This window comes from Argiope bruennichi, chromosome 9 (assembly GCF_947563725.1).
Source record: "Argiope bruennichi chromosome 9, qqArgBrue1.1, whole genome shotgun sequence".
In the NCBI taxonomy this organism is placed as follows: domain Eukaryota; kingdom Metazoa; phylum Arthropoda; class Arachnida; order Araneae; family Araneidae; genus Argiope; species Argiope bruennichi.
The window spans coordinates 7,371,137-7,432,084 of record NC_079159.1 but is presented as its reverse complement, the minus strand read 5'-3'; the positions used below and the strand labels follow the sequence as shown (position 1 = coordinate 7,432,084).

Genomic DNA, 60,948 nt, shown 5'->3' with positions numbered 1-60,948 from the left:
AATATTTTTTTTTTCTGGTAATAAACTAATTCTAATGATTAGGAAACAAAACTTTTTATATTACTATATATTTATATCTAAAATGTACAATAAAATATATATTATATGTATATATATGTGTGTGTGTGTGTGTGTGTAATGATATCTCTAGATCTAATTTAAATCCTAATTAATTTCCAAATTTCTATCTTAATTTAGCCCATATTAATTTTATTCTAAAATGTTCTCTTATATATCCTGATCTAAATCCAACTTTTTTTTATTTAATTAATGCTACACAAGCTCTATAAAAATGCTTACTACTGCATTTTTTTCATGCTACAAGTAAAGGGATAAAATTCTATTAACTTTAGCACATTCTTTTAAAGATACCAAAATTTCTCTATCCTAAATCTACACGTGTCAAAGTAATGCCTATCAAAATCTCATTGTAAAAACTATTGATGGGAAAATTTCAGTCTCTTTTGCTTGAATACAAATAATGCAATGTAGACTAATGTATTTCTTACCACATATTCTTGTACATAATGCCTTCCGGGATGGAATAAAGTAAAGTTTTAAAATTTTCAGAAGCTTCTTCTATTCGACCATGCAACTACTAAAAAATATGTTTACATATTATATATATCTTAAGCCCTCTGCCTTATACGAGTTTACAACTTTCATTTCAATTATATGTGAGATATTATTAACAGATGACAATTCATTCAGACAAATACATTTTCTAAAATATAATAAATATTACAAAAATAAAATTCAAAGCATCATAAAATAGCAATCTATTTATAATCCAGTTCACATACTGAAATATTATCCAACTTTAAAACATACTGAAATATTATCCAACTTTAAAACTGAATATGCACATCTAAAATCCATTATAAGCTCTATAAGAAAACTTACATCTGAAAATGCTTTAAATAATATATATTTTTAAATACATAAAAAAATTAATCCATATTATTGTATTATTATATTTATTTCCAACATTAAATTTAAAAAATATCATAAATTTCAAAAACTTAATGAAGTTGGATGAAATTAACCTACTAATTAACAATAATAAATCCTATTATCATTTCAGGTTTCAGGATTATTTCAAAATTGAAGTATACTGTAGATTAGATTATTACATTATATTAATCACAAAACATGTCTTTGTATTAATTAAATTAAAGCAACTTTCAGATGGTTTAATATGATACTGACACTTTACACTCAAATAGTGACTCTCACTCACCATACAAGACAGTGCATCATTTTGATGTTTTATTTATTTAATTTTGATTGTTAAAAATACCTGCAGAGTAGAAAAGAGATATTAATTAAATGAGAGAATTCAACTTAAAACAATTATATATATATATTTATTTTTCTGGGCAATAAACAAGTCTTTGTATTAGGTGAATAATTATGCATTGAATTACTTTTCCGTGAGCAAAGGATTAATATCATATTCAGATTTTTAAAAAATTAACACTTATTTTTGATTACATTTTTATTTTATTATCAAACAATATTTTTTTAAATTGTCAAAGACAGCCCCAAACTAATTATTTTTCACAAATGCATTAGAATGTATTATTTTTTTAGAGAGTAATATGTAAATTCTGAAGTTTTTACATTTCACAATGGTGAAAAATTTACAGAGGTCAAAATGCTACACAAAATATAAAAATTGCAATTTTGTTTAAATGTAACTCCCAATCTTTTACAAATCATCTTAAGAAAACTTTCAAACATATCTACCAAACAAAAAAATTAAATAAAGTAATAATTTTTTTAAAAAATCATAAAAATTCATTAAAATTTTGAATATTTTATTCTTAAGCATGAAAATCCTATTTAAAAACAAAACTGCATAATTTCTGAATCCATTAATGAAAGAAAATAACATTCAAACAGTTTATATTCTAATTATATGTATTTTTATAAACCTTAAATAATTATAAAATAAAGAAATCTATGAAAAAGAGGCAATTCCATTGTACAAGTATATAATTTCAACATGAAAAAAAAAAAATCCAAACTAATTTTTTAAAGACAATTTAAGTGACACAAAGATACAGCAAAATGTTAAAAAGAAAGTTAATAATTCACAGTGATTATAATTAATCAAACTATGCAAACAAAAATATATCAATCATGAATTAATTTTCATACAATAACTTTATTTATACAGAAGTAGCAATTTTCACTTCGGACTTAAAACATAAAAGTAAACTGACATGCTTTCTAAGCCTTTTTTTATTTACCATTTAGCCAATAAAACAGCAAAAATTCCAATTCTGTAATTAAATTAATTGGGTTCCAAATATATAAAAATTACAACATTTTGTTTGAAAAATATCTAAATATTCAATTGATTTTAAATAAACACTAAAATATGTTCAGGTGAAATATCTCACATTTGATATGATATTGAACTCTTGAGAGCGGGTACCATCTCAGAGTTGTTCTCATTAATTAAAACTAAAGATTATAAGTTGTCCCCATAGTTTCTGCGGAGCTTCAAAACAAAACATTTTAAATAAAAAAGACTTTAAAAATTAATTTAAGAAATTCTCATCAAATCAAAAAGTGTTCCTTTTTCAACTTTTTCATAAATTAATATATTATGGGCCACTTTGTGTTGCATATGTTGACTGAGCATAGCTTTTGAACATCCCCCTTTCTTCCAATGCCATGTAAAGTCCATCCAATCAACAATGTTGATGATAAGATTGCACACCGAATTTCATTTATTTGTCGGTGGTTTTTGAGCAATCATATTTGCATGCTTGTACACATATAAACCAATAGACAGTCAACACTTAAAAGAATTGCTTACAAAATCTGATATATATTTGCATATTTATATTGTTATATTTATACACTTAATTACAATCATCTACCTTTTCTTGAGTTAGGTTCATATGGGTCTGGAAGGAAAGAAATTTCCCATATATGAATTTCATCTAAAATTTGAAAAGATTCTCCAAATTCAATGATAAGAATATATACGAAATTTCATGTCTGTAACTTTATAGTAACTATATATATAACTTTTTTAGTTATTGTATTCACAGATGGACAGATAAACTTTTTCTGAAAACACACTGCTTGAATTTTTTTTTAAATTTAGAAATCAACAAATTAAAGTCTTGAGATCGAATTATTTGATGATCACAATTTCTCTTTGTAAATGAAAAAATAAAAACAAAATTCGTCTTTAATATTAAGTAGGAAATAAGTACCTGAATGCTAGAAATTTGAAAGATATCAAAATTATCTAAATTATATTACTTAAATGCAAGCTGTTTAAAAGTATTTTTATTATTATAAGGAACAATGATATATTAAGGCACTCATAAAAAGGAACAAATATTTTATGCTATATTCTGTTCCAAGCAGACAATTAAAACCAACCTTAAATTGATACTGACCACAGAAAATCATCTTTAGAGACAATAAATAAATAAAGTTCAAATACCAACTGTTTCATCTGGACATATGATTACGTCTTTTCTCAATATCATCCATTGCAGCTTTGAGAAGTTCTAAATTTTGCTCAGATGATACAGTAGATAATTCCAGTTCTTCATTGGAAGTGCTATTAGCTATTGAAGTTTCGCAAATGGAGGTCATATCTTGAGACTGGAATGGATATGAGGAAGAGTTCATTGCTGTTAAAGCCCATTTAGGAAGATTTGCATTCTCTGGACCAATGTCTTTTGATTCATCAGTGGAACAAGTTTCAACCGACAATACAGATTTTAACTCTTCAAGACTCAATTCTGATTTAGATTTTTTCTCTTCAGGAGTCACAAGGTTACCAACTTTCCACAGAGGAGTCGAGGATCTATTTAAAAAACAACAATTCATCATTTATGATATTAAAATGCAGAAATTTTTTATATTTATAATTCCTTAAGACTTCATACAAAGACCATCATAACCAGAAAGATATAAGCTTTGAAATGTAAAAACTACACTTCAAAAATTGTATTAAATAAATTTCATTAAAAATTAAATGAAGCAAAAATTAGTTTAAAAATGTTTAATTCCAAAAAGTGTTCATATAAAGCCCACTACAATAATAAAATATATAAAATTCCAGAAGTTTTAATATATTTCTTATTAAAATCCTTTTGATAAGTTGCAAAATTTATGATGAAAAATTTTAATTGAAACAATATTACATAAGACATTTCACTTAATATTAAACATATTCTTATTGAAAAAGTGTATAAAATTCATTATCTTGTTTTAAGCTCAATATTCATAATTAAAGGATCTAAATATTGTTAGAAAAACTTAGATCTGGAAACAAGGGGGGGGGGGGTATAGTATTTAGATTTTCAAATCAAATTGAATTTTGACAATTCGTTTCAGTATTCAATAATAATATTTAAGATTTAATTTGAAGTTACTGTAATGTTATTATAAGAATTGCTTAAAATATTAATATTCTGCAGATTTAATAAAACAATAATAGAAAGAGAAATAAAATGCTTCAATTTGATTTAACAATATTATAATACAGGAAAAATTACAGTTTAAATTGTAATAAAAGTTTTAAGAAATCTAAAATATTGCTATAGCTAAGTATATTACAGGAGAGATAATTTCAATATGTTAAAAGTCTAAAAAAAATGACATACAATGCCATTTTTATATATTTTCAAGAAAGGACAAAATTTTTTAATGGAAAACATATATGTCGTAAATTATGAGAGAAAAAAAATTGATTTCTGATATCTATTCAAGATTTTTTTCCTCCTTTTCATTAGAAAGTGTGCTTGTTTTACTTTGAAATTTTGTACTAAAACATACATTATAAACACAGAGTCATTCCTTTAAACACTTGTCATTTTGAATAAAATTAAAGATTACATGTTTAATGTAAAGAAAAATCTTTATTAACTGTGTGCATTTTAAATGATTATTCATTATCTGTCTTATTAAAAATGTCTACTTTTTAAAATCATTTTTTAAAGAAATAAAGTGATAGCAATTTTAAACAATATAACAAAAATGTAATATCAAAAAAGTTTTGAAGTGTAAATTTCTTGATTTGAAAAAGTATTTAAGTCTGAAAATAATTAAATTATAACAGTAATTATTTAATTTAGAATATTAGGAGCAGAAATTTATCGCCAAACACACTGAACAAATGGATAAATTTGCTACAGGTAAAACAGTTTAAAAAAAAATTTATATAAAAAATTAAAAGGAGAACTTTAACTAGTCCAAACAGCCCAACTAATTATAAAAAGGATTTTAAACAATTTTTAATTAATTAAATTTTTTAACAATAATAATTAAAAAATAAAAACCATATAACTGTTGTACCTTAAGTTGGTAGCAATATATTTCAGTATGATTTTAATTCACATGCACAGAGATATGTATTTTGCACTGATTTGTATTAGTATATATTATTTCAAATCATAAATTGCATAAAAACAAATAAGAATACACATTTTTATTAATTCTTCTCAAACAATTATTATTTCTTTACTTTCTTTTTACCATTTTAGATAAATTTGACTTTCATGTTCACTGATTACGCTCGTGAAAGAAATTACTGCATTAATTAGCTAGAATCATAAAATATATAGCTAAAATTGCTGCATTAAAAATATATTATCATTATTATTATTATTATTGTTGCATTTAAGAATTTAAAAAATCTTTATTTTAAACTGGGAAATTATGACAGTAATCTTTTAAATCAAAAATGTATCAAAAATCATTAAAATATTTTTTTTCAGTGTTTCTTACTGCAAAAGAAGTGATTATAATTAAAAAATTGAAGCACTGAAGTTGATTTATGCCTTTGCAAGACTTTGGGAGGGGATTATAAAATTCTATTATTTAAATCTCATTTTACTACAAATGTTCAAACAACAAATTATTCAAGATAATTTATAACAAAAAATTAGTATAAAAATTTGAAGAATATGAAGCTCAAAAATATTGATGAACTTTTTAAGCTTAATTACTTTTTCATTTAAAACTGAAAAAATAAAACATCCATAATTTCCCCACATTTATTTTAGAAGATTTTTGAAACGAAATTTATAGAATTTTTAAGGAAATAATAACAAAAAGAAATATATTGAATGATTCCGCATTATCTTTAAGAATATAATGAGGAATTTTGAAGAATTCGAAAGATTGAATTTTGAAGAAATTCAATTTTTCTATTAAAAAGAAATAAAAGTTTTAAATTACTAAAATCAGATAACATTTTTATCACATATATAAAAATAATTATTTTTAAAATTGTAATTATTATAATTATTTATTAAAAGTCATTACTGAAAAGAAGTAAATAATATTTCATACAAAAGTAAACATTTCAAAGCAATTCCAAAAAGCAAAAAAATGAGTTAGTGAGAAAAATATGATTGAATATATTGATGAGGTGGCACAGACATATACAGAGTTCTCCAATATTCAAATTATTCTAGATAAATAAATAAATGTAGCAAATTAAAATATGAAGCACTTGAAAAATTTAGTATTGTCACGAGCATTAATAGTACCTATCTATTTCCAAATAATTAAAGCTATACCAAAGTGCAATATGAAAAAAAGAAATCTTGCAGTTAACTTATATGATGGAATAAGAAGGTAGGAAAATTTCAATATCTATGAATATATGTTTTATTCCCAGAGTTATACATCTGACTTTAAATCATTTATTAGATTGCAAACCATAGAGAAAATTTTCATCTGAATATGAAATAATATTAAGCCTCAATTTATTATTTTAAACATCCCCTACATTTACACATTTAAAATATCTATTTAATATATAGTTAATAAAATGCATTCAAGTTGCATCTCAAAATTACTTATACTGATTACAAAAATCAAGGGATAATTCAAAATGGAAACATAGTGAAATAAAAATATTTCATCCCTCTCCTCCTTATTAAATAGCATAATTGCATTACATTTTATTAACCCAAATACCAATTATTATGCTTTGTAACATTTACAATTTTCTTGGTCAATATTATTAGAAGTACTTGGACGACAGCAGCCAACTGCTCAACTACTTTCAATCACTGACAAAATGTTATATTCGTATTAAATAAGTGAGTTGTAGAATTGATATTCATCAAATTTTCATAAGTAACAGGTGTTTAAAATAGGTATTTAAGATGCCATGAGCTTTTACAATAGTCGATAATTAAATAACAATATAAATTTAAGAAATAACTGTACTAAAATATATATCTATGAAATAACTACTTAAAGAATTACTTCCTAAAAGAAAAATCAAAGCTTTTTACTCACTGCACTTGATAATCTGGAGCACTCAGACATTGCTTGAGTTCTCTGGCAGAAGGCACTACAGTGGAACCATCTTTGGTAGTTATCACAGAAAATGAAGAGAGTGTATTGAGACTCTCATGCCACTGGGATGAGGGAGATTCTTGTTGCATGGCCATTTTGATTATTTTCAACTTCTGAAGTGCAAGGTCTGATTTCTGGATATAAAAGAAAAATAATTAATTACAAAAATATATAAAGAGAACATCTTGTACTGCTAATTTCACACTAGAAATGAATTTCCTTAATGTCTTCAAGACATTCTATACGAAACTAAGATAATGTACAATAAAAATAGTGGTTAAATAGATTAGTTAACTGTCTGAAAAAAATTAATAATCCTTGCCAATAGAAATTATTCTTGAAAATTTAAAATTAATTGAGAATAAGATTATGAGTACAATTTACACATTAAAAAAGTAATTTTTATTGATGGCTCTCTCTTGAAAAAATAAAATTTTATGAATTGAGATATTTTTAACAAACTTAAATTATTAAATTAATACTGTTTATAATATCTTTTTATTTTATAGGTTTAATTTGAATGGCAAATCAAAATCAATATTAAAAGTGTTGCAAACAATAAGATTTTTTTTTTTCATATATTGCATTTATGACTACTTTTATTTCAAACTAGAAATTAATGTGTCTGTACTTTAAAGACCTATTAAAAAAAGAAATAATGCAGCTTAATAGTTTTTAATCAAAAAGGATTATTACCTCTTTTTCTATGAATGAAGCAGTTTTAGAAAGCTCTGACTTTTCTTTCTTCAAATTCTCCTTTTCAAGCTCCAGCTGCTCTTTCATTGCATTTAAACTTAATTTCTCGAAACAACCACTTAATTCTTTATCTTTCATTTCTTTTTCTTCTGACACAGCCATCTTAAAATAAATATTAAATATAGTTATTAAAAAAGTGAAGACTTTTTTGTTACTTCACTTTTAAAACATTTTTTTTATGTAGGCACAAGAAGAACATGCATGCAAGTAATTGCATAAATGAAGCAGAGTTTCTTCTAAGTGCAAAAGTAAGAAGGCACTCCCTATAAATGCATAAAAACCATTTTGAAGCATTGGATGAATTTAGAGAGTAAAGATTAATTGCCATTAACTTAAAAAATATTATCACTAATTATAAGTATATAATGGAAAAGTTCTTTTAAATCAAAAATTCATTCAAGGTGACAGAAGAATCAGATTTTAAACAAAAATTATAACATAAATACCTGTTCACATGGTTTTGATTCTTCATTTAATTCTTCATGTGAAGATAATTTCAATTTCAAAAGAGTTGCTTCATTTTCACTCTTCCTAGAGTTATCAGCAACTATTTTTAAAGCTATAAAATGTGGAAAAACAGATATTATTTATATAATTGAAAGTTAAACTGTTAATAAACTGGAAGCCATTTTAAATTTTTAAAAAATCTTAAGTAAAGATCAACAGCAAAATAACAAATATCCTTCGACAACCAACTAGTCACCTACATTCTTTATACCAATATCTCTGCTAATAATAAAGGTGTGTGTGTGTGTGTGCTGGCACTTTACATGCCAGACTATTTGACCTACGGCTATCAAATTTGGCAAACATTGGACTGATTGCCTCAAAATTTTATTCAAATTTTAATTTACTAAAATTAAAATGAATTTTGGCATTTACCTTCCTAAATTATTATCACACAAAAGATAAATTTCATACCATTTTTTACAACTTTTTATTTAATTTTTTATTTACTTATTCTGCCTGATTTCTAACAATAGATTACATTATTGCCCTGAAATTCAAACTGTTTTCTTTGTTCCATCAAATATCTTATTGCATAATTTTCTTCCATTCTTGAAAGCTACGGAAAAAAGATTCTGCCTTATATCTCTGTAGTTAGTTTATGAAATTACAATGTTGTGGAATTTAGAAAATAGATGAACCATATATTTATACTTTTAATAACTCCATAATATTATGGAATTGTTTTCATTAGAAAGGATCATATACACAATAAAATGAACATTATAAGACAGTTAAAACAATGTAGTTTTAATATTAGACAATTTGGTGAAATCATGAAGTTATAGAAAATAATTTATTTGAAAACAAATATCAATATTCATGGCCAACCAGCTAGTCATCTGAGGCAATTAGTATATAATAAATGCAAGTGTGGTTTACTGTCCATGTCATTGTAACTCAGTAACCCACCCCTACAGCCTCCTGGTATGGTGGTAACCCTCCATTCCTCATTAATAAAAAAGTCTGTTTGGCACTGCAGGATTAGATTCTGAGATGCCACTGTCAAAACAGGGCATCACGCCAACACTATTTATAAGACGGAAGTCCATATAGGAAATCAAAGGCTAAAGTGGCAAAAACTTTCAAGAAGGTTCAAAATAGAATGTTGTAAAATGGCATAGATTTTTCCAGAATGATATAGAATCTTCTAGAAGAGTCGAAAATAATCCATAAATTAAATACAGATGTATTGAGAATATGATTTAGTTTAGCTTTATAATTTCTGTATTTAAAGATTTAATTTCTGTAATTTATATTTGATAGAAGCTGGTTGGCTTTGTCTTAGAAATACAAGTGTAATTTCATCTAGTTTAAAATAACAAGCAATCCAAAAAGGTCAGAAACACTATTTCACCAATTTTTATTAAATATGAAAGTTAATGACACTTGGATACATTATCAATGGTCTCCTATTTTCAAATGCCATCCATTTTCCTTAAGAATACCAAAAACACTAACTATAAATTCTGTGTAGAAAAAAATCTTGACAGTGTTCTTAGTCACAACCAAAAAAAAAAAAAAAAAAAATTAATTTGGAATTTTTTTTTTTTATTTCATGCAAAAACTCATGGTTCTCAGATAGGCCATCAAGGATCTTTTGTCCTCTGTCACTAACACTCAATAATTGGATTGATTTTGCCAATAACTTCACAAGTGTAGCTAAACAACCAAATTTTTCTCTCATTGCTATGTAATCATAACTTAAAAAATGGTACATCTTCTTTCGTACTGATGAAATTTATTTTATCAAAATCGACTGATCCAACTATATTAAGAGCCTTAATATGGCCTAGTAATAGTATTAATAAGACTAATTCAGCCATATCAATCCAAACTTTGATGGTCATCTTTTCACAAGAGAAATATAATAAAAATATAATTATAATAGTATAACTAAAATTAAAAAGATATTTTAAATTGTATTTGCAGATTAAAAATAGAATAAATAGCAAATTACTTCATTCATAAACAACAAATAATATTTCAAATATATATTAATTATATATTAACTAACGTAATTTAATTATAAAGCAAAACATTTCAAGTATTTTTAATGAATTTTATAATTAAAGAGAGCAAAAGTACATTTTACTATAGGATTGTTGTTGCTAATCTCCATGGCTTGACTTAGTCAGACCAAATCCAAAAATCCGTTGACAAAAAGAAAGTCAAAAACGAGGAAGGGAGAAGAATAAATTTCTCCCCAAAGAAATCCTAAACAGTCTAGAATAAGTCTTAAATTTTAATAGTATTAAATTATTTCTAAATATTTAATTTCTATTTTCAACACTCAGTATCTGTTGAATATTATCTTCTAGAAAAAATGTTCCCCTTTAGCATAAGTCTTCATTTGGTCAGTTTCTTAGGGTTTTTAGTTTTTGTTTAGACTTATGTATTTATTATTATTATTATTATGCACTGCTTTAGTGAATTGAATTGGAACAATTTTCTTCACTTCACAATTTTCTGCTATTAACAACCTTGTTATAGCAATAATACTGCTGCATTATCTCCTTTGTAGCAAATGTAGTGTTTCAAAAAAATAATTCGCTGTTATTTTTAATTAAATATAGAATATTCATTTGTTATAGTCATCTCATAGAGTTTTTCCATTAGTAATTCAGATTTAAAATGATATTTCACTTTTTTTTTAAATAATTTAGAGAATTTTCATATTTGTACATGAATCTTTCAGTTTCAACAGAATTGTAATACAATGTTTTTCCAAAAGCAAGTTGCAATGGAAGTAAATGATAGAAGTGTTTTATAAATACTCTACATTTATATACATTAAAATACTCAAATATATTAATACCAGCAATTTTATACTAACCATTTCCTTTCAATTTATTAAGTAAATATTGAAATCTGTCATCTAAAGTAACTCGTAAATCAGTTCTATTCCATATGGCTTTCAATGGAATAAGATCCATGAAATCTTGCATGCTGCCCTACAAAAAAAATTAATAATAAATGCTTACTCTTCAACTTAAACACATTTAAGTTACTGTGGCAATTATTAATTTATATGTATTTAATTTTTTGGAAAAAAATAATAATTTAACAATAAACATTTAACTTTCAAGTTAAATATACAAAACAAAAAAAGAATCACTTGAAAATTGTAAAATCAAATTACAATTATTTAGAATTCTATAGCTAAAACAGAGTCACTACACATATTTAGAAATTTTATACAGAGATCAAAATGAACTTAGTATGCCAAGTTTTCACAAGAATTTCAATTAATTAACAACAATCAGACTATGCAGGATCTCTCTTTAGTTTACTTCTTAATTCTGAAAATGTAGCATTAATGCATAATTTTGCATAATAGTAGCCTACACTTTTTAATAAATAGCTGGAGCTGTCCAAAAATTTTGTGTAAGAAAATATATAGCAAATATGCACAAAACATTAAAATGGGTGTTTCTAACTGCTTTATTTTCATTGTGATTCTTTTGATAGAAATGAAAGAAATACTCACTCCAATTGATAAATTAATTTCAATTATTTGATAATGAATCTGTTCAAAACAGCTGCGGTATTCAGAAATCTCTTTCATCATTTCCTGGCAACGATTTTCATAGCTGGATATAACAGAGCTGTACATTTCCTCCATACATCTAAAGTTACAAAATTCAATGAAAAACATCAGTTTAAAAATATTATATATCCTTAATAAAGAAACTAAACCAGTGGTTCCCAAAGTGGGTTCCACGAAAAAATTTAGGGGTACCGCATGACAAATTTTATTTGATTAAAAAAAAATAAGAATGGTGTTTAATATATTCCCATTTTCCTCGGAAAGTTTACAATCAACCCCCCCAAAATTGATGTAATTTTTTTTGTGCAATATACCGGTGTATGGATGTTTAATCGGGATCAAACTTTTGCTCCTACCAATAGATGGCCATAGTGGTATATTCCAAACTTCTGTTTTGGGTTACTGCTTTGGCAATTGTCTATGTCCCTTGGCTTCTTATAACCGCACCAGTTGATCTATGCAAAGCACGTTTTTATTTGTTTTCATCATAATCACCGATTTGCATATTCTTAAACAATATCGATTAGATAGAAAAGAAAAAGAAAAAAAAAATACTAAAAGTAATGTATAAAAAAATAAAAAACTGTGGATTATTGAAAAAAACCTAAACAAAAACTATCTACACTTGCATACCTTGCTGATATATTTGGAAAATTGAACGAAATATGTTTGGCTCTGCAAGGAAAACAAGTCAACATATTGCAAACAAAAGATAAAAAGGTTGCCTTTTCAAGGAAAATACAATATTGGATTTCAGCTGTGGAGCAAAATAACTTCGAGTATTTCCAGATGCTTAATGATTTTCTCGAAGAATCTGAAGTGGATTTAGATATGGAAATCTGTGATGGTATAAAAATGCATCTGTCCAGTTTACAGGAATTGCTCAGTGATTATTTTCCAAACTGAGAGAATCAAAAGAATTTCTGGATACAAGATCCTTTTAAAATAAAAGAAAAACCAAAAGGATTTCATTTCATGGATTATGAAAATTTGATTGAATTGAGTTTGGATACACAATTAGAAGCTACATTTAGAACAGTTTCATTAACAATATTCTGGTTAGATTTATTCGATGAATATCCAAATTTAGCAAAACAGGCTATTCGAATTACATTGCCGTTTGCAACCACTTATTTGTGTGAAACTGGGTTTTCAAAATATGTTGTAAAACCAAATAACGTAACAAACCTGATGCTGCACCAGATATGCGAGTTCAGTTATCAAATCTAACGCCCAATTTTAAGAGAATCATGGAATCAAAGAAACAGGTGCATTCTTCACATTAAAGATTTTCCATTTATTTTAGTTTTATGTTTTGTATTTTTATTAATTATTTCTATGATGATTTTTTTTTAAGTTTTGCTTAATTCAACAAAATCTGAAATACCAAAATAATACTTGTTTCATTTAATATCAGATATTAAATTTTGGGGTTCCACGACCAAAATAGTTTGGGAATCACTGAACTAAACAATCCATAGTAGAAAACATTAGATAAGTATTAATGAAAAAAATTAGAAATCAATCCTTCAAAAATGAAACCTGCTATCATTTAAAATATGTTGATGGACATATGAAGTAAACAAAAATATATGCAATGAATTATTGTTGTTCTTGTCTTTCCAATTTTAAAATCATTTCACATTATAGTTTGATATGAATATAATTTTCACTTTATTAACATTTATGTAACAATCGCATTTTGAATACAAAAATAGCTTCAGTCGCAATTTGGGAGTTCAAACAGTATTCTGGAGGAGGAAAAATAAATGTTTGTCAAAAAATATTTTTCAATTGATCCTTTTTCCAATCAGATTTCTTATTATTTTATTGATAAGAATAAAATTTATAAGTAAAAGTGACTCCATTTTTGAATTTGGAATCCATATTTACAGTCTTATGAAAATTTAATTAAATAATTAATTTAATGCAAACTAAAGAGACAAATCAATCACAAGAGAAGTCAGCATCACAATTTTAGCATCAATCTCATTAATAAAAAATTAACTTAAAAGTCAAGTTTATAACTGTACTTATAATCTATAGAGTCTTTTCCTTTTGAGAAGATGTGAATGAAAAAAGTATTTATCTACCTAACAGAATTATCAAATTAAAAACAGTCTATATTTGGATAGAACAAATTTTATTTTTAAAAAGAAACTTTTTTGATAATGTTTTGTAAATGAACAATCATTTCATTGAATTGTTTTGCATTAATATAATTTTTACTAAAATAAAGAAATGTCTCTACAAAAATAGATGTTTTATTAACCATCAATCATGCTGTTATATGACTTTACTTAAATATAGCTTTTGCAAAATTAAAGACATGTCTATTTATTTTAATGAAAGGATAAATTTTTTCTCCAAATTCTGAACAAAATCATAATTTAGTATTTTAAAACTAAGCATTTCATAAATTATATATGAAAAAAAACTAAATGTATTTTATAACATCTAAAGTCAAGTTATTCAAAAATAAGTGTTTAACATATACACACTTTATTTGCTAAAATTTCCAACTATTAAACTTAATGTGGTAGATGAGCTCAGGGAAATCAGGAAAACCAAAAGTGGTCATTTTGCACTCAAGCCATATTGTTAAAAATGCTCTTTTTGTATCAAAACATGTTCATATTTTTTAACCTACAGACATAATATAGACTTGGAATAAAAAAATAAATAAATAATAAATAAAAAAAAACCTGGACTTCATAAAATAATGAATCAGGGAAAACAAATTAAAACATAAATACTGAGAAATAAAATAAGTATGATTAATTGAACAATAAAATATATTTATATAAAATCAATTTATATAAAAAGTATTTGAGATAAAATATAGTAGAATTATTGCATAAAAGGAAAATAATGGATTTCAACTATTCCAAAATCCATATTTCCATGGAGAGTGTCATGTCTGAATCTATTATAACAGCCATACCTTTAATTAATGTTAATCATATTATTAATATCTATATGCATTGAAAAGTTATTACAAAAAGAAAAAGTAAATCCAAGGATATACATATTTTGAATTAAATTTTATAATATCAAATGTAAGGAACATATGACACATTATGAATACATACATTTTTAAATACAAAATCAGCATAAAGAAATATTTTGCAGTCACAGCAAAAACATTTCTCTGAGAAATTATTTAAACTTAATTTATTGTTTATTAATTATTGTTTGTTGCAAATTATAGGTTATGTGATAAGGTAAACCTAAGAAGAAATAGCCAAAACAAGGTTTTAAGTTTTTGCCCATCATTTTGGCAAGGTGAAGTATTCCTCAAACAGAAAATCATTTTTTTATTTAAGCCACACAGCCATGAGTCAACTGTATTTAAAAAGATAAGTTACATAACAGTTTAGAAAACGTTTTACTTTGGAGAATTATGCAAAATAATAACATAACTTTACTTGTCACATTCAAGATGAAAAGTCCAGAAATTTAAGTGTGTTATTAATTTAAACAAACATTAATGCACATTCTGTAATCATGGCTCCTAAAAATGTTTTTCGACAATGGAAATATATGATTCATCAACAAATTTTTAATATTTTGGAAAAGTAATTGCTACAAAATAACTCTATACAACCAAATACTGATTTAACATTTTTTTTATTGCTGATGATGTCTTTTCAATGATAAGGCATCAGCAGCAGTAGAAAAATGTTAGATTAAAATTATCTCTCATTAAATTATGTTACTCCAAATTTTAAAGAATAACCTTCATAATCAAAATTTAACAATCACCTAGTAAGCTTTTATATTATAATCCTTCTATATTACAATCATAAATGAAGAGCAACAGTTTCTTTAAACTTAATAAATGAAATAAGTCATTAAATTTTATTTCTATTAGAAACTAATACACTCACAATGCACAATTAGCAAAAATACATATGATTTATTGTGATATAACTTTCATTGAATTATTTTGTTAATTTTAGATGATAATTTTTTCTATTTATTCTATCAACATGACTTTATCACTTTAGTATTATTCAGAAGTTTCTATAAAATAATCAATTCATTATCACAATTAAAAAAAAAACTTATCTACATAGCAATTTTTAACTCAAATATTGAAAAACAAACTGCAAATACCATTGTAACCATAATTTGTTAAATTTACCCAAAACTTGTCCATTCCTTTAGCTTTTGAATGAGCCTGCAATAAACTATACCAGTGTTCTAGTTCTGGAGATATTCAATATTTTGTTTACAATACATAATTAAAAGATTAGTGTTCATGAAAAAAGGAAACATGTGAAATTTGCACATTGGACTAAGTCGTGTCTCACTATTGCTGCTAAAATTATTACTTCATTTGCCATAAAAACAGATAATTGTTGACTAATTTTAACTTGACATAAATAAACAGAACATAATAAAAATAACAGCTCTGTCCATCCATTCAGCCACTGTATATGAAAGCTTACACACTACTTATATATAATAGTTAAAAACATGAGACTAAACCTGATTGATCATGATGTCACAGTCAATTCTTATTGGCCATGAAACTACACAGCTATGAAATTTACATAAAATAAAAGCAACTCAACATTGAAAACAAACTATGTATCTAATTATATGAGTTGAACAAAACAATTTTTATGTCAAGAAAAAACTTATAAAGGATAACAAGGAGTCATTTCACTCCTTATTTTTCTCGTCCTTGTTTCAGTTAGATTCAAAAAAAGAAAATTTTAAAGCCAAATAAGGAAAATTACACTTTTATTAAGTTTCTGGCGTAATGGTAATAAACAAGCATATCTTCATATTCAAAAGCATTCAAATTGGGAGATTTACATACATTCAGTTTAACCATCATCCCTTTTGATAAAGGTCTATTTCAAAAAAAGCCATATTTCAGTGATGTATTATTAATGAAAGTTTAAATTTCTTTGAACTAGAACACTGATATGGTTTATTTTAGCCTCATTTGAAAACTGATGGTATGGACAAGATTCTGGTAAATTTGACAGATTGCAGTTAGAATACAGCATTCAATGTTACATATTTTAGCAATAATTCAATTTTGCATTTCACAAGGTTTTGGCATTTACTTAGCCTTAAATTCAAGTATCTCTGATAAAAAATGCTAACTTGCAGGATTTCCCCTATTTGTTTTTTGTTTTGTTTTCTCAAAATAGGCACTTATTTTGTTTATAAGTCTATCAGGAACTTATTAAATTTGGTTTTTCTCCAATAAATAGCATATTTATTTTAACAAATAGGGTTTCAATAAAATATTAAATTTTAATTTAATTTTAAAAATTGGGTTCAATAAATTCATTTTAACAATAATTTTAACCAAATTTAGAAATAGTAAGAGATTAAACAGTGAATGTTTAATATTTTGATAAAAAAAATAAAAACATAATGCAAAATGAGTTTCAATGAACTCTGAAAAACTGATTAAAATACAGAAAGAAAAAGAAAAAATATACAAAAATGGGATCAGTGTCCCTAAAACGTTTTTTTTTTTTTTTTTAAATTTTAAGATGCATTAAAAATATTTTTTGTGCAGTAATATGTTCTGAAACTAAGGTAGAAAACAGTAAGGCATTGCATTCTTTTTGAAGGACATAAAAACTTTTACTTCATGTACATAATTTTTCTAAGGGCTAAGGAGCATGTGCACCAAATTTCAATTGAATCCATCAAAACATGTAAAATCGTATAGGTTCAAACAAATAAGCAAACATTCAGTTATAAAATATATGTATAGATTAAGTATGAATTAAATAAGAGAATTTTTCAGAAATATTTAATAGAATATGGTGATGAATTACCAATGGTCAAGGGTGACAATAAATAGCAATTATATGGTATAACATATACAAAAGTATATGCATTTTTTTTTCCATATATATGGATCAAATAAATGTATACAGAGTAACAAGTACAGTGACTAATTTCAAGCACACATTCCTGTAAATTTCTCCCAAAGTTATGTTAAAAACATACAGATTAAAATAACTGTAAAGTAAATTTAAATTAATTTTTTAATTGAAAAATTAACAGAAAAACGGGGAGTGGGAAGTTTCAAATACCTATATTAAAAGATATTTAAATTACAGTAAAATATCGAAAAGTAAAGATTAATTTTGAACATTCCTTCATAACATCAAAAATTAAATAACAACATTCAGACTTTAAATTCTGGCTTAATAGATGGTATATATCAGTAGAAATTTTATTTAGGAGTTTGGAAATATATACAGAGTTTTTAAATAAATTAAAAGATGAATAAGAGGAATAATGAGATGCATTTGGTTAAAACATGATAAAGTAACAAGTAAAACGGTTCAAAAAGTAAGATAATGAACATTAATAAATTAAAAGCAATTCAAATATTTGAGTAGAATTTATTTTGAACACTAGTTATCAAATTTCTATAAAATAAAGTTATTAAAAAAGAGATTATTTTTAATTTCAAGTAGTTCTTTCTACTATCATATAACACCTAGAAATACATCCTACATTATTCACCACCAATAAGGTTACTTGTATTTTTCTATATACAGTTAAGATGCTATTGTTTATAGAGTCTTTTGATAATACACTTCTAATAAAATTTAATAAATACACTTCTTGTCTTGAGTTAAACAAAAAACTTATATATTTCCCAATTAGAAGAATAAGCACTATTTGAAGATGTTATAATTGCATTGAAAATAACATTGACAAAATCAAACTAAAAATCAAGTAAACATAAAATATGACTTACGATTTTGCTACAGAGCCAGTTTGCCATTTTCCTCTTTGTTTAGAATTTCTTTGTAATAAATAAGATGGGCTAATACTTGCTAAAAGAACAACAAATAAAGAGTCATCAGTAATAATCTGAAACATATGGCTATAATAGAAGAAATCGGTGAAATATATTTTTTTTAAAATGGTGTAAAAATCTTTAATAAGCACAATAAATTTACAGCATCAAAAAAAAAAAAAAAGGGATTCTCATATAAGTAAAATTTAAAAATAATTTTAGCATAATAAGTTATTATAGTAATTCATAAAATTAATAATAAATAGCCGCAAAAATAAACTGTACAGAAAATTCCTTCTCTGCCATAAATTCCTCTTCCCCCCCCCCTTATGAAATTAAGAAAAGAAACTAATATAACAGTGTCTTTGTAATTAAAACATTGAAAATAGAATATTACCAAGTTAAACTTAATTCAAATTAAATTTTAACAGATACATTTAAGCCCCCACCCCCTCCCACATCCTCATAAAGAACCAAAACTCATTAATACCCAGTAATAAATTTAATATTCTAAGAATAAAATTAAAGAAGATTTCAAAATTAATAGAAATTCGAAAGAACAAGCATAAAATTCAAAATGTAATCACTCATATTTTTCAATTTTTAGAAAAATTTAAATTGTATTAATTTAAATTTAAAAAAAAATATTAAAAAAGCATGATAGAAACCATACTGTGACTTCATGCAATTCAATATATATTTTATATTAGATATTTTTAATTTCAGAGCTGCAGAATAAATTTTAAAGGATCCCTCCCCCTCTAGGAAATAATTACTTCTGAATTTTAATCAATGGAATAACACTTGAAAAAATATTTTTACAAAATGTGAAATTGAATATTATATCTTAAATTTGATTTTATATCTTAAAATTAGGAACCTATATGCATTGAGTCATACTAGAACTCATTTACTATTCTTCCAAAAAATAACATAGAGAATTACCAGAAGATCTTGTAATATGTGAACTTCTCTAATCTAATATTCTGAACTCGTAATATGCGAGTTATACAAAAATGTAAAGTGTGTTATTAAGAGCAATTATTTGTAAAAAAAGAATGCGTTCAATATTTGTACCAACTCAAAAATGAATGAAACTTACCAACTTTCTTATCGGGATTTCTGTCTGAAATTATCTGATTCAATTTAGTTTTCATCTGGCTTATAGTATTTTCATATTTACGCATTTCATGCTGATATGTAATTTTCTGTTGCTGCATTTGAGAAGATAGCTTCTTTGACTGAAAAAAAAAAAAAAAAATGAGAAATTTACATTTATGTTATTATTTAATGATATAAAAAAATGTGCAAGAGTAATTAATTCTCAATACTAAATAACACAGTATTAAACTGAAAAAAAAAATGCAATATTACATATAATGTTAAAACAAAGAAGTCTCAATACTTGTATCTGTTACAATTTTTATTCCCTTCAATTCTAAAAATTTCAAATATTTGTAATTAATTAATTCATTCATTAAAATAATATCTTATTCTTACATTAATATAATGATTAAGTATTCCAGATCAGCAGTATTATAATAACTGATTTCAGGAGGAAGGGAAGCGAGCAAACAACAAGACTGATCACAAGCCTCATTCTTGATGTTTTAATCAGTTTTGTACGCCTGAATGCATTGATTCCTTTGTGTTAAATAAACCCTGGCTATATGCATATCAAAAACTGTAATCAAGTTATTTGGGAGAAATAATTCAACATTTGCCTACCCCCTCATTTACAAGCACAACATAATAGAAGTACTATTAATTAACAAGCATTTCACTCCTGTTCCTATTGTTCTAGTCTATTTTTTCTCCATAATAAAAAAAAAGAATTTATTTCCTTTCCCAATTGTTTCACCCCAAATTATGATGGGCAAAGTTATTAGTACTTAACCTTCACATTTAGTTGTCTACCCACCACATTAATAGTATTAAGTCATGTCAACTGACTTTGCTAAATTACATCTAAACAAAAGAAGGTTCCATTATATTTTAATTATACTTACATAATAAATTTAAAAATATTCTGATTAATTAGCTTGGCTGACTTGAAAAGACACAAAATTAACTGTTGAAATTAAAATGATTATAATCAGTTTTTTTTTTTTTTTTTTTTTTTTTTTTTTGCAATGGCTCTTGAAACAATGGCAATGAATGAAGGGGAAGGGGGGGGCAAGCAACCATTGATGATATGTCCACATGGTTCATGAACTTTAATATGAAATTAAAACTGAATGGAAAGCTGGTTCTTTGGTTTCATTAATTATTTTAAATATATTAAAGAATAGAGGCAACTGACACCATAGAGAAATTATTGTCAGTTTGATGCCTCAAAAGTTGGAGCAAAAATGCTAATTTTTTTTTTCACTGAAATCACTTTTTAAGATGTTTCAGATTTTGTATGGTTTGTAATGCAAAAGTTAGAAGACAAATAATATGAACACTCTTCCAGCATTCTGTAAATTCTAAACAGATTATATTAAAAATAAATTCAAGATGCACAAGATGTCATTTAATTAAGAGATATAAGGCATTCCATCAAGAGACTATGTAATTTATTTATTTTGAAAAAAATGCTTACAAATTTCATATTTTTCATTTTTAAAAATTTTTTAAAAACCATAATTGTTTTATGAAAAATGCATTAAGCTTGGTGTTAAATTTAAAATATACTATGCCCTTTTTTTTAAACCAAACAATATGCAATACACACTATATTATATATATATAGAGAGAGAGAGAAAGCATCAAACAGCAACCAAAATAAAAACATAAAACAGCCTCTAATTTTTAAAAATAGCAAAATTATTTTGATAGACTTTTTACCTCTTCCTTTTCATTCTTGATGGTTTGCAAAAGACGATTGTTTTTTTCTTTCAACTGTCTCTCCCTTTCTAATACACTCTTGTATTTGTTTTCAGATTGTTCCAAGCTCTCTTTTAGTAGTGCATTTTTTTTACTCAAAGTACTCAAATCACTTGATAAACGACGATTTCTAAAAAAGATCATGAAAAATAAAATAATATTGAAAGATTTCAAATAACACAAAATAAAATAAAAACACATTATTCAAACATATCAGAATATCAAAAAAATGTGCTTGCTGAACCTATGCCTGGCAAAGGCTACAATTCAATTTGGAACAGAACGGAAACATCTGCTACAATTTTCATCTAATTTATGTGACTTTACTTTTCTTATACAAAAATAACTCTTGCACTGATCAACCACAAAATAAACCAAAATTTCTTATAGAATTTTGAAAAATCTCCTTAATTTAATAAAATATCATATCTAAGTGTAACTAATCAAGAAGTTTCCATTCAATCCTCTGCTCAGACCTACAAAATTATTCATGCTTCATAGAATGATACTGACTTTGAAATCGTTAAAAGGAAATAAACATAGAAAGAATCTAGATTTAATTTTTTTTTAAATTCAAACTTAGCATCTGATGAGACAGATTCTAATTCTCAACTGAGTGGCTCCAGTGCATTTGAAGACATTGTTAAGTTTGATATGGATGAGGATCTAAAAGATATTTCTAATAGCATAAACTTTATAAACTCACACCCTGCTGTTAATAGTATGACTACTGATGGGTGATTGCTCACATACCATTGTATAAATAAAATTAAAACTAAGATATATTAATTTCACTGATTTTAACTAATGCTTTATTTAAAGATAATTTGGCATTTTGGTTATGATAAAATAAAAGCAATTTTAACATAATTACTTTTTTCAAATTTAATTCCTCGTTTTAATAATCACAATTTTGTATTTTATTTAAGCACTGAAATTCTTATTCATAGCTTTAGTATCAACATGAGAAACTTATTAAAATCTTATATTCAGTTTTATCTATTACCATATGTTGGTGCAGAATAGATAAATTTGATTCTTGTGTAATAAAGCCACAAATATGAACTCCAATTAACAGAAACCAAACACAGTAAATTGTTCAGAAACCAATACAGTTAAGAATTTTTTTTTAATTAGCGAATTTTGAATTAATCATATTTTTAAGTTATTAAAGGACTTAAAGCTGTTTTACTTTTTATCCTAAGTCAGTATATATTAATAATTATTATACAATAATTAATAATTATTTATGAATTTAAAAAAATCAATTTTCTCAATTTTTATTTTCTGAATTTAATTGTATGATTTTCGAGCACTTCATAAAATGCTTATAATATAATATTCTCATAATTCAAGAGATTAGTAAAATTTTATTATAATTTGAAAAAGAACTGTATGATAATAAATTATTAAAAATATATTTTGAACATTTCAAGATGAAACTTACTAACAAATAAAAAAATTATATGTATTAAGCAGTTTGATTCTATTAAACTACACAATATACAGAGATAATTTTTATAAAAGGAAAAATTATATCTGTATCATTTAACTTATAATAAATGGAGATCATAAGATGATACAAAAAATGCAGCAGTTGTCAGTTTTAAATAAAGTTAACTCTTATACCTGCATTCAAGGTCATCTTTAATTTGAGCATGCTCTCTACAGCTTCCAATTAATTCAAAAGTAACATTCAGTAACCTCACAATATCACAATTCACAGCATATCCACAATCACTAGAACTAGAATATATGGACGGATAGCCTAAGGCACTTAGTTCCTATAAGATGAAATCAATTGTATTAATGAATTTTAATCTTAATTTTTTTTAATTGATAGTAATACAGCTTACAAGTTTTAACAAAGAGCAGAATTAATCTCATTTATTTCTTTAAAAAATATAATAAGAAACATACTATAAATAATAACAAATTTCTAAATTTAATTCATAATACAATATATTACAAAAAAATTGCATATTGAAACAAAAAATTTAACTGCCAATTCAACCGTATTCATAATGATTTGAAAACTACTTTATACTAAATGTAAAAAATAAATTAAGACATAAACTATCACATATAGAAGGTATATTTTAGACAACTTATCAAATCAAATAAGATGAAACAGCACATTTTTTTAAATGTCCCTTTAAAGTTTATAATGGAATTCATTGTTTAATTAAATATCTTCATAAAAGTATAGAATTTAAAAGAATTCATAATATAAATCCTTGAACGAAATTAAATCACTTATTCATATTTTGCTGAGAAATTTAGGTTTCTCACATGCCATGAATAAAACAATTTAAATAATGAATCATTTTTCCCTCATTACATTTTATTTATTCCTTGAAAACAAAAATTGAACCATTTTAAGTGCTTGAAAATTTGAAACTTTAATGGAAAAAAAAAACTTTTATGCTCAATGTTCAACTCATAATACAAATTAAATTTTGATTCTCACTGAAAAATAAAATCAATTCTAAATCAATGGATAAATTTATCTTTAATGAAAATTTATGTAAGATAAGAAAGCATACAGTTGCAAATTTTTAAAAATAGCTTGAAAAGAATTAAAAAAAAATGTTAATTTAAAAGATCTTTAAAAATTCAGTCAAGAAAAACTTACAAAAGTATTATTTTTACCTGAGATATATGTCTTAAGCACTCATCTATGTTTTCTGAAGAACAGAAATCATTATTTCCCGAAGAAAAATTGTTTTCCATCCAGTCAAAAGGAACATAATCAGTTTTGTATATGCTTCGAGGCTGATTCATTTGGTTTGAATTTTTATTGCATTGCAAGCTGTAAATTAAAATATAAAGAATTTAAAGAAAGCTAAGATTTTATGTTGAATTCATTGAAAAAAAAAAGAATTGTTTAAATTCATTAATCAACGAACGTTCTGTAAAAAACAATTTTAACAGTGATATCACACTTCCATAACAAGCAATAATTGTACAGACCTTCAGCAAAAAAAGGATCTCGCAGATCACAAACAGTTGCATAAAAAAATCTTCAATCATTAGTACAAATTTTGTTATATATTAAAAGTACATTATATTCATGAATTCTATTCATCTTGGCTTACCTTAGATTTTTGCTTATATATATTTAATGTAGTTTTCTTATTATTAAAATATAAAGAAGAAAAGAAAATCCATACAAATCAAAACATTAATATATAAACTGTTGCATATAAAACAACTTATACTAACATAAAAGCTGTTCTTGTATGTAAAGACATACATTTCAGTTATATGTCTCTAGTTAACAATTTTGCACCCTGAAATTAAATGAAATTTTTCACAATTCCTTTACATCATATATCCATTTACTGCCTAAAATAAAAATATTAAGCATAATACTAATAGTTAGAGCAAACTTAAATATATGTTCTAATAATATCACTCTGAGTACTGTACAACTGTCAAAGCTTAAAGATACATAGGGATCAATACTGTGTTTAAAACTTATATCTAAGCTTGTTTGTCAATATCAAAAACTGTTAAAAGATATTTTATATTACTAACATAACTAAATAAGTTACAGTAACTCTTAGTCTTTATTAAATTGCTATGAGATTTGGTCACATTAATGAGACCACCAGTTAATAATCATAGCATTCCACCATGAATGAAACATGACACTTGTTTTAATAAAATCCAACAAATCACTTCACTGTGTACAACACAATTCTATCCAAATGGGCTAGAAATGATACATAAAAGATATTCATGAACATTTGGAACTTTCTCAATTTCAGTGCTCCAGAGAGTTGATGAATAATTATCTTAAGAATGAACAGCAGAACTAAAAAGGTCTGATAAATTCTCAATTTAAATCTGAAGAAAGTGGAGAAATACTGTGAATTAATTCTTGTGAAATCCAACCATTCAGGCACAATTTTAGTTCAGTAATATATTTCAATGTTGTGTTGGAAAAGCCATATCTATACATAGAATAGGAAAAGCCATCTATTTTTGTGATCTTTAAGAGCTGATGTAGACTTAACCAGATTTATAATGCTTTCTACAATGATGACCAGATACAGAACAAGTGGTAAAACATTGCCCATGCATTAATACATTATTAAATGTTTTCATTAATGTTGCTAGTTTCACTAATGTGCATCCATTTAACTCTATACGTCAAAATCTGTCTTTTCAATAAAACAAATATGACTCTTGCAAGAAAATAAGCTTTGTTATTAGGCATAATAATCCATTGTTGATACTGCAACACAAAATATGATACTTTGGCCATACAAGCACTTCAGGTCTCTATTCACATAAAAAGTTCACTGAAATATCATTTTTAATATACTTATCACTATCTTTCAAATATGTACTATAATGTGTTATTTGGCCTGAAAGCATTGCTGCAGCTGCTGCGTGTCTCTCTAATCTATTCCTAGTAAACACACTGCAGTTATTATATAGCATGAGATTATATCATTTTGAAGTCTTTGACAAAAGTTATCAACAGTAGCAAGTGAAACATGAGTTACACAATTTCATCAAAACTTCATTTACTTCAGAAACCAATAATTGTACTTTTTTTCCCCCCATTATTCATGACATGGCATTAAGTTCTCCAAATATCCACAATGTTTTTTTATTTATAAGTTCATCAAATCTACAGGTTATTAATAATTTGAAGTACTGGCTTGACTTTGCTGACATCAAAAGTAAGAGACTGTCATAATAATGATTAAATCATGTATATAAAAGCAAACTTTTTGGAGAAAACAATTCTTCAAGAGCTGACTTCTATAAAAAAGCTAAATTAACTTTTAATTAATATGAATTATTTATTTATAGTAAAAAAATTAAACAAGTTGAAGCAAAAAATTCAACCATGGCATAGAAAAAAAGTCAAAAACTGAAATGTCCTTGTTATTCAGACAACTCTGCTCATTTTAAGGAAACAATATTATATATATATATATATATATATATATATATTCATGAACCATATTAACATAAACAAAACCTGTATAAAATTAAGGATAAAAGTTTACTTTTACTTTTCTTAATTTTATTTTTAACCTAACTTTTTAAAATTCAAACCTTCATAAATTTTTAATACAGGACATTTATTTATAAGTGAATTTTTTAGAATATTCTCATATATTTAATTTAATTGCAAGATAAAATTAATTGTGAGACAAGCAACTGAAATTATGGACTGTCCCAGCTAATACAAAAAAAAATCTATTCAAAGGAAAAATAATCTTTATTTATTCTAATAATTATGAATAGTAAAAAATTCCAAATAGATAAATACTATATCCCTTAAAGATTTTTATATATATATAATGAAACAAGACATTAAAGAAATCAGTTGATTATAAACTATCCAAAATTTTCTATAAAATGCCAACCATTAAGATAGCTACTTTTCAGAAAGAAACTAATAAAGGCCACATCATCATATGTCTTAATGTATCTTTATTAAAGGCCATATCAATACAAACATAATATTTTATTTATAATCAAGTTTTTGTATTTTATTTATAGTCAAATAATCCATTTATTGAAAAATTTTCATTTTCAGAAAATAACAAAAAACAAATGATAACAAATCTTGTAGTCCTGTTCCACAACAAACCTTACAGTTCCATAATTTTCATAGAAGTAAATTATAAACTTCAAAAAATGCCTTTAAATGTATATATTTTATAACCTAGCTTCTTATACCTTTTTTTTTAAACCATGATTTTCATGTAAAATACTTGTAATCATTTTCCTCTGCTCTTAAATAACTTTGTAAAAAGATGTAATTGCTCTTTAGAATATACATAATTCATTATTTTAATTTCAGTTAACACAATCTTAAAAAAAATGTGCTAACCCCATGTTACTGAAAACATTAAAACTGAAAACGCAATGAGATAAAACATCAATACAAATAAATAGTTTGATCCTTTTTTTAAAAAGCATGCATACTAAACAATCGATGTCTCCGGCTAATGACAAACTTAGCTTAGATAATTTTTCAATAAGTTCATACAAATGATTCTTAGAAATAGCAGGAATATTTTTATACTATATGGTTTGACACTCCTGTGTCAATAACAGATAACCTCTAATAAAAAAAATTAAAAAACAATACAAATTAAAAAATGCTTTTAGGTTAAAAGTAAAATCTTAAACTTACAAATAAACAAGTTTGACGTTTTTGAATCTTTGGACAATAATAGGAAAAAAAAGGGGGTTAGATATTTGTGAAATTTATTCTGTAAATCATTCTATACTGCAAAGAATTCGATGTAATTTAGATTCTATCAGCTGAACTAAAAGTTAATTAAAAGTGTCGAATTTGAACTAAAACTCAAGTAATTTACGAGACTCGTTAACCGGAGGACGCTTGAACCCCCCATTTGAAGTTGAAAGGGGGGGAGCAGTGGGGGGGAGCAGTGGGGGGAAGCAGCACTGGAGGACGGATTTCATTCCGCTAGTGATGGAAATGGGGGAATCGATGTATGGTTGCTTTCGGAAAAGCTTTTTTCGCCAAAATTTGAAAATTTATTTACCCGCCAAGAATGAAGCGCATTTTTGGAATGTATAGGGTGGAGTGTGGATGAATGTCGGTTGGATCTATGATGAAGGCAGACCTTATTTATGCACGATCTTTTTTAATAAAAGAATAATTCCGTGTTATATTATATTTATTTTTGCTCATAATTAAGTTTTATGAATCTAATTTTTGACTAGAAATTAATGTTGACTGTGGCTGGGAACTTGGGAAAGCTGAATTTTCTACAGGCGCCTTCTATTTATAATTAATTAAATGGCAAGAAACTAATATGTTAACTCATAATTAAATTCTATCTTCTATTGGTTTGTTAAATGAAATTTAAAGATTTCACAAAGTAATGGAATGAACTTCATTTAAATTCTTAATGGAAACTAAAAATGAGGCTTTATTCGGAATACAAATTCGATGTAGTTTTCATTTTATTTCTTGCAATTTGGCTGTATTCATTGGAAAGTATTTTAGTTTTTTTATACTATTAATTTTAATGCCCATATTTTGTTTGTTTGTTATTGTACAAAGCTAAATGTTTTTTTTTTTAAATTAGCTAAAAAATTTTTTAAATGATGCTTTTAAAAAATTATATATATTTTTTTACCTAATTAAGTAATAAATTAGTGTTATAGAACATTTAAAACATTTTTTATAACTGCAGACATGCTTTGGTTTTGTTATTTGCTAGTATTTATAGTAGCAATAAAGCATTTACATTTTGTGGTCTAAAAATTGCAATAATAAAAATCTGTAATCTCTTTCTTGCAGTTTTGTCCATTCTTTTTTTTTTTTTTTTTTTAATGTTGATAATGTGCATGATGAACTCTAAAATTTGTTTTCAAATTGAATAATTCATACTTGTAAAAATATGCATTGTAAAGATATATATATATTATTTTAGTTAAGTTTTTGATAAAATATGGCTTATTCTCCTTTAAGAAAGTATGATAACCAAAAATCCTCAAAGGAATCATCAAAATATTCAATATTTTCTATTTAATAAAAACTAATTTTTGTTTTGTTAAAATAAGATTTATATTGAATTAAAAATTATATGCATAAGCTGATTAATATTACATGATTTTAAAAAGTACCTTTTCAATACATATATTTCTTATTCTAATTTATTAATTTTTTTTCATAAATGCTTAATACATTTATTTATGCATACAGCAATTTAATTCTTCTTTTTATGCTAAAAATCAGAATTTTGATTGAAAGTAGCCAAACTAAATTTGAAAAGGTAATAGAATCAATTATTTCTAATTATACGATTGGTGTAATAATATTTTAAAAGAAAATTTGTATTAAAAATTCTAATATCGTGGATAAATTTGTTCTAAATGTTGAATTTTCTACTTTTATAATAATGCACAGAAGTTAAAACTTAAAGAAAATTTGGAATGTAATTTTTAATTTCAAAAAATAAAAATTATTTTTTAATTTAATATAAAAATATTAGTGTATTCTAAATTAGTCAATAGAATTTTCAATTAAATTGTAAAATATCATTTGTTAATTTTTGCATAATATTTAAGTCATATTTTATTCAACACTTATATTTTCTCAAGAAATTTTTCTTTTTCTTAGTTTTTTGAAGCTTAATTTCTTCTCATTTTGATTTTCAATAATAATTCATGAAATAAAAATGATTTGCTTCACAAGCATTCATTATTGTAATATACAAATGTATATTAGTTAACCAAACCATTAACAAAATAAACATTTACTCCATCTTAAAAAATGCTATACTAATATTGTTTTAACTGATTCAAATGAGTGGATAAATACCAAATGATGAATAGTTCTGAGATATTGTGTAAAAAAAATTATAAAGGATAAAAATCCTTAAAACCTATAAAACTTATATAGTTTATATACCTACTTTATCTTTTAGAATTAAGGTTTTGACTAAATTATTAAAAAAGACAATTTCTATGAGGATGTAGAAAGAAAAAAAATGTTTTAGGAAAATAAAATGGGAAAATAATTTTTTTTTGTTTTAAAGTAATGAATAATTACAATGGAATAATGAATTTTAACACTGTTTATGTTAAATTGAAAAAAAATATTTACAATTTAGAATCAATAATAAAAATAATCATAATCTCTGAATCAAATTATCTGCAAATTCATTTGTTCAATAGGAATTTAATAACTTGGAGAATATGACTTTAGTCACTTGGAGACTTTAAATCAACTTCCATTGTCCCCATTACTAAAACGTAAAGAAAGGCTAATTTCCAAAAATAATTTAGTATTGATTCAATTCACCTTCAGTAAAAATTTTAAACTACTAACGCAAGTAGGTTAAAACTGTCTGAGTGGTTTAACTTACACATATCAATTGGATCAATAAAAGAAAATAGATGGCAATCAACTGAAGACAGATTTTATTCATTACAGAAAAAAGGATGGACAGAGAATGAATAATATCAGAAGGATCACAAAATATGTTCTGATCATTGTTTTGATGAAGGAGTAAATTAGTGAGTATTTTAAAATCAAAAATTTACTCCAGTAATTTAGTCAGTATTTTAAAAATCAAAGTAGTTTTGTACATTTTAAATGCAACTGAAAGAACTTCCTGGGCCATTGTATTCACAAAAGAAGAAAAAAGAAATCTTTTAGCATATGAAAGAGCAGTTGAACTTGGATATGTATCATATAATTGGGGACTTCTAAAGAGAACTTGACAGGAAGAAAAAAATAAACTTGATGAACAAAGAGAAAGCACAATCATTTACAATTGGAATATATGATATAATATATTCTCAAGATATTGTATCAAAGCTGATAATCTATGCAACTCCTCTCAAAATTCAAATTCTACCTCTAAAACATGATTCTTATTAATGCTTAAACCACAGCCTGAAAATTGAAAGGAAAAAAAGTGTAAACAGTATCTTTCACTTTTGTTTCCAATATCATTTAAAAAAAAAAAATCTTTCTTTTTTATTTAGTTAAAATTACTTTTTAAAAAATCGTCTACCTCATTATTATTCATTGTAACTAAAAAGAATTTAAATTAAGTATGTTAAATGTATGATGTGTTATTCTTTGTTTTTTTATTAATTTTTTAAAAATTTTATGAAATAAAAAAAATGATATGCTTCCCTCTCTTTTATCTTTAACTTTTTCTGCCTCGTTATAACATTAGCATATAAGATCATACAGTTTTTTTATATGAATACAATTAATTGAAAAATAAATAACCATTGTGGATATTTATCCTTAAAATTAGATACCTGAATGCCATCACTAATCAACTCGCACTAAAAGAAAATTTTACTTTTGAAGAAAAATAATTATTTTGCGAATAAAAGAAACCTTGGTTAATGCTTCAGAAGAAAATTTCATAATTTCCACATGTATTTTTTGAAGTTTTAAATACTAAATCTGAATGATAAAATGGTATTTTAACAAAATTTCGAATATGGCTGTGTTAATTTACCTAAACATTTTTATTGAACAAATAAAATATCTTGAAGGGTACGAGAAATTGTGTTGTTTCAAGATGTCATAAGGAATTTAGGAAATTAATTTTATCCTATTTTTAACCAACAAAACGGATTATAGACAACAGTACCAATCTATATATCGACAACAAAAATGATATGCAGGATTTATAATTATTATTTGTTAATTATTGTAATTATTTGCACTCGCAATTTTAATTTTTATATAAAATTTGCATTAATATTAGTCAAAGAACTCAATATTCCTTCAAAAAAAACAACTATTTTACTCTTAACAGAATTACTTTGAATATTTCTACTAATAATAAATATGTTAGTTAAAGAATAAAATTAATTTTTGATATGATTGAATTAATTTCCATTTTTTTCATAAAGTATTACTTTCTGAGTTTTATTTATATCTTCACTTGTTGATAGAGAGCTGTTACTTGATAAATTCCATCAATACGAAATCTTTGAATTGATGATGGAAATTTATATGCACAAAATTTTAGACTTTCTTTTTCCTAAATTTTGGTTTGAAATTTTTTTAGCTTCTGGCTGATATTGTTTTCCAGACTATCAACGAATAAGAAAAATATTGTTGAAATTGTTATGTCATAATTATGATAATGAAGAATTCAAGTAACAAAACATAGAAAGGGAGAAAAGTAAGTAACGAAATATATAATAAATAATAATTCACACAATCCTTTCTTAAAGAGAATAAAGTATTTTCTGTCATCCTTCCCAACAGCAATAAGAAAGACTTCAAATTTTAAAAGTTTTTTTTATATATATATATTTTTAGGGTTTTAATAGTCTTCACCTGATTTTTAAATAATCAAAGATATTGTACTTTTGGAATAAAAATTTAGTCATACCGTTTCATGTCGTTCATGAAACACAGAATTTAAATATAAGCCCTTATTGCAGATTTCTAATCATTATTAAAGTTTTTCCATAAACTTTCTATCTTTTCTCAAGCATGATCATTTTATGAAAATTGGGAGTAAAGTTTTATGTTTTGTCTAAAAATATCAAATCATAAATTTTAACTATGATTGCCTTAATGTCGATCTTGAATAATGTTTTTTATGGGTTTTTTTAATGCTATAATGAGTTTTCAAGTCACAATTTATACAAAAAATAGTTATCTTTTACCGCATTTATTATTACTGTAAATATACTTCCTATTTTTAATTACATTATTGTTTTAAAATATGCTTTTAAGAATTTTCTGGATCGTCTATTAAATTTATGTATTCAAAATGCAAGCATTCTTTAATATTTTCTACACTAATTGAATGTTTTCCAATTAAAGCTGTTGTTTTTCCCCTGAGTGATTTCATCGCATCACGTTTCTAACTTTACCATAAATCCAAACTTGGAGTATATTTCACCAAATGCCAATTTTTTTCATATATCTAAAGAAATTCTAGTTGATAAATACTCAAAAATGTTTAAATCAATAATTTGAATCTATATTAAAGCGTGTATCCATTTATATTCCTAAATGAAATTGCTTTTTATTTCTTTAGTTTTCTAGTAGTTTTAAATTCTGAATAACGTGATAATATCTCGTCTTCCTTTAAATAATTACCTGCAATTGAAGATCCAAAGTTTCCTTAAAAATCTTGAATCGATGAATTTTGAAATCTGTTTAATTACAATAATTTCTTGTTTATATTTAAATTAGAAATGCCATTTTTTTAATGGATGTGAACTTTTTTTCTGCTGTAATAACTTGACATGCCTTAACACTTTCTCCGATTGAAAATAAAAGATAAAAATTTACAAAATATCAAACAAAATGCTTTCTTCTAGTTGTATAGAAGAAATAAATGCTTTTTGATGTTGATCTATGTAAATGTATGTATAAAAAATGTATGGTGCTTGAATAATATTTAGACTATAACATTTATTACTTTATTCTAAGAATGTGTATCTGTTTTGTGTACAATATTCATAAAAGGAACACCTTCATAAAGAAAATGTGTGTGTATATTTTATTAATATCCCATGTAACTTCATGATATTTATTAAACAACACTTTGTAATCAAAATTATAGAAATGAAGAAGAATTGATTAAAAAATTCTAACTGAAAATTTAGTTGAAATGATTAAAATTTCAAAGAAATGAGTTTGAAATTTCATCACAGCTGATATTCCTATCTTGCGTATTGATAAAAAAAACTGCATAGTATTCGCTCATTATGCTTAAAAATAAATATCAACTTAATCCTTCTTATGTTAATGCATCAGCGAGGTATCAAAGGGACCAATCGATTTACGTTTCATATTCAAAGTTAATGTTAATTCAAAAAGCCCACAATTAGCAAAACTGTTATAAGTTGAAAAAGGAAACTAAAAAAGCAGTGGGACCACCATGGGATAATTGCCCATATTAACATTACGTGGTCAAAAGTCAAGTGAGCCAATCCCCACAGGAGGAAAGGAAACGGCAGAACCAGCAAATATTCTCAGTGCGTTTCCTCAGAGTAGCCATTCTCTCATTCCCTTAATTAATGGAGGCTATAAAGGGGAAGACAGAATTCTGACAGCGGCTTGAAAAGTGAACGGATCGGTTATTCTTAGAGTTATAAAATGGTTACGATCATTCTTAACCTCATTTCACTATGTGTTATTCAGGGGACTGAAAATTGTTCATAAATGTGAAGTCGCTGTTATGAATGAAATCAGTGACTTCTTTAAACAATGAATACATGGGGAAACGTCGCCATCCTGTGATCAACGACTTAACTTCTAGTTGCTTATGATGTAGCTTTCTATAGGTATTCATTCTGAAAGTCCAAACAATAGAAGAATAACTCATGACTTTAAAATGCAGTGAATTGGATTACTTTGCGTTTATCAAATAAGTATGACTTAATTCAATTTGCAAGAATCTCATAGAAATGATAAACAAAGCCATAACTAGATTTGAGAATTCTGGAGCAATAGACGATTCCACGCTTCATGGTTTCTTCATAATCCTAACCACTTTTTTCTTTTTCGTATACCAAGTATGCATAGAGAAATTATTATATTTGTTTTAAAAAAATCGACCTCAAAATTTTGATGAATCTCTGCATTATAGACTTCAAAAGATCAAATCAAAATTTTCAATCTTCAAAAGATAGATCAAAAATTTTTTTTTAGAATTATGTCTGTTAGTGGTCTCTGTGGGATGTGGATCCTTGGAGATGATACGCCTGCCTAACTGGAGGGAGCAAATTATCTTGAGGAAATAATTTTCTTCCAGAAGAAATGTTCGCGACTTTTCCCCTAGTAGCAATTTTCTTTACTTTTTCGAAGACATGCGAGATTTATTGTGCCATACGGATAGTCTTGGACTTTGTTAAGCATAAAAAAATTTGGCACCACACCAAAAGCCTGTCTTCAACAACATTTTAGAAGACAGAAGAATCGTTGGTTTTGGTCAATTCCCTGCAGCAAGAAGAATATGTAGAATTATACCCATTATGTGGATTATACCAAGGAAACCAGATGCATCTAAAACGAAAATATATTTAAAATTACAACTACTAAAGTATTATGTCTGCTACAGAATTTTTTTTATAACTTGTGAATATCTCGAAGAAATACTTAATAAAAATTTCCCCGATTCATCATAAAATTCAGATTTTAGTTTATTTCCAAAGAACTTAATGACGTAAAAAATAATTTTGTTTACCTCAATCAATGCACTTCAGGAAGAATTATGAAATTTTAATTATATAGAGTCCTTTGGTGCTAAAGAATCATATTCAGTAAGTTATTCTTGAAACTGTAACTTTTAAATCAAATCTGAACGGGTTATAAAGTTTATAACATTATTTTAGGACAATTTCATTTTCTAAAATCAATAAGCCTTTAAGAAACTCTGGGCGCTGATCGGCATGTCTCTACTTTCAGATATTCAAAGAAATGGTCTAAGAGTTTGCGATTGTATAAAAATATATATTTAGATTTAGTCATTTTCACTCAGTTTTAGTCACTTATGGATTTTTGTTTTTGTTTTTTTTATTTAAAATGTTAGTGCTTCGAGAACATCTTACTACATGTCAACCAAACAGCAGAAAATTTGTAAAAAATTTTTTTAATTCATCTGAACATTTATTGGTACAAACTGCATAAAATATTATTATATATGTCTAATACTAAAAATTTAGGAATTAGTTGTTGGGATCCGATTAGAGTATATATATATATATATATATATATATATATATATATATATATATATATATATATATATATATATATATATATATATAAACCATGCTTATCTAAATATTGTAGAATTAATAATATAGATATCTTTACATTTCATAGTAAATTTTTCTTCCACTTGTTTTTTAAAAAAATGTCATATTTCATGTTTATTTCATTACTTATACAGGTTAAATTTTATTTTTATTTTATGCGAAATATGCTGTTAAAAAATATGTTTAAAATAATTTTTAAAAATTTTTAAAAAAATTACTGGAAAAAATTGGTATCATTGAAAAGATAAATTTTGAAGTTTAAAATGAAGTAAAGATTATTTTGGACGGTAATATTTTGGAAGTAATCACTGCAAAACGCCAAAATTTCAATTTTTAATTAATTAAAATTCTAATTAACATTTTTAAAAATAGCTCCGAGGTATTTACACCTCCCAAAATATATATGCGCCAAGTTTGGTAGCTCTTTGTGGACTGGGCTAGCTTTTAAAGCGCAAACATGCAAACACACATTCATGTTTATTATAAGTAAAGATAAATGTGGGCGCCGCGTATTCCTGAATCAACTTATTTGCTCTATCTAAATCAAAGAAGACGACGCTATCAGTTTGCTCGAGTCCGAAATGGCGATTGCTAATTTCACCATCTTATGACCGCGATTTTTTTATTATTGCCATGCTCAATAGATGGTGTGAGGTATTTGGCAATGTTTCAGATTATACTCATTTTTGTATGGTCCTCTTCAGTTGAAACGTGTTAAGTCGTTGTTAGTTTTACTAAGTGACAATGCTTAGTGATAAATTAAGTGATAATTACACCCTGCTATTGGCGCAAGAAAAAAAGTCGAAAAAAAAGTTCTTTCTGAAAATTTAGGGGAAAACTTTACAATCTATGCTTTTGTTTTTTTCTTCGTGTATGTGCGTGTGTGTGAATATAAATCAGCTGCAGCCAAGGTGAAATTAAAATAAATAAATTTAACTAATCTAAAATTAATATCTGAGTTTAGCAATTACAATTAATCTGAAGTTCCTTTAGGATCAAGTGAAAGTGTGGACCCCTCGAGTTAAATGTTAATAAATCTTTTGAAAAATCTAATATCAATTGAAATTAAGCAGACTTCAAGTTCCAGGATCTGTTAACACTGAGGTTATAGATTATATCATAAGAATTTCCCCTGCTTATATAATACCAATCTTATAAAAAATATTTACCATATTAATAAAAGGAATATTTGACAGAATTATATATATTCGCCGAATTTGCCATTCTGACCTGGCAACTCTTCTCCATTTGTAGAACAATGTTATCTGGCAATACTGCATTATCGATCGAGTTTCGCAGAGCGGTTTTTCGATCGATGTCTCTCTGTTGTGTAATCACCAAATGGAGTGTTCACCCAAAATTAGTTCGATAATAAAGTTTTAATTATTGAAATTATAATAATTAATAGGTAAATACTTATCAATAACAATGTAAATTTATAACTTAAATTATAATGATATTTCTATTAATAAATTACATTTCTTAATTTTAATTAAAATTTTTAAAAAATGATCTCATTAACGATCTTTTAAAAAATAATTAATATTCGGTTCTTACTACACTTCAGATTATGAAATTTTCCAGAAATCTATTAATATTCATTTTATTTTATCAGGATTTATTTTTACTCAATAATTTCTGAGGTAGTAATTTTCAATTTAAAACAATAAATACATATTTTACTTGTTTTTTCAATGTAATAAATATCAAAGAAGGTATTTTTAAATTCTCAAATTGTACTGAAAAATTATTTATTTTTGCAAAATATCATTTCTTTTTTCTAGCAAAGACAGAAAATTATTTTGAATAGCACACTATTCCACTAGACATATTTGTTTCAAAATGAAATAAGATTTAACATTCTGATATGGCTCTCAATGAAATTATTCAATTAACATCTTTTATTTATCATTTGTTAGAAACACTGCTTCATTTTTTTGAAGAATAGTTTTTTAGAAACACTGTCTCGTTTACTGTTCTATTAAATTGTTGTGAATGAGATATTGCACTTTATTTAGAGTAATATAGCACATTTTCCTGAAATATTTTTTACTTAATGAAAATGCTCATCAGGTGGTGCAAGTAAATCCAGAATTTTGAATAAGTGATTTTACATTTAAGCGTCATTACATCTGATGGGGTGAGAATCTGTCGTTTATTAATATCTTACTAATTGCATTTTCGTACCTATTTTAAAACTGATCATAATTTGAACGTGTGGTCAGACGACAAGAATGAAAAATAAGCGTGCACTCTTCTCCAAACTTCTATGCCATACCAACAGAAAGACGCTTCGTGAAAGGCATTTTCAGTATGATTATCAAAATCTTATAAAAGTTCAGCCTTACTTTCAAAAAATACACCTTTAATTTAAGACAAGCATTCATGCAGATAAATGTTTTGAAAATATTCCTTTGTACAACTTTTGAAACATGTCAGAGTTGAGGCTGTCATAACGACATTTGAATCAGATTCCTGAAGCTTTGCGGACATAACGTCTTCCACATCCGTCAAACTGACTTTTAAATCGACCGATCAAAAATTATAAATAAAATGCTACGTCTTATTGATTTGCCAACCTGTCAATTATTTTCTAAATATAGTCATTTAAATCGTTACTTTAATTGCTTGAGTATTATGATTGAACGTTTCTACTGCGTATAAAATGAGCCTTACAAATAATAATACATGCATACCACCTGCATTTTTTAAGAGCCCTCTTATCCAAAGATCTTTTTTAGAAATGAATTCTAAGACACTTCCAGAAAACTAAAAATAATAATAAAAATTAATACTCTTTGCAAGAAATCCAAAAACAATATAATACAATAAACAATTTGCTTAGTGCCGACAATTTGCTTAGTTTCCCTTCCTAACCTTGATGGCAGCGCATTCCCTTTGTCTTGAAAGTTATGCAGAAAAAGATTTCTTGTTTGCTTGGCAGTCAAGAAAAGTAAACGTTCTCTTGGAGTGAGAGTGATCAGTAGCTCGAAGGAAAAGCAAAGCAAATTTATTTAGTCGATCACGCGGAAACCCAGCGAGTTTCTCATGCAATTAGCAGTTTATTAAGAAAATAATTTTTATTATCTTGAAGAAATATTCGTAACCGTGATATGGAATTGCTTATAGGAAATTGTATAAAAATAATGTGCGGCTCGATGTGAATAAATGAATGACTAGTCAAGAAAACTGTTTCCTGATTTTTCTTGCGTAGAATCTTCTATTTTTTTACAAGCAGGAACACAGCATATGTGCAACAAAACAGCGCAGAATTACTTCGTCAGGGAAATGTCCCCTATATTCTACATTTAGCTATATTCATTTCGAGCTAGAGTTGACCTTCCATGAAATTCTTTAATCTTTATTTAGATTCATTTGCATGAAATGCAAATTTCAAATGCATTGGTTAATCCTGTTTATAAGAATTTCATTGTAAGGTTTTTAAATAAATAACAAATAAATACAAATTAGGGGGGAAAAATACTTTAATTTGTTCTCACAGAAAATGACATACTGAGTCGATCTGAACTCAGAAACATTGAACATTTTAGTATCAATCTAAAACTCAAAGATTAATGCGCAAAAGATCGTTCAAATTATTCTCATATGTTTACAAATCAGAGATAACAAAATATAAATATATAGTTTTACATTACTTTTCATGTAATATTTTAAAATAAAAATTAACAATAACACTCTTACAAGAATCGATGACAGCAGCGAGAGAGAATAACTTGGATGATCATAATTTAATTGTATAAAACATCATTCAAATATCAATACAATACAATCGTACCATACCAATAATCATCAAGGAAATCGCTGGACACTCAGTTTTCCGACCGTCTAGAGGCTGGCTCACTGGGAGAGTCGAAAAGAGCACACAGGACAATGTTGTCACCCCGAATAAATAATTGTTTATGGTGACGTTTATGAATTTTCCTGCCTTTCTTTTTCTTCTTTTTCTCCTCTGGTTTCTTCTCTTCTTCCTCAGCAACTTTCTTCTCTGCTTCTTCCTCTTCCTTTGCTGCTTCTTCCTCAGCAACTTTCTTCTCTGCTTCTTCCTCTTTCTTTACAGCTTTTTCCTCAGCAACTTTCTTCTCTGCTTCTTTCTTTGGTGCTTCTTCCTCAGTAACCTTCTTTGTTGCAGCGGTCTTCTTCACTCTGGGCACTTTTGGTGGCAACTCTGGTAAGTCTTCAGCTTTAATGTCGTACAAATAAGGAGTTTTCGCCTTTTTTGGCTTCATGTAGACTTCTTCCACATCAGATAAAATCAAATTCCAGTGCTTATCGAAGGCAACCACAAACCCTGTACAAATACCTCGAACTTCCTTGAAATTTCGTGTCCAAACCTAAAAATAAAATTGAATCAAATTTGAAAAAGAAAAAAGATCAGAAATTTTTTTTAAATATTTGATAATTTTTTAAAATTAATCTTATTATATTGAGTCCCTCTAATTTAATGCTAACTGGTATCCGACGCGTTGATGCAGCAGAAGAAATAATTTTAGAAATATCGTTTGAAATCTAAAATAGCTATCGTGTTTAATTAGGAATGACAGAAATAATGATATTTATTTTCTTGTCAACAATGAATACACTCGTTGAAATTGAATGATATACAAAGGAGAAGTACAAATAACACTTATTCTACCTTTCCCCCCCTTATTATTCAAGTATACGTAAGGGTAGACAATGTTTTTCCGTCTTCAGCGAAAACAAATTTCGTGGCTGCACGACGTGAGCATCCAACATCCACCTGGCATTGTGAGAAACAGATTTTTCTAGGTTCAAAGCAATAAGTTGGCAAATATTTATCACCATCGAATGAATGGTACGTCAGTACATGAAATACAAACAAACAAAAATTCATTTTTATATATTAGATATGATAACTGTACTACGCCTTTGCGCAGGTGCCTTCGCTTTTATCGCCATCGGATGAGTGGTAAGGCAGCACATAAAATACGAACAGACAAAAATTCATTTTTTAATATTATATTATATATATATATATATCCTATAAGTTATATAACTGTTCTACTAATCAATATCAATTTTTAAAAATTTTTAAAATGACTTTATCTAACAACGAAATAAAAAGGCTATTGGACTGAGAATTGAAGTGAATAATTATAATATTAAGAACGAAGAGAGATACAAGAAAGAAATACCAGGCTGATGAGAAAAATATAAGCTCGCTATTTTTTTTTTAATTTCATGTAATATTTACGGAATACATTTTTTAAATATCGCAAGCATGATAAAGGGAAACCAATCCTAAATGAAACTGCTTTCTATCACATAACAGGTAATTATTATTATTGCATTAAACAGTGAACATGAGCAAAATGTGCCGTTTGTTACCTTTATTTTCTCCTTATCTTTGATACACTGATACACCACTGAAAGAGGACTGTGGGTAAAAGCTGTTCTCATCCTCTTGAGCACAGTATTCTCATCCTCTTTGAATGCTGGTTGCACAACCTATAAAAAGATATATGTATGCAATGATAGCTCTTAATTTAATCTATATCCTAATTAACATCTTATTTTTTTTATCTTAAATCAGATCACTATTTTATTCTAAAATTATCTTATTGAAATAAGATTAAATATAGAGTAATGCTTATTCTAAGTTCAAACTTATTTCCTGATTCAAATCTCACTTTATTTTTTTAAAAAAATTGCTGACACTGTAGTTCTTATCCTGTCAACAAAAGGATAAAATTCCCTAATGCCCACGCATTTCCTTCCATAACATCCAAGATTCCCTTTCCTGAATCGACAAAGAAATCCCTAAAATAATAGTAAAAGCACTAAGGGAAAAACTTAGATTTTTTCCTCTTATGTTCTGGTGCGAACAGCCGTGTTTCGAATTTCATCACTGTGCACAAACCATCCCTCACGTGGAAAAATAAATTGAAATTAATTCCAAATTTGCCTTCTTTTTAACCGCTCATCTGCAAAACTATGTTATATAACTAATTTTGGTAATCATAAAAACGTCTTTGAAAGCAGATTCCAAAATCCAGAATTTCAACACACATATACACCACACCACACCCATCACCAATCAGATTCGAATTTCAAAACCGAGTTAGAAAGCTAAAGAAATTTATGAGTAATCAATATTTAAAAGCATTTTGATATGAAAAATATTTTTTTCACATATTTGCCAGTTAAGACTCAAGATATAAGTTCTTTGAAAAAAAAACCTTTATTTTTCAGAAAAATATTTTTATGTTACATAGTCTCACAGTGTCATAACTTTCAGGTAATGTAATATTATATATTTAAGTTATGTTTATCATAAACTTAAATGAACATAAAACATAAAATGCCCTTTAGATTTAAAAACGAAATGCATATCTGATAAACCCCCCCCCCCCCAAAAAAAAATGCCAATTATTTGAAAAGAAAATGTTTAATCTAGAATTTCTAGCTGGGAAGTTCTTAAGATATCTCTACAAACGAGTTAAATGTTGAAACTTTCCAAATTTATGTAACAAAATCACTGTAGAACAAAATTCGCCGTAATTGATATTTTCAAATTATTAAACCAGCCTATTTTAAATGTTACATGACAAATTCATATTCTTTACATGTCAAAAAGTAACTTAAAATCTAACCTATTACACAGCTAAACGTTGATAAATTTCAGATTTTCAGCAATTAACAGACAATTAAAATAATTATTCTACAGTTATTGCTCAATGGAATTCAACATTATATACATAACGATAATATACGTGCCACAGAAATCGCTCTTATTGCTTATTGCTGAATGGCAACAATGAAATGTAATCAACCGTTCCAGATTGGCTCATTGAATGTTTTTTACAGCTATACTTGATTAATAATTAATGTAGAGGCAAGATATTATAGGAAATGCTCTAGAGAGGACTGGCATTCTATTAAGTCAGAGGAAATTAAGAAACATGTGTCAAGTAGAGAGTTTAGCAAGCGCCAAAATAAATACCATCTCATGTCACCAGTTAGATAATTGCTATGATTTAACTATTCCATATTAATCGTTTAAAAATCCAATAATCAGGGTGAAAAGCTGGTAGCCAAAGGCGGCAAATTTTAAGGATAGACAACACGTGATATGGAGCAAAATCTCTGAAAGTAGTTATTTTATGTAAGATCAAATTAAAATCAGTATCTCTAAAATGTCAAATTATTTGATATAATACTATCCATGAAAATTTTGTATGCTACGTTTTAAAGATGACAAAATTCCTGTTGAAAATTATGAGGCTAAAAATGATCTTCAAATACCAGTCTGTATTATGCTATTTCTTCTTTATAATCAATTATTTAAGTAATAATATATACTTTTAATATTTACGTTTTTAAAATTCATTGGGATACTTATTAAAACCACTTTGTTCTACACACTATGGAAATAATTAAAATTACTAAGAATTTTTCGTGAAATTATAGTATCAAAAACTGAAAGTAATGATGGATGCTGCTTCTGCTTTTATGAAGTGGTTCTTGTAAAAACCATTTCATAAGCACAGAAGAAGCATTTCACACTTGCTTCAGACTTCTTTCCATAAGCAGAGAAAATCAACACTAGTCCTTCGCATACAATGACGAGTCTGATTCGTGCATCGAATTTTTTTATTTTAACCCTGCAGCTAAGCAAAAATAATTTTAAATGCAAAAATCTCTAAAAAATTATAATATCTCGTATGTCCTTGTATTATTATAGAAATTAAAATAATAAATATTCCCAAACAGGATTAGTCGTCTAATTAGGAAGCAAGTTCTAGAACAGTCTAGAAATGGAACTGGAAACATTTGCACCTGCCAAAATTGAATTTTTAAATTTTAATCTAATATAATAGGGGGCATTTCACAAATTACAAAAAGGTATAGGCTAAGAAAGTTATTTGTATAGACTGAAAAAGTTATTAGTTTATAAATTATCCATTAACAGTGAATCTAACAGCTACCTGGAATTAATCTGGGATGAATTTATTTAATCACTCTGAAGATTATTTCCGCAACAATTTCTCGGAGAGAAAAAACAAAAATCGATGGTTCACATTACTCAATGAATTCTCATCAAATGATGGCTCTATCTGGAAACTTTTCAAAAAGTTCACAAACAAAAAAAAGTCTGCATGCGTTCATTATTGACCGGAAAGACATCCCCCTTTGGACACCGAAAAAGCTGCAGAAATTGCAAACAGTCTAGAACTCCAATTTCAGAACAATCTACTAGAACATTAATGACATACTAATAACACAGGAAAATAAGCTTAATCTCTCTGATGACGACACACTCATCCTCTGCACCAATAAAATACAAATGCCTTTAGTGAAAAAAGAACATGATATTTAAAACTCATAGAAAAATTGCTCAGTCGATGGAAGATCCAAATCAACATTAGGAAATGGAAGCTGAACTCTTCATATTGAAATAAAAATCATCCTTGCCAAGCACTCAACTTTTTAAAAGCATATCCAAAAAAATCGAACTATAAAGGAACTAAAGCTAGATTGTATCAAATTCGATGCTTTCAAGTAAAAGTTAATCTAGGAAAAGGCTATATACAAAACTCACTTATTTGATGTGTAACCCTCATTTGGGTAAATCCAGTCAAAATTCGCGTCCAAGAATTGGAAACTCTACGAAACAGAAAGGTAAAAATACGATAGCTTGCACATAATAGCAATATTTGGAAAGTTTTTCAACTCTCCATCATCAAGGGATTCCGCAAAAACTGTCCATCAGATTTTTTTTGACAAATATATAAATGCGACCATGTGCCAAGAAAATTAAAATTTACAATCCAAAGTATCCTCAAGAATATCAAGAATTTGTTGACTTATTTGTGACTAGATCACAATAAATGTGCTTCTTTAACACATCAACATAAACTTTGTGACCCGTTCCTTGCCGATTAATTCCATCTAGCAAATATCACTTCACTTTTTCTTTTTATGTTTAACTTAAAATGTTAATTAAACTTCAGTTCTTACTATGCACAATTAAATAAAACAAAGCACAACCATCTTACTATGTAATATCATTGTTAAGTCACTTTTCTCTCATCCCCTGTCATGCCTGGAGATTATGAATCTTCACTTCGTACAACCCAGCCACCTTCCCAATAATTGGCGAAAGAAAAAGTGAATGTAAACACGGCCAGACAAATAAACCAGACAGACTAAGAAGGGAAATAATGTAGATCCTTCTTTCCGACTCAGATGTGATTTTCTGGTGATGCAGAACATTTTAAAACTCATTTCTTTTCTGGGGTCGCAAGTGACAAAACTGCTGAACTCATTACGTACGGCGCTCTGCGCGCTCAACGCGGTTCCAGGGCCCGCACATTTTTGAACGCTCTAACGTATTGTATTCTAATTTCTGAACGCTTGGTATGCAATAGGATACACACATGCACATTCTTAACTTGCATTGGTATTATATTTACATAAAGTATTCTTAAATATTACTATATATTTTATACATGTATTTATTATATAATTTTTTTTACATTTTAACTATTATTTATTTCACAGACTTGAATAATGCTTTAGAGTGTGATATTTGGTAAAGCATATTCCTTTGTGCAATGGTGTTCGGCACGATTTGTAGCAGTATCTTGTTTTAAGACATTAAGGATCACGAGTTTTTTTGTGTTTTGCATCCCGTCTGTTACGGACCGCTCACGAATTTTCTCGTGTTGCGTGTCCCTTCTGTTATTGCTTCATAAATAACAAAGTTATGATGATTTTAGAACTTACAAGTTTGCCGAAAATGTGCTGTCCCATGCGTATGTCTTACAGATTTCTTTGCGGTCCGTAATGTGTTAAATATTTACTTCTGGTTGGTTATGCATCGATTTAGCCGAAAAACATGAAAACGAGATATCTCGTGACCCGGCCACAACGTTCGGCGTCCTGCTAAACACGGTAAATCTCATGATCCGTACGCAGTGAGTTAAAAATGACTATATACAATAAGAAAGAGTATCGTAAATTGTTTTATGGTCTCAAACCACAGGAACCGAATTCAGAACTTTCATGTTAAAAACAGGATTACCCGCGCTTAAAAATTGTGTCTCAAAGGTTCTCCACTTGCACCTTCTTGACGAAATCAAAAAAGAGATTAAGAAAAAAACTAAAGTGTGATTAAAATCTATAAACTCTCGAAGTTCAAAGCACCTGAATTTCTCATTTATCTACAATGGGGAAATGGACTAAGGGTTGAACAGATTTACTCATTACTAAGATTTCGATTGAAGCTTACAAAGATAGAAAAAAATCAAGTAAGCATATAATAACTGTGAGATACCCAGACCTAATCAAAGGTCATGGTGGAAACTTGAGGCCTCTGAAGAGCAATCCCACCTAGCACGAAGGAACAAAATACACTTGATGACATTGGACCCTTGCAAATAATAAAGAACCCTCTAGAGAAAACGCATATTGGTACAGAAACAGAATAGAAAAAAACATTGCATTTTACATTACATATTAAATGCACACATATACAATGCATAAAATACATATTTAAAATGCATTACATATTTTATACATAAAATACATTAAATGCAAATTAACTTTTTACATTAATAGAGTTAAATACAAAAGATTAGACAAAATGTCCATAATAGAAGATTTAATGACTGAATTTTTATGAGTTTTTCGACTTCAAGAGACATTCAATTTCTTGGCCATTTGAGTCTGTTTTTGCCATAGTGCGCGGGCTTTGATTGTTTCATTTATAGATCCTTCTTCGGTGCCGCTCTGATAAGTCGAACTTTCGTCAAAGAAACGACTTTGAATTACAGAAAATTTACCATGGCCAGTATATACTTGATTAAAATAAAAATCATCCTCACTACCAAGAAAGCATATGCTTTCGCTGACAATTTTTCCACTGCAGTGAAACCTGCAACATCCTCTGGAGTTTTATATAATACGCAGGGCGTCATCAATCTAGGCAATACTAAACGTCTTTGTAGGAACCCCTAAAATGCATTAACTACTCGAGTTATCACACAGAGCTAGTGCCACTGCCCCATTTCCCTATATCAGCTGGAAAAAAATTTTCAGAGAAAATAAAATCACCTTCTCCTCCTAAAAGTGAAAAACATTAATTCTTCGGACGCAACCACCAAAGATTTCTAAGGCAATTCACACCGAACAACCGAAGAGTCACCTAAAACTATTCCAAATCGAACAATTTCTAGGAATGTCTTAAAAGATGCATCGTTTACTGACACTTTCGGCCCTTCCCTACTTCATGAGAGAAGACTGGGTTAGTTCTATTGCACCATTCAAAGACGTCTTGTGGACGCTTCGCGGGAGTGTTCATAGGTACTGCCCTGCATATCTTTTCGTTGCTCAGTTTGCACAACTTAGTAAAGTGATAAATCTCTAATATTAACATTTTACGGCATAGCTTAATTGCAAATACTTCAGACTGATTTAAGGAAAGCGGCTGATTTACATTCAAAAATTAATAAAATCAGCGACTTCATAATAGAGCAGAATCTTGACTTGATTGATTGATTGAAATGGGACGAGAATGGGATTTTTGGTAACCGCTATCCCCTAATGCCAAGAGTTCATTCAATAGATGTTAAAAAAAACTTCAGAGATTGGAGAAGGATCCGAAATACTGTTATTAGAAACAGCTTTTTGAATAAACGTTTTGAAGGAAGAACAAGAAGGAAGATCAATATTAAGTTTTGCAAAAAGATTTGACCAATGAATTGCGTATTTGGAGCAAAACAAGATATGTTCAATGTTATTTTCATGATTACAAACTTGGAAGTGAGAACAATTGTGTAGACCAAATCTATTCAACAGAGCTGGAGTTTTAATCTTTTAATCATCCGGATTACAAGACGTGCTGTTATGGTATCTTCTCTTCTGCTTTTTAGCCATGGATGAAGGGAAAACATGGTATGAATATTGTCAATAGATTCCTGATATTTGCTATTTTTAAAAATGCTATTCGTTTTTCGTAGTGAGGTTTCCTTATAATGAGAAATTAAATCCTCTGAAGCAATCCACTCCAGCAATGGGTGCGACTCCGTGACCATTTTTGCGAGTACGTCCGCCTTTTCATTCTAATGTATCTGTGAATGAGACCACACCAAGCATATTTTCCGATTTAATTTTCCCCTGGCTTGAATTTTGCTAGCCAATCTATGAAGGATTTTTGGAGATGTGATTTTAAGACATTTTAACACTTTCGCTGCCACGACTCACACCCAATATTCGGGTCCTCTATCTAGTTAGATGACCCCTTCTTTGCTATCTCTTGACTGTAGCAGAGAAGGGTTCATCTAATAACATAGATGGTTTGGTACAATTACATATTATCTGTAACGCACTGGCGCGTCATGCAGCAGTCAATGTGTTAAAGCTTGAAGGGCCGAATAGCTGTCTGTCAACAAAAGTAGATTTTTTCCTGTTATTGGAAGTTCAACCAGAGCTTGACAAAGTACCAAGGTTTCCACTGTAAATATGGAATTGATAGGGTGAATTCTATAAACGAAGGACTGGTTACAAGAGATACCCGTAATAGAAGTGAAAGATTGAGATTTGGATGCATCCGTAGCGATAATATAATAATTTTGAAATTTTTTGCATGCAGTTTCTTCAAAGAGATTCTTGATCATGTAACTAGGAAGAGCTTTATTTTTAAAACTAAGGTATGAAGATGAATTTCACATTAAAATTTTTGGGAGATAATGGGGTCTGGCAGAGCAATAATATGATTTTTAGTAGCATTCAGGTTTGCAAATAAATTTTCAAATATAATTTCGTCATTTTTAACTAATTTGATTCCAGAATTGAAATTATGATGATAAATAGGTGAATGAGTGCTCTTGGCAAGTTGCCTGAGAAAGAATTTCACAGCTAATCTTTTCATTTTTTCCGATAGCATTTCCTGACCCGCGATTTTCATTAGAACAATATTTGGGGTCCATTTTGGCAGTCCAAGTGCTATTCTAAGGGTTATAGTTTGTATCGAATTGCAGGCTTTGTATCAAGTTTAGGAGAACTTAATGGTAATTGAGCTGCTGTAATAAAATACTTAGGATGCTATTATTGGTTATGTTTACGAGATCTGTTGTTCTAGGGCCATAAGTGTGATAGACAATAGATTTTAAAGCATTAATTTTTCTAAGTGCTTTAACTCGAATATTTTTTAATATAACCCCATTTTGGTTTGTTTTCGAAAAATCGACGCCTAAGTATTTAATGCATTGTTTCCAAGGGAGAGGTCTATATGAAATGATTTTTGTTTCGTCCTTGTTAGGTTTAGGAATTGGGAAAATGATTGAATGTCTCCATTCCTCTGGAATAAAAAATGTTGCAAGAACCTCCTGAAAGACGAATGTAATGTTTATTAGATTTGTGATGCTAAGATTTTTTAACCAATTTGCTGTAATATTATTAGCACAAGGTCTCGAATTTCGTGTTTTTTTATAGCGTATCTGTCTTCCTGTGGGTGAATAGGTTGGTTGGTGGTTGTTTCGGTTTTTCTGGCGCAAAATCTGTAGGCAAATAGGAGTATTAAGAAATGCGGTCTTCGCTATAGTCAAGTGTAATCGGCACATGCTCGATGCTACTGTCAGCAAAAAGATTGCTTTGCTGAAATGGATTTGCGACAAAACGATAGTTATGCTGAATGAGATTTGAAATATTCAATTCCTGATTTGAATCATTGTAAAACATTCTAGGATTTGCAGAAATGTTGCCAATTTTGTCCAAATAATTTTGATTAGCCTTTTTAATATGAAAACAAACTTTTTCTGCATATTTTTGTACTTCTGAATGAAACGAAGGGCTCTTTTTCGAAATAGAATTTTCAATTTTTGAAATTGTGACAAGATAGGTTCTACCAAGGAGGATAAGTTTTAGTCGGCAAAGGCATTAATTTTGTGTATTCCCTTATAACTTCCGAAATCCTGCTTGTCAATGCATTTAGATTAGTTCTTGTATCCAATACTTTTGCCGATTGCTTTATAGTCCTATTCAAAACTGTTATTTTTATATACCTTGCACAAGGCTCTAAATTTCACTATGTAATAATGACCGGGCTATGATCACTTTCAAAGGACGAATCAGAAAAATAGCAATTAACGCCATGAGAGATAGAAGCCGAGAAGATCGAGCAGCAAAGCTGATCTAGTACAAGTGGCATACGTAGGGTTCGAAGTATTAAGGAAGACAAAACTGTAATTATTGAAGCCATTCTACGAAATCATTAAGAGATGGTTTATTTGATCCCCAAAGAGGATGATGGAGATTAAAGTCACCGAATATAAAAACAAAAAACGCTGAAAGAATAAAAACTTTTACATTTTCTATATTGAGTCCTTGAGCATGTAAGTTAATGATAAAATTTTAGCCTTTATGATAAGCTTCAAGAATTTCATGGTTGCTATTGTGTGTAGCACTAAATGAGGTAATTCTACCAGGTGCGTTTTCTTGGAATGCCGGTAATTAAACCACCTCCAGGCCGATCTTGCCTGTCTAAATAAAACAAATTTTTAGTTGAACATAGAAAGTGATCTTCATGCTTGAAGAATGTTTCTTGAAAAATCTAGAATTCGGATGAAGAAAAGGGATGAACTTTGAGCCATTTTTGCTTTGTTTGGTTTTTAAGACCTCTACAGTTCCACTGTACGAAAGTCATTGTTAAAAAGAAAACGTCAAAAACCCAGAAAAAACCAGTCCCAAATGAATTATGGGAAAACTATAAAGTTTCAAGACACACAAGAAAAACAAAAGAAAAAAGGATTAAAAGGGGAAGAAGCGAGACCAAGAATTAACCAAAACCACCTGCATCCAATTGCATTGGAATAGCAAATGCTTTGCGAATCTTTTCTTATGCTTTTTTTTCTTTCCTAATGGAGAAAGATGTTTGCCTCCAAGATTACTCATGGCTGTTTAAATTATGTGACAGCGATTCCACCAATTTTTCAAACATTCCAAGGATTATTTTAATTTGCTCTTCTATTTTAATTAATGACAGATTCCATCCTTTCATTCATTTTGATGACTATAGTCTCCTTTTTCTCGATTTTTTTTCTTCGATATTTTTTATAGGAGCATTTATTTTGACAGCTGTCGCGTAACTAGATTTCTTTGATTGTAGATTCGTCTCGTCTCAACAGTTGTGATATTGTTTCTACATTTGAGCTCTAAAATGTCCATTTCCTTGATATAAAATGGGCATCCTGTCGATGTGGCCGAATGCTCGCCTTCATAATTTATACATTTATATGGGGATTGACAAATGCCTGCATGAATGTCGCCACACGGATGACAAATCTTTGATTTTTCGCATACCCTTGACGGGTACATGAAACTAAAGCAATTTGTGCACTGCCGTGGCTTGTCAATAAACGGTTATATTTTTTGATTTATGAACCAAATCTTTACTTCCACCGACAAGCGTGTTCCAAATTTCGTTATGAGAACGGGCGATGTCGCCCGGAAGTCATTCTGTTTTATAAATCACCTCATCTTAATGATTTCAAATTCGACATTTTTTTGTAAACTCTTCAGCAATTTCTAGCAGTGGGACTTTTGTTGGGATATCAGAGTAGAAATCGGGATGTTATATTTTTCCATGTAATATCTGTTGCAATTAGAATGTTTACTGTTTTGTCTAAATTAAGTAATTGGGCTGCACAAACAAGATTTTACCCTTGTGAGTAAATTTCATATTTTGTATGTTTGCTTGGCGCTTTATTTTCTCTTATGAAAGTTTGTAGGGTAAGTTGGTTTATTTGGGGAATTCGTAATTTAGAATCTTTGCATTTGATATTACAATATTAATTCCCTCGTATTCATTTTGCCCAAGGCGTAAAACCAATTCATTTGTGGATTTTCCACTTTTGAAGAATTTTTCAGACAATGCAGATTGCATGATGTTTGCAGAATAGCAAATGCCATTTTCTACTACTACAGTAATCTTTGCATGACTCAGTTATGAAACAGTAGAAGAAAAAAAGAAGAAATATGTACAGGTCTCGCCTAACTTCAATGCACTATATCACACACCAGTTGAAAGCAGAACTTCTGATAAAATAAGGGAACAAGGAGCAAATTCTTTTGCTTCAAAAATAACAGCACAAAATTATTCAAAATTCAAATCTCGTTGGGTTTTTTTTTTGTGTGTGTGTGTGTGTGTGTGTGTGTGTGTGTGTGTGTGTGTGTGTGTGTGTGTGTGTGTGTTTTCTCCTCCAACATCAAGAGCGCAAAGAAAAAAATGATTTATTCCATCTTAGGAGTGAACTACCATCTTGACTTGTTTTTAGTTGGAAAAAAAGCTTGGCTGCAACCAGACCACACAGCTTATATCGACAACTATCGTTATTATAAAAACTATAAAATTAGATTAAATTTCCGTGTTACAGAAGGAACATCTGTTTATATCAAAGAGCATTTCGATTATAATTGCATTCTTACATCCGATTTAGATCTATGAACGCAATGATTATGGAGATTAATAATGGCAACTCCGAATCCTCCAAATAAAATTATTTCATCCTACGCAATGTGATAATATCAGAGTTGGGTTTTTATTGGAAGAGTTCAAAAAGCTTTTAAATTCTGTTCAAAATGTCATTAATGCATGCGTCTTATACGTGGCTCACAATGATTGAAACAGCTGCAATAATTCACCTAATAATTTTCTAAATAATAAATACGTACTAAATCAAAGTAATTAAATCAAACCCATCCATCTTATTCACATAAATCAGGATTCAGCAATCGATGTTTATATTCAAAGGCATATCTCTTTGAAATCTGAACTTAAGAATATAAAAATTCAGATCATCGTTCAATATTTCTTGTCTTTAAATACTGATCTTGTATTCTAAATTCCCCTAAGTTTGATCTTTTGCTATAAATTCCCCTTCCACCAATTGGATGAATTTTCAGCATGTTTTAATTTTAAATTCCCTTCCTTCCCCCTCCCTACCCCCGTCAGCAGACACACACACACAGCAAAGATGACATCGAATCTGCAATTAGGTAAAAAGAAATTAGGTTCAAAGAATGGAAATAATTTTCTTTCCATTTATATTTAGTTTAGCTTAATTATATTAACGTCCCGTTTTTATACAAAACTAGGACTATTTTGGGATAGACTTCGTAAAACTTTGAATCGAGGTCAGATGACGAGGAAGGCACCTGAGCTTGCTCCCCTCTCCAAACTTCCACACCACACCACACCAGCGTGAGGACGTTTGGCCCTAACTTATTTTATGTGTACCACACCCATTTACACGACGGTTCTTCTGTGGAATCGGGTCTCGAACCTGAAACCCTCCGGTTCCGAAGCTGGGACCTTGCCACCAGGCTACCGCGACCCTTCCCATTGGAAGAGTTCAAAAAGCTTTTAAATTCAGGCTAAAATGTCATTTATAATACGTCTTAAACGCCACTCACAACGATTGGAACAACTGCAATAATTCACTTTATAATTTAAATCAAATTAATAGCAACCCTACTCTCCAACCCACCTTAATCACATCGTGATTTAGCATATTGATATCTATATACAAAAGCTAATCTCTTTCGCCTCTGGATTTAAAATCAAAACAAATTAAATTCAGATTATCTCTAGAAACTTCTGTCTTTAAATACTGATCTTTTTCTATATATTCCCCTGAGTTAGCTTCCATCTTTCAGCATGTTTTAATTCTAAATACACACACACACACACACACACACACACACACACACACACACACACACACACACACACACACAGTAAATATGACATTGAATCTGCAGCTAGACAAAAAGAAATTAGGCTCAAAGGATATGAAATAACTTTTTTCCCATTTAGACTAATCAGAACTAAAGACGAATATGCACGAAAATCCTCTGAAACGCTCTCTCGTCAAAATCCCTGAAATCGGATACCACATCTGGCGCGTTTTTGAATTTCGCCAAAAGCACTAAAGAAGTTGATTTCTTCCTACTATCCTAAACAACCGTTCACTAAAAGATACACCAATTTCGAATAAGATTTATCATAAAGCATCAAATGAATTTTAATTAAGCAAGGGTGAGTAAAAAAATCAGAGAAACAGTACTTACTCGTCCAAATTCAGTAGGTAATTCACTCTCATCTCTTGGTCTTACAAATGGTGGGGGACTACGGGCTCTGCTCGGACCGGGAACGGATCGTCGCCTTGAATCTCTATCTCTATCTCTGTCCCTGTCTCTATCTCTTCGCATATTTTGAGGGCTGTCTCGGTAACCAGAGGAGTATCGACGATCGTCATATCTCGAAGAAGATGACATTCTAAATTCATAAAACTTAAACTTTCAAACAGAAACAAATTACGACAAATGAACAATGCAACGAACGAAACAAGAATTTCGAAGACTGAAACATATTGGATGTTGCCAATTTGATTTTGCTAAAATTGGAAAAAGAATTTAGATGAACAATTTGTAACAGAAATAAAACTCAATATATTTGCAAAACTTATTTGATGTTTATTGAAAAATACAATCTTATTTTAATATTAATAAGAATTTGGTTTTATATTTTAGTTAGCACTAGCAGCTGGACCCGCGGCTCTTCTTGGGGCTATTTGTCCCATGATATGTAAATAAAGCTGAATCACATATATTTCTACGTAGTATAAAAGATGTAAGCCTCAGCCCTCTAATTAATTACTACTCTAAAATATCCGGATAAAAATATTTTTATAGTCAAATTTTGATGCATACAGTTAAAGATTTTAATTTCTGCTCTAAAACATGGCTGCATATAATTGGCCGCCGGAGGACCATGGAGTTTTTAAGCTCATAATAAAAAAATAAAGAGATTAAATTTTAACTTAAAAGATTGGAATTCAGGAAAAGACAATCTAATCTCAGATATTTAATAGTTCGTTTTTCTTAATGTACTTATTGATTGAGATCTCTTTTTAATAACAAAAGGCTGCCATCCTCTAATCCCAAGAAATCAAAGTAAAGCAGGGCTCACACGAGGCCAACTATTGCGCGCAGTGGAAGGTCACACCTACCTTAAGAATATCACATGACCCCAACGGGACAATGGCAAATGGTTGTCTCATTGAGACAACTATTTGCTATTACCCCATTGCGGTCATGTGATATCCCTGAGGTAAGCGTGACCGTCCACTGCGAGCAATAGTTGACCTCGTTTGAACACCTCTTAAGTATTCGTCAAGAAATTTCAGTAGTCAAAAAAGAATTTGCAGATGGCGTCTTTTTTTTTTGGGGGGGGGGGAGAATTTTTTGAAAAAATCACGTTGATTGGTGATTAAGATCAAGGTTATTTAATTTCAAGCTTCTTGTTCTAGTTCTGATTTCTTTTATGAGTCGAATATTTCAAGCAGGGCAAGAGAACAGTCAATGACATTTTTCTTTTTGTCACAGAAATGACAGAGGAAAGGAATATCTCCTATAGTTTTTTGGTATTTGTTACATTGATAAGTTTGGTACATAATATGAAACGCTGTTGGTAATACCTGATAATATTTTTAACAGTAATCCGTTCAAAACATGGGTTCGACTGACTGATCTTTTTGTGCCTTTCAGTCCAAGAAATATTTGAATGTCATAAGTCCTGCGGTCCAAACAAGCACGATCTCTTGGCCTAGATTTGCGCTAATTACAATTTCTTGGCTATTTTAGGAATGATTGATTTTGATTGAAAAATCATTCCTAAAATAGCCAAGAAAATTCTAATGAATGAATCCCTTTGATTTGAAAAATAAATTTTTGAAGCCTTGGAGGAAAAGGAATCGCCTGTCAACAATTTACTTTTTTTTTTTTTTTTTTTTTTTTTGACAGAAAGGTTTTCATTGGCTTGACAAATCAATACGCCTTCGACCATAAAGGTTGAATCAAAGAAATGAATGCGATAAGCGAAGAATTATAATAATGAGACACTTTAAAATGATACTAAAAAAATTCCAGCAATCATAAAACTTAGATAGCCCACAAGTAAATGATTTTCACGTTTTAAGATATAAAACGCGAGCACTGGACCAAAGCCATTGTGTAATTTAAAAACACTTTTTCCTATAGTAATTTATTTATTTAGTTTGGAAATATTTTTATTTTGGGGCATATTCTCCAATCTGCATCCACACACATTTATGAATCTTGATATAGACATAATGAGACGTTTCTAATTCCATTTAAATTTTGTATCTACTAAGACATATGTGAAATTAAGTCAAACGTTAACCCTTATGTTCATTTTGTATAGTATACCATACATACAACTTTATAAAAATATACTACCGCTATAAAATAATTTTTAACTTAGTTTTATTACACGATTTTTTTAAATTTATTTTTTGATGTTTTTTATAGCGTAAAAAAGCTACCTATATACATTTTTTTTTTTTTTTTTTGCTTTTCCTCAAAAAAGCAATCTTGCCACGATAAGGGTTAAAGAAATTAGAACTATTTTTAAAAGGCAGCGTTTAAAAACGTGTGACGTCTCGTGCATATTAATGGAAATATATAGAAAATTCAACTCAAATTCAATAAACTATGTAACAAAAGTAAAAATTTTCGAACAAAGTAACTACATTTAAACGAATATTCACATTTGAGGCCTTCCTGCGTTCAAAAAACGCATTTTTGGAAACTGTCTGCCTACTATGACCAAGATAACTCAAAAACGCTTTGAGCTAACCAGATGAAATTTGGTATATGGTCATTATATCAAATTTGTAGGTTTCTATTCAATTCTAAGCAAAATACGTTTAGAGGAAGTCTGCCCAGCTATGGAAATATGCGTTGATACGATGACTACAAAACGAAGATAGCTAGATAAATAAGATTTGCACACAGATTTAACATCTATAGTTAAGCCTATGGTTATGCAAACACATATCAAATTTTGAACTAAATCCAACAATGGGTTGACTGTCTGTCGCTCTGTATTTCAGAAACATGTAAACGAGATAACTCAAAAACGTGAAAACATAAATATATAAATTTGGCATGGGATTTTGTGACTACAAGTGCAGCTCCGTACCAAATTTTTACTTTAATCGGTTGGAAAAAACACGCCTAAAACATAAATTCGATTTTCGTATACTATTAATTGCATGCTAGGGATGAATCACCAAAAACTCGGCAATGATCACAAGATCGATTCAGTTATAATGATAAATTCCCCTCGCCAAAGATTAATATTCCGTAACTATTGTACGCCAATGTTATGTGAGGTGCTCACTGGAATAACACCTTTATAAATGAGCATGGTAGAAAGTTTTTATGGGACCACTCTCGATGGCTACACAGTAATATTAATGTTGTATTCTTCATTGTTATCCTTGAGGATTATTTTTGTTATTAAATTTAGTTCACTAATAGACATTAAAATTTTTAAAAATAAAATTCTTCGTATCACAGAATTCTTTTCCTATTGATGCAAGCTGCTGTACGATATTTCCGCAATGCTATTTAATATTGTAAATGCTAGAAAATATCTTGAAGATAGTGTAACATTATTCTGCTAAGCATTTTTTTCTAATAGGGCTGACGTTATTTTAGAATCATCTAAAATTGATAAAATTTATAATACACACAACAATAAGGAAACATTACATCACGATTTCTACATTCCAGCTGATACTGATGATGGTGATGTCGTATCTGCGTTACCACGAAAAGGGAATTGCAGTAGCTTCTGAGGGTAAAGACCCCTGAACACCCGAGAGTAGAAGTCTAGCTTATATGAAGATGATACACACACACTCGCTTGCACAACTACCTTTTACGAAAAGGTTCTTTCACACACCTCACAGATAGAACAACTATTCCCGAAGCAGGACTCGCACCCAAAACGCCCAGATCACAGGGAAGACGCGCTACCCCTAAGCCAGGACGCCGGCAGTTGATACTTCATAACAAGAATTTGCTGTAAGTAATAGAACATGAAAAATATAGCTATGAAAAAATGCACAAATAGTACCGAGACATTCGCTGATCAAGTTCTGGTTGCTAAACATCGAAATACTCTCCCTCCTCAGATCTGCTAATCGAAATATACTCTTTTTCATAGACAATTTCCGGATGTGTGACTGCCTAGTGTTTGTAAAAATCTTATATGTCCTACTTTATAAAATATAGTAAGTGGTCTGAAACTCATTCTATTGCATCATATACTTTATGGAATGTTTGCGTTCATTGAGAACTCCAGGCATCATCAGATCCCCAAAGATCAGAATAAAGTAAATTTTCAGTGCATTAATCATTTGTTCTTCATTAAATCCCGTGGTCAATGTAAATCCGTTATTTCGAATCCTGTACTATATGCATTAGTTCCTGATAACCGATTGCTTTTCCAATCTAAAGCCGGGATAGTCTGGTTGGTAAGGCTTTGGATTCGCATCCCATGGGTTGTAAGTTCGAACCCCGTAGGACGAAGACATTCCATGTATATGACGGCTGGTGCACGTATAAATCTGTCGTAACCACGAAGTTCTCCAAGTCAAGACAATACCATTGGGGATAATGGATCAGAGGTGATCGTTTTTTGATTCTAGTTTAAATTACGACCTGTGAATGAGATGTATGTATGAAGTTCGCGAAAAAAGCTAAGACGCATGTGTAGCTAAGGCGGTTCCTTGGCCCTAGATGGCGCTACTGGAACAAGAGACGCTAAAACTCGGCTCAAAATTGCTGACTTCGTTAGCGGCCTTGACTATACTGTGCCATAAGCAGAATAACATTTTCCAATCTTAGAGGACAGAATTTCCAACAATGATGTTGTGATCATGCTTAACAAATGCATGCTGGAAATGGAAGAACTGTTTCTTACCTTAAAATTCTTTATAGAAACTATTTCATCAAATTTTCGCTATTCACTTTATTATTATTGATTTCATTTATAAGTTCAGTATTCTGTTGAGAATACTGACTTTAAGTTGATTTGTTTTGCATTTACTTTATATTTAAAAAAAAAGATCTCCAATTTTAATATTTTGAATTAATTTTATTTAGGAAAACCATACCTGTTAGTCAATAGTACAACACAGTATTGCACATTTGACCTGGGTTTATCATGAAAATAAACATAAAATGAGAAATTGACTGTTAATCACATAAAGCATTTAGAAAGTGGTTTTTGATTAAAGCGCAAGTTTTTATGCATTGGAACAAGTTATTTATAGGACTCCAAAATTTGTAAAATCGCACCAAAGTGCACATTTCCTCCTTTCATGTCGTAGCTGTAGGTAAAATGATCTAGCCAGCAGAGTGCCAATAGAAAACACATACTCACACTCATTTTTATTAATAGTAGAGATGTAAACTAAATTTCCTATTTCCTTTTAGAAATTTTGTTAACTCAATAGGTTTTCTCACTAATAAATCATTGCAACACGTTATATTGTGTTAGTAAATAAAAGTCTCTGGCTTTTTCGACTTGTTGAGCAAATACATTCACTTTACATTCAATTTTAACAATTTTATTTTCCTAATTTTTTTTTAATTTTTCCATGAAGGAATCAAATTCTGAATATTTTTCTTTAGGTCACTGGTAACCATTTTTTTAGACAGTTTTTTCTTTTAAACTACTGATGGACGATTTTTTTATACTGATAATCTCAATTCTTTAATAATGTTTAGTGCTTTATTTTTTTGCAAACCTTTGATCATGCCATCATTCACTTTTAAAAGTCGATAGCGAATTAAATACATAATTTCCTGGCCCACTGCAAAACCTCAAAAATAAAAACAAAAAACGTTATTTAGCAATAACATATGGCGACACCTATTGTATTTTTCTTTTGAGAACGCAAACGATTATTTAAAAAAAATGCAAATACCAGTGTTAAATGCATTCTGGTCGAATTATAGTTCGAATTAGAATTCTTTTGGGGAAAATGAAACTGCATAGAATACAAAAGCCACTTTTATTTATTAAATGAAATAGTTTTTTTTCTATAATCTTTTCGCTTGTTATTTCTTCTATAGATCTTCTTGATCACTTGAATGAATTTCAATTTTTAAAGAGTTCGCAATTTTATTTTCTTTACTGCTCTTATTCACATTTCAGTTTAAACGTTATTTCGACAATTGACCTTTAAAAAAAAATATGAATCTCAGCGTGTAGTAAAATATTATCAAAACAATGAAAGATGACAAATTCAGTGGGAAAATGAATTAGACTAAATATTTGAAAACAGACTACTGCATTAGCCTTCAAAAAATGTGGACTCAGAAAGAAATATTCCAAATCGAATTGAAATAGCCGCGGTGACCTGGTGGTAAGGTGTCGGCTTCGGAGCCGAAGGGGTCCAGGTTCGAGCCCATTCTATTGAAGAGCCGTCGTGTAAGCGAACCTGCTGAGCGTTAAATCCGGCGGGACCAAACATCCTTCCGCTGGTGTGATGTGGAAGTTTGGAGAAGAGGGAAAGCTCGGGTATCGTCCTCATCATCTGACCACGGTTCAAATTACGAGGTCCGTCCCAAAATAGCCCTAGGGTTGCTTTAAAACGGGATGTTAATAAAATTAAACTAAACTCCAAGTGGAATTGGACTTTACTGCTTCAAAATTTATGTTCAAATACACCGTCCAGTTTTACTTTAAATCCTTCTGAGGGACAGCCTCTTTCTTACCTTTTTAAAATAAACTTGTCATTGGTTTTCCATCACAGAATTTATTTTAACAAATATTTTAATATTTATTTATGTATTTTTTAAATTCATCATGTCTTTTCAGATTTTGAAATTCTTTTTTATTTGTAGTGTAAAAAAAAGTGGCTTTTCAAATAAATCTAAAACCTTAAACTCTTCTATGCGTGATCTTTTTCTTTTTTTTATGAAATAA

At 28.3% G+C, this 60,948-nt stretch overlaps 2 protein-coding genes across 2 annotated transcripts; both read right to left on the bottom strand.

The window, feature by feature from the left end:
* Nucleotides 1-3,297: 3,297 nt before the first annotated feature.
* On the bottom strand, nt 3,298-28,192 carry LOC129985146 (afadin- and alpha-actinin-binding protein-like). The gene is made up of 12 exons (XM_056095068.1): nt 27,997-28,192; nt 24,480-24,639; nt 23,457-23,611; nt 21,789-21,957; nt 20,062-20,200; nt 18,918-18,996; nt 12,107-12,245; nt 11,453-11,570; nt 8,556-8,668; nt 8,050-8,211; nt 7,294-7,487; nt 3,298-3,841 (listed from the first exon to the last, which is right to left on the bottom strand). Exons 2-12 carry the CDS (start codon nt 24,609-24,611, stop codon nt 3,481-3,483), a joined length of 1,761 nt encoding a protein of 586 aa, XP_055951043.1. The 5' UTR covers nt 24,612-24,639; nt 27,997-28,192; the 3' UTR covers nt 3,298-3,480.
* Nucleotides 28,193-39,577: 11,385 nt separating this feature from the next.
* Nucleotides 39,578-54,763, bottom strand: LOC129984470 (U7 snRNA-associated Sm-like protein LSm11). Its single transcript, XM_056094356.1, has 3 exons — nt 54,210-54,763; nt 41,466-41,585; nt 39,578-40,450 (listed from the first exon to the last, which is right to left on the bottom strand). The coding sequence occupies exons 1-3, from the start codon at nt 54,414-54,416 to the stop codon at nt 39,929-39,931; spliced, it is 849 nt and encodes a 282-aa protein (XP_055950331.1). The 5' UTR covers nt 54,417-54,763; the 3' UTR covers nt 39,578-39,928.
* Between the last annotated feature and the right edge of the window lie 6,185 nt (nt 54,764-60,948).

What these genes read in the sequence shown, in the direction of transcription:
- LOC129985146 (XM_056095068.1), bottom strand. Translation starts at nt 24,611, where the DNA reads ATGAATCAGCCTCGAAGCATATACAAAACTGATTATGTTCCTTTTGAC. An exon ending in GCTTAAGACATATATCTCAG is followed by an intron (nt 23,612 to 24,479) that starts GTAAAAATAATA and finishes TTCATCTTATAG; the next exon opens with GAACTAAGTGCCTTAGGCTA. An exon ending in CTTCATTCATAGAAAAAGAG is followed by an intron (nt 7,488 to 8,049) that starts GTAATAATCCTT and finishes TTTTATATCCAG; the next exon opens with AAATCAGACCTTGCACTTCA.
- LOC129984470 (XM_056094356.1), bottom strand. Translation starts at nt 54,416, where the DNA reads ATGTCATCTTCTTCGAGATATGACGATCGTCGATACTCCTCTGGTTAC. An exon ending in TACCTACTGAATTTGGACGA is followed by an intron (nt 41,586 to 54,209) that starts GTAAGTACTGTT and finishes ATCTTTTTATAG; the next exon opens with GTTGTGCAACCAGCATTCAA. An exon ending in AAGATAAGGAGAAAATAAAG is followed by an intron (nt 40,451 to 41,465) that starts GTAACAAACGGC and finishes TTTTATTTTTAG; the next exon opens with GTTTGGACACGAAATTTCAA.